Source organism: Lynx canadensis, chromosome E2 (genome assembly GCF_007474595.2).
Source record: "Lynx canadensis isolate LIC74 chromosome E2, mLynCan4.pri.v2, whole genome shotgun sequence".
Taxonomy (NCBI): Eukaryota; Metazoa; Chordata; class Mammalia; order Carnivora; family Felidae; genus Lynx; species Lynx canadensis.
The window spans coordinates 38,923,500-38,993,957 of record NC_044317.1 but is presented as its reverse complement, the minus strand read 5'-3'; the positions used below and the strand labels follow the sequence as shown (position 1 = coordinate 38,993,957).

At 49.7% G+C, this 70,458-nt stretch overlaps 2 protein-coding genes and 1 long non-coding RNA gene across 6 annotated transcripts; 1 reads left to right on the top strand and 2 right to left on the bottom strand.

The window, feature by feature from the left end:
* Nucleotides 1-14,687: 14,687 nt before the first annotated feature.
* On the bottom strand, nt 14,688-22,776 carry LOC115503003. The gene is made up of 2 exons (XR_003965274.1): nt 22,474-22,776; nt 14,688-15,351 (listed from the first exon to the last, which is right to left on the bottom strand). It is a non-coding gene; the product is annotated as an uncharacterized LOC115503003 (long non-coding RNA).
* A 272-nt stretch (nt 22,777-23,048) lies between these two features.
* On the top strand, nt 23,049-32,600 carry CE2H19orf12 (chromosome E2 C19orf12 homolog). 3 transcript variants are annotated; one of them, XM_032591419.1, is made up of 4 exons: nt 23,049-23,172; nt 24,234-24,567; nt 27,868-28,037; nt 31,537-32,600. In XM_032591419.1, exons 3-4 carry the CDS (start codon nt 27,878-27,880, stop codon nt 31,800-31,802), a joined length of 426 nt encoding a protein of 141 aa, XP_032447310.1. In that variant the 5' UTR covers nt 23,049-23,172; nt 24,234-24,567; nt 27,868-27,877; the 3' UTR covers nt 31,803-32,600. The 3 variants fall into 3 exon arrangements, with proteins under 3 accessions (XP_032447310.1, XP_030155315.1, XP_030155313.1); XM_030299455.1 differs by lacking the exon at nt 24,234-24,567; XM_030299453.1 differs by lacking the exons at nt 23,049-23,172; nt 24,234-24,567 and having other exon boundaries at nt 27,154-28,037.
* A 3,029-nt stretch (nt 32,601-35,629) lies between these two features.
* On the bottom strand, nt 35,630-60,002 carry PLEKHF1 (pleckstrin homology and FYVE domain containing 1). Of its 2 annotated transcripts, XR_004342980.1 has the most exons (3): nt 59,927-60,002; nt 51,557-52,639; nt 35,630-37,268 (listed from the first exon to the last, which is right to left on the bottom strand). XR_004342980.1 is itself a non-coding variant. In XM_032591400.1 (2 exons), exon 2 carries the CDS (start codon nt 52,620-52,622, stop codon nt 51,771-51,773), a length of 852 nt encoding a protein of 283 aa, XP_032447291.1. In that variant the 5' UTR covers nt 52,623-52,639; nt 59,927-60,002; the 3' UTR covers nt 40,650-51,770. The 2 variants fall into 2 exon arrangements, 1 of the variants encoding a protein (XP_032447291.1); XM_032591400.1 differs by lacking the exon at nt 35,630-37,268 and having other exon boundaries at nt 40,650-52,639.
* Between the last annotated feature and the right edge of the window lie 10,456 nt (nt 60,003-70,458).

Sequence of the window (70,458 nt, the reverse complement as noted above, 5' to 3'; positions counted from 1 at the left end):
GAATTGGGGTGAGGGGAGGTACAGACAATCATTCAGGCCCTGACACCTCCCCCCAGCCTCCTTTACTCCCCTAGTCCCTGCTCCTCACATGGGGCCCTGTTTCAAAGTCAATCTGATCAGCTTTCTTGCAGGCCCCAACCTGCCCCCACAACCCGCCTAGTGGCCTGCTGTAGCATCTAGAACAAAGCCCCATGACCTAGTGGGCCCAGAAGGCCCTGCAGGCCCAGCCTGCCCCCTGCCCCACCCCAGCTGCTCCCGTCTCCCCTTTACCCTCAGGACGTGGAGGCACAGAGTGTTTAAGGGACTTGCCATAGTCATGCAGCTGCGGTAACAGAAATGCTGAAATCATGAATGTTGGGGCCCTGATTTTTCCTGCCCTCCCTTGTTCCCCAGTCCCTGACTCCCAAGCCATGACAGCCAGCCCTTGACCCCATTACTCACGCATGGCCTCTGCAGGCTTACTGCCCTGCCTCCCCAGCCAGCTTCTACTTCTTCTGGGCACTTCCCCTACCTCTTTCCCCACCATCGAAAGCTCTCTCCTGTGTCCACTTCCTTTAGGACCATATGACACAGGCACCTAATCAAATAAATAAACACTCTGGGCTAATGGGCTGTTAGGAGCGAGTGGGTGACTGGGCTACCCCACCAGGTCACTCTTGTCTTTAACTGGGACTGTGGGGGTTACTTGGTCTCAGTGAAGGACTAGAACAATGGTGGGGTTTGGGGTAATTCATCAGACCCAACTGAGTGGTGGTATGTGATCAAAGGGTATTCCGCTGGCAAATCCTTGTAGTCTAAAGTCGATCTTGGTTACTTAAAGCAAAATAATGAAAGGAGACCTTCTTTGCCCTTAAATGAAAGTATATACTAGGAAAGATGGTCTAATGAGAGGGCTGGGCTTTGTCTCAATACACCCAAGTCCCCAGTGAGGCTCTGAGAGGCAGGGCCGAGCAGCAGAGCAGCCCCTCTGGCGGGACACCTTGAAGTCTAGACCTGGAGGGAATTGACTGCGTTGCAGGCAGGCACCTGTCGGGAGGGAACGGGTGGGGAAAACCAGGCAGGTGGGGGTAAAACTGGCCTAGTTAATGACTCAGTGCAGCAACTAGCTGTGTGACTGTGGGAAGTCGTCTCCCCATCTCAGCTTCATTTTCACCTCTGACAAAGAGTGAGGGGTGGCTGTCAGAGGAGACTTCCTGTCCATGCTCAAGGACTCCCGAAGAGCGATCCCCCAGATCTTACAAACTAGCTAAGTAAGCCTGCCCTTGAGGGTGTTCTGTAACAGGTGCACAGTGGAACAGGAACCGCAGGGCTCTGGGTGAAAGGACTTTTCAGCCACCTGTTTGGCAGCACAGCATAAAAATGAAAGGGGAGGCCAGTTGGGAGGGGCATGGCCAGCCCTGGGGCACAGAGGAGGGCAGCCCCAGAGCCCATGTGGCTCTGTAAAGTCTGCAGTCGCCTTAGCTCTCATGCCCAGGGCTATTTCCAGTATCAGTGATGCCCATGGATGTGCATCAGAAGCAGTTAAACGTCCTGTTACCTGGAAGTCTCCTTGCTCGAAAAGCAAGGACGAAGGTCTGGCTTCTCAGGCAAGTCTGTGTCCAGAAGAAAGGATACTGGCCACACAGAGGAGAGGATCCTGGTTTGTGAGATGGTTATTTTCTTGCTACCCAAGGGGAAATTAACCCTGTGCAAATAAACCCTGGGCTCACGTGTGGGGTGCTGAGTATGAGGGGGTTAGTCATATGGAATGACTGGGGTGCCTGCAGGAGGAGGAGCAAGCACCCCAATCCCACCTAGGTGCACTGAGCTCAGAACCTGCAGGCGCAGCAGAGGAAGCCACCCGGGGAGGAGCCAAGAGGACACAGCCATGGGTGCAATCTTGGGTCAAAAGGTGGAGGACACCAGAGTGTCCTGAGCACAGAAGCTGGCAGGGACTGCCATGGAGTGGGTGTGGGAAGAAAGATGGGGGCCTGTGACTACCTCAGTTCCCCGCAGTCCTCTCAGAGTGACGACCTCAGCAGGTGGCTAGGCTCCAGGAAAAGGAACATGGAGGATGGGGAGGGGCAGGGGGCCTGGGATGGAGGTGTAGATAAGAAGGCAGCCATTGGTGGGGCTGAAGGGACCCTGGATTGCCCCTCAAAGGCCAGGGGTCTGTAGGTCCCCCTACAATGGGCCAAGGTGATGCCAACATACTATCCCCTATAAAGAACCCCCAGCAGGTGGGAAAGGGAAGTTCAGCATCAAGGGGCTGAAGGCCGTACTTGGTAAAATGCAGTCATTTTACTTCTTCCATCAGTGAAATGCAGTGCCACAGAGAAGTGCCCATAGACATAAAGCTCACAGCCCAGAGCTGGCAAAATCACAGGAAATGGTGGCCATGATTACTGTCTCCAATTTCAAGTACTGATTCAGCTTAAAAAGAAATATTCCATTTTCTTAAGACTTATTTTTTTTAAGTTTACTTATTTTGAGACAGAGAGAGTGCACATGTGCAGGCACACACAAACAAGGGAGGGGCAGAGAGAGGGGAAGAGAGAGAATCCCAAGCAGGCTCCAAGCTGTCAGCACAGAGCCAGACACGGGGCTCAAACTCACAAGCAGTAGATCATGACCTGAGCCGAGATCGAGAGTCAGACGCTCAACCGACTGAGCCACTGAAGCGCCCTGAGACTTATTTGTTTAGAGCAGTTTTAGGTTTACGACAAAAGTGAATGAAGGTGCAGAGGTTTCCCATTTACCCCACCCCGACCCCCCCCCTCCCAACACTTGCACAGCCTCCCTCCTTATCAACACCCCCCACCAGAGTGGTGCATTTGATACTAGTAATGAACCTGCACTGACACATCATCATAGTTTCTGGCTCACTCTGGGTGCTGCACACTCAATAGGTTCTGACAAGTGTATAAGGACCTGCCTCTATTATTATGGTGTCACACAAGGCATGTCTACTGTCCTCAAAATCCCCTGTGCTCCATGTAGTAATCCCTCCTTTACCTCCCTTTTAAAAATCACTTTTTGAAAGACCCCAACCTTCACTTAACACTCATGTTTTTAAATGTTTAATTACTTGAGAGAGAGAGAAGAGAGAGAGGGAGAGAGAGAATCACAAGCAGAATCACGTGGGGCTCAAACTCATGACCTGTGAGATCATAACCGGAGCCAAGATCAAGAGTAGGACGCTTAACCAACTGAGACACCCAGGTGCTCCTTAACATGCATTGTTTTGACTGTTAAGGATTGAGGAACTATCAGGAACCAGGTAGGAGGATTTTGAGTACATGGTTAGAACCATTTAATCAGAGAAGCTGCTGGTCTTTCACAAATGTCTCTCTCTCCCTCTCTCTCTCCTCCAGCAGACCTCACAGGGTCCCTGATTGCATAGAACTAGGAAACCTGGTGAATGGCAAGCTTCCTAGAAATTCCTCAGAAGAAAAGTCTCTGCTGCTCCACAACCCCGTGGCTCAGGCAGCTCGGAGAGCGTGCAGGGGCCTCCTTAGCCCCGTAGGCACAGTGACACAGTGCAAGGGAAGCAGAAACCCTCGGAGTCACATACACACAAATCACTCAAACTTCGTTTTCTTGCCGACACCAGAATTTCTCCCTGCCCAGCGTGGCAGCATCTTGGTCTGACTCTAGCATGTTTCAAACTTCCATCAATAAAACGGAGATGGGATGCAAATCGTCTATGAAATGGGGTTGAAAATCCTGACAGAGACCAAGGATTTCATGAAATTGATGAAAATAGTGTTGGAGAGTTTCTGGGATCATGTGGAAAGCCCTGCGCCTCTGGCCAAGTTAGATCAGATAAGGATCAAAAGAAAGAAAATCGACAAAAATGTTGACGTGATAGGAGTTCAAAGGAGGATGATTCGAATATCAAATACTTGGAGCCTCACATGGTTTTAGAAGAATGATATTTTTGTGATCACCCTGTGGAAGTTGTAAGTAAAGGATGCCAGAGCATGTCATGTACTTTTGGCAGAAAACCACTCTCCCCCTAAAAATAAGACAGTCATAAATAATATCAAAGTTATAAATGAAATGTTATGAAATAAATAAAATAAAATATAAAAGCTATAAATAAAAAAATAGTCGATCCATCCTTTGTCCTAAGATTTAGAGCATAGCGGTCATAATAACCTAGAATTTAGTTTAGTAAAATATTGAAAACAAACTTCGTGTCAATAGTTGATAGGTTCAATTTTGTAGACAATAACCAAATCATATTTGTACCCATTTTAAGTGGATTCTGTTTGGGGCTTTTTGTTCTAAGAGCACAAAGATGTCCTAAGGAGTCGAATGTATTGTTTGTTTTAGTTGTTGATTTTAATGAAACTGAGAATTCATGACTGATAAGATTGGTAATTATAATTATTAATGTATTTATTTCTAACTTTTATTTTGAGATGATCTCAAACTTACATAAAAGTTGCAGAAATAGAAAGAAGATTCCTGTATATCTATCCCTCAGATTCTCCAAATGTTTCATGTTACTATACTTTGTCTTATCATTTTCTTAATTGACAGGTAGAAATATACATGTATAATTTCTTTCCTGAAACACTTGGGAATAAGTTGCAGATGCACTTCCCTTTTTTTCTTAAGTATTTCTGTATATATTTTCTAAAAACAAGAACATTGTTTTATATAACCACAGTTCAATTATCAAAATCAGGAAATAACCACTGATATAATAGTGTTGTCTAATCTACAGATATTGTTCAAATTTCACCATAAGTTGCTCTTTTGACCCTGTGAGAACCTACTTCACACAGGCAACTTGGCTGATGTCTTGGGAGAAGTTCCAAGGAGATGGAAATCCATTCATGTATTCTCCCATCCAACCAACCAACCAACCAACCAACCAACATTTACTGACCCCTTGCCATGTGCCAGGGACTATGCAGGGGCTGGAAACCAGAAAGAAATCCTACATAGATGCTTAAAAATGACTTTATTAAACTACGAATGTAAATGTCATGAATAAGATAGCACCTCAGTACCCTCTGTCACAATACAGTCTGAAAAGTACAATGGTGCTCCGTTATAACATTAGGCCAAATGGACCTGGTAAACAGCAAGTGGCAAGCATTGGATGCCCTAGTAAGAAAACACTTGCATGCCAAGGGTAGAAAGGGAACCCTAGAAATATCCAGGGGATGCCATGTTGATGAGGTTTTTAGAGGTCTCACTGGCCTGGGACATGGCAGGATTGTTGTATCATCTCCTACTAAGAAAGAAGCACAGTACTTGGTTTACCCCTGGGACTCTAGGAACAGCACACTTGGTAATATTTCTCCAGATTCATTACTCAGATGACTTGGAAGACTACCAGTTTTGAGGGAGTCCAGAGCAAGAGAGGGCTCTACAGCAATCTGCTCTTCTGCTCAGGTTGTATGACTGGAGGAACCAATGGTGATAGACTCAGTATCCTCTATGATGGAGAAGGGTTCCATGTTGAGTCTCTGGCAAGCCCCAGTGGGAGAGTCACAGTGTAGACCTTCAGCATTCTTGAGTAAGACCATTCCTTCTGCTGCAGAGAACTACTCATACTTTAAGAACCAGCTCCTGTTGTGCAACTGGGTCTGGTAGAGACTTAGTGCCTACTAATCAGAGAGCAGTGACTGTGCTGTTGGACTAACCATAATGAGTTGGGCATTGTCAGACTCAACAAGTCATTGATTGGAAGGGCACAATAGTGATCCATCATACAATGAAAATTGTGTATTCAGGATCAGGTCCACTCAAGGAAGTCCAATAGAAACATGTAAATTATGTGAACAGGTGGCTTAGACCCTTAGATCATCTGTCTCTGATGCAATGACACTTCTCCTTTAGCTCACACTTAGAGCCAGTTATGGTCTGAATGCTTGTGTTCCCCCAAGTTCATACACTGAATTCCTAACACTAAACGTGGTGGTATTAGTAATGGGGACTTTGGGAGGCCATGAGGATACAGCCCTCATAAGTGGGACTAGTCCTCTTATAAAAGAGACCCCAGAGAGCTCCCTAGCCCTTTCTACCACATAAGGACACAGGGAGAAGTTGGCACCCTGCAACCCAGAAGAAGACGGTCACAGGACACCAAACCTGCTGGTGCCATGATCTTGGACTTCCCAGACTCCAGAACTGTGAGAAATAGATGTTTATTGTTTATAAGCTACCTGGTTCCTTATGTTCTGTTATAGCAGCCCAAAAGGACTAAGATATGACCTTCTGGGCTTATGGTGGGGTGGTAAGAAGCCTTACGAATGACATATATAGTCGATTAACACATAATTTGTATGTTATATATATTATATACTATGTTCTTACAATAAAGTAAGAACATATGTGCCTATGTCCCCCTGACTCAGGAGGAGAAAACTTGGATCTGGCTTACAGACAGACTGGTTCAACATGTGGATGTTAAGTAAAAAACTATTGCCCTCAGGCTGGGACAAGGATAGCCCTCACTTTGTGTGAAAAATGTATTGATAGTGAAGAAAAATGTTAACTATAATATTTAAAGGGTCCAAATTAATGTAAAAAAATCCATGATGAGTAAAATACCAAAAACCTTTTTTTTTGGGGGGGGGAGACAGAGGGAGAGAAAGAGCACATACGCTTGAGCGAGCACAGGAGGAACAGAGGGAGAGGATGAGAGAGAAAATCTTAAGCAAGATCCATACCCAGGGCAGAGCCCAATGAGGGGCTCGATCTCATGACTATAAGATCATGACCTGAGCTGAAACTGAGAGTGGGACACTTAACTGACTGAGCCACCTAGGCGCCTCCCAAAATACCAAAATTTGAAATAAACAGAGGATCAGTAACAGTACTGTGCTGGGCTATATTGGAGCTTGAGGCAAAAGGAAAAATCAGTGATACTAATCTATGGAAATGGGCACCAGTGTACCAATCTTTGGCCTTATTTTAAGGCTCCACCCATCCCAGAGAGCATCTTGTGCAGAGGAAGCACTCAGCATCTAGGTAGATAAGGTGATTCACTCTATGGATCCATTATCAGCCAACCCACTGTTTGGACAATAAATAATTTCATGAATGGCATGGCAATGGTGGCAAAGATCAGGCTATATGTGGGCCCAACATCATGTGTTTCCTTTTATTAAGGGTGATCTGGCTACTGCCACTGCTGACTCTTACCTGTCAGCAACATAAACCAATACTGGGTGCTCAATATGACACGATTTGTTAAGGAGACCAGGACATTGGTAAGAAGTTAATTATGTCAGATTCTTTCTGCCCTAGGGGAGACAGTGATTAGTCCTTGCCAGAGTCAACACTTATTCTAGATATGGATTTCCTTCCCTGCCATAGTGCCTTCACCAGCATAACCATCCAAGGATTTACAGATGCCTGGTTTATTGGCATGGGATTCAAACATTGCCTCAAGCCTAGGGATCTGTTTTACAGTAAAGGGAGTAGACAATGGACTCATGACCAAAAGATTCATCCAGAAACAGTTGGCCTAATAGAAAGTCAGAATGGCCTATTGCAAGGCTGTGAAGGGGAAAACCTGGGACAGCACCCTGTGTAGGTGGGGTGCTATCCTTTAGCATATGTGCTAAACTCCATGTTGGTCCTATGTTCCCAATAGCTGAAATCCATGAGTCGGGAACCAAGGGGTGGGGGTTAGAGTGGCTTCTCTTACCATCACTCTCAGTGACTGACTTGAGAAATCTGTGCTTCTTGTCCCCACAACCTTGGGTTGTGCTCTGGCAAATAAGCAGTCTTGGTTCTTGGTGAGGGAAGAGGGAGTGGAGGGCAGTCTCTCCCACTAGGGGACATTGCAAATGTCACTGAATTTAAAGCATAACTACCACCTGGTCACCCTGGGTTTCTCATGTAAGTGGGCCAGAGGCAAAAACAAAAGGGGTGGGCAGGCAGAAGCTAGGACAACTAGATTTCCACATGCAAAAAACTGAAGAGGGACCCTCTACCTCACACCATTCATAAAAATCAACTCAAAATTGATCAATGACCTGCATGTAAGAGCTAAAACCATAAATGTCTCAAAAGAAAACATAGGGGTAAATCTTCATGACCTTGGATATGGCAATGGGTTCTTAGATTATGACACCAAAGCCATGAGCAGCACAAGGAAAAATAAATCGGACTTCATCAAAATTTAAAACGTGTGCATCAAAGGACATTCTCAAGAAAGTGAAAAAATAATCTAGGGAATGGAAAAGATATTTGCAAATCATACATCTAATAAGAGTTTAATATCCAGAATATAGTTGACTCTTGAACAATGCAGGACTTGGGGCGCTGACCTCCACACAGTGGAAAATCCATGTATAATTTGTGACTCCCCCAGAACTTAACTACTAGTAGCCTACTGTTGACGGGAAGCCTTACCAATGACATATACAGTCAATTAACCCATAAATTGTATGTTATATATATTATATACTATGTTCTTACAATAAAGTAGGCTAGAGAAAAGAAAACAATATTAAGAAAGTTATAAGGAAGAGAAACTACATTCATAGTACTGTACTGTATTTACCAAAAACAAAAAAATCCACATGGAAGTGGACCCACACAGTTCAAAAGTGTGTTTTCTTTGCTTTTTTTTCAAGTTTATTTATTTTCAGGGAAAGCGTGTATACATGAGTGGGGGGAGGGGCAGAGAGAGGGAGAGTGAGGATCCCAACAGGCTCTGCACTGTCAGTGCAGAGCCCAACACGGGGCTTGACCTCACAAACAGTGAGATCATGACCTGAGCCAAAACCAAGACTCCGGCGCTTAATGGACTGAGCTACCCAGGAAGCCCCAAAACTGTGTTCTCAAGGGTCAACTGTATATAAAGAACCTCTACAACTCAACAACAGAAAGACAAACAACTCAGTTGAAAAACAGGCAAAGAACTTAATAGATATGTCTCTAAATGAGACCTACAAGTGACCAAAAACACACGAAAGTTGTCCAACACCACCAGTCATGAAAGAAATGCAAACCATAACAAGATACTGCTTGACACCCGTTGGAAACGCTACTAGAAAAGAAAAGAACAAGTGTTGGTGAGGATGTGGAGACATTAGACCCCTTGTGGTGGGAATGTAGAATGACACAGCGGCTGTGGGAAACAGCAGTATGGTGGTTCCTCAAAAAATTAAAATTAGAGTCACCAGCGATTCCATTTCCTGGTATATATCCAAAAGAACTGAAAACAGGGACTCAAACAAATACTTGGAAGCCAATGTTCTCTGCAGCACAATTCACAATAGCCAAAAGGTGGGAACAACAGAAGGGTCCCTCAACAGATACATGAATAAACAAAATGTAGGGCAGACATACAATGAGATATTATTCAACCATAAAAGGGAATGAAACTCTAATACATGCTACCACATAGATGAACCTTGAAAGCACTATGCTGAGTAAAGTAAGCCAGGAAGTAGATTAGGCTACCAGGGGCTGGGAGAGGGGGAATAAGGAATTATTGCTTAATGGGTACAGGGTTTCTGTTTGGGCGATTAAAAAAAAAAAAAAAAAGTTCTGGAAATAGAGAGTAGTGATGGTTGTACAATATTGTGAACATAATTAATACCACTGAATTGTATACTTAAAAATAAGTTTGGGGGGCACATGGGTGGCTTGGTTCAGCATCTGACTCTTGATTATGGCTCAGGTCACGATACCAGGGTCGTGGGATCCAGCCCCGTGTAGGGCTTCTCGCTGGGAGTGGAACCTGCTTAAGAGTCTCTTTCTCCTTCTGTCCCTGTTGTGCATGTGCACTCTCTCTCTCAAAAAAAGCAAATGTTGTGCTGTATTTACCACCACAACAATAAAAGGTAGTGATTATGATGGATGGGAAGTCAAGTCCTGATTATTATGAAGGACAGAGGTGTTGCTTCACAGAGAGGGAGGGCCAGGTATGTCTCATCTCAGGGGATTCACATAGGCACCTCTTGGTGAATGTGTGTCCCGCAGTAAAGATAAATGGGCAATTGTAGCAACCATGGGCTAAAAAGAGCAACTAAGGACTTAGGATGCTCCGGGGTGGAGGTCTGGTCACCTCGCCTGGCATATAATTTAGACAAGTTCAAGTGCTGGCCAAGAGAGCGGAAATCTAGAATGGTTGGTATTAGTATGCGAGATGATGAATATCAACTGTGGCTCCAGGGCCATCTACAGGAAGGATTTCGGCTCGTCTCTGCCTTGAGGATGTGGCGACAGATTGGATTTAATGCGGGTGTGAGTGGACCTGAGGGGGACAAGGGTGGACTGTATCAGACATGCCTTATGCACTGCCTGTCCCATATCCCCTTGGCCTCAACTCTGCAGCCAGCTGTGGTTGTGGTGAACGATTTCACGCAAGCCTCAGCTTACCTTGCCCTGATCGCACCTTGCCTTAAGTGCGTTTTTTGCTTGTGGCCCCAGGGTTTCTCTAATGCCATGGCATGGGATGGCAGAAAGAGCCCTTTCAGCATGCACCATACACGATACACATGCAGCCTGGAAGTGCAGGAGATTAACATTCATGGGAACCCTGGGCGGGGGATGGGGTCTGGGAGGTGGGGGGAGGCAGAGAATTCTGGGAGGCCTGCTCAGAAGTCTGCACAGGGCTGAGCCCTGGCTGCCTACAGCAATGACCCGCCAGCCTTGATAATGCATCCTTGCATCCACTTTCTCTCCTCCCCTTTTGCCACTTTCTCCCCTTCCTTCTCCCCATTCCTGGGATAGCTTCTCAAAGAAGCCATCCTTGTTTCAGGACTTTTCTCAGGCTCTGCTTTTAGGGAAGGACCTAGGTGAAGACAGTGTCTCCCAATTCCAACTTCCCCTGGAAAAGCACTAAAGTAGACAAGTGGAATTTCTGTCTGTGTCAGGCTAAAAAGGATATGAACACAAAGTACTTAAGATGCTTGTTTATCACACAGACCTGGGTTCTGTAGCCTGCAGCCAGTCAGGAAATTCTATGTAATCACAGGGTGTGCAAATTTATCAAACTGGGCATATAGAGAATAACTCCATTGTAGCAAAATGGTGAAGATATAAGTCGTTGTTGCTGTCACAGTTCCTACAAGTGAAAGGCTTCGTCCGTAAGATTAAAGTCCAGAGCTTCTTGAGTGGTCTGCAGCGCCAATGGTTTCTGGATTTCCTGATCTCTAGCTCCCCCTCGTGGTATCTTCAATTCATGTTCTGAGCTTAGCTGTGAAGCTTAAAATTTGGCTTCCACAAAAACTATGATTAGTGGAAATTTGTTGCAGGAGAGACTTCTTTTATTGCTGTTTCTCCAAGGAGTTTGTTCCTCCAGCAAATAACTGTTGCGTGTCCGTGTGGTCTGTACAGCATGAGATATCCGTTGAAAATGTACCACCTTTCCACAGATGAACAGTGAAGGAGGGTGTTAAACCCGTGTCCAAACAGGTGTGTGCAGGGGAGACAGATGCCACTGTTTGCTTCAATCCCAAATCAGAATTCATCATCCAACCTGGCTCCAGAACAGATATGGGGAGCATATGCTCTCTTTATAGTTTGCCCACAATCTATTTTAGTGCATCAGTGCAGGGTGATGTGAACTGTCCTAAATGTCTTATAAAATAAAAAGACAACTTTGCCTTAATCGAGGCTTAGCAGCTTTAAATTTAGTTGGGTTAAGACTTCAGCACACTCCAGTGGGGCTGATTCTCATACACTTTGGGTAATTCGTATGCATGAGAAGACATTATCATTTTTGGTGCAGTTCTGAAAGGAAGTATTAAGGGCGAGAATTTGATTTTAAGTGATGGGAAGAAAAAAAAAAGGTGTGAATTTAGCTCCAGACTCTGCAGAGGATGAAAGATGTTATATTTCTGTTTGAGACGTTGCAAATCATTCCAGAATGCCCTCTGAACTTCTCGCTCAGTCCACCTGTCCACAAAATGGCTGGGATTCATTCGATTGTGCTACCTGTCTGATAAACAGTCTTTTGATAATAGACAATCTTAAAAAAAAAAACCCTAAAATCACTGCATGGACAGCAAATTGTTCTGCAAAGTGATGGTGTTTATATAATACACCAAAAGACCTTTTTAAAAAGTGCTCAAGATTTGTCAGTTTTCTCAAGATGATATTTTCTTTGTTTTAATCAGATCAGCGGTCTTGTGGGCATGTATGTATATTTATGTATAGCTAGAATTTAAAAATTGCCATGTAAAAACCCATAAAAATTGACTAGGATACTTGTGGCTTGTAAGAGGAAGGGGGTGTTGCATATTTCATTATGGGAATACAATAAACTGTTACGTATAACAGCTGTCCTTCACTTAGAAGAAAGGTAGGCAGCAATACTAAAAATGTGACCATGTGAAAGGCAAGGTGTTAGTTTGGAGCTTTAGACCCCCAACTGCTGATACATGGCATGGATCTTCATGGCTATGGACGGGGTAGTCCAGGAAGAGAGTGGGAACACACTGAGGCTGGTCCATCGGGAAGAGGGCAGCAAGATGGGGAGAGCCTGGCTGGGCCCCAGAAACTTTCAAGAACCGGGGTGTCTCAGTATTCTCTCTCAGGCTATTTGATGGCTGATGCTGTCACATCCATCCCTCTCTGGTTACTATAAACCTTAAAGTCTGGGACACCAACATTTTGTGTTGGAGGTGCTTTGAGAAGGTCCTGGGAAGATCTGAAGTTCCCGTTCATTCAGGCCAGGCAGGCTAAGTAGAGAGAGTCTTCTGAAGCAGAAGTTGAGACAGAGGGCTGAAAGAGGAACCAGGAAGACACAGGCTCCTGGGGCTCCCCCTCTGTTTTCCCCGCCCCTCTCTGGCAATCTTTAGGATTCTGTGTTGACATTCCACTGTAAGTGGACTGAGAACTTCAATAACTTTTGTTTATTAACATGAATAGACTTCCATTAAACCTGAAATACTTGGAGACACCAACAAGGCTGATAACTATTAAATAATAATTATTTTAAAAAATTTCTTTGATGTTTATTTTTGAGAGAGTGAGACAGAGTGTGAGTGAGGGTCAGAGACACAAAATCCAAAGCAGGCTCCAGGCTCTGAACTGTCAGCACAGAGCCTGATGCGGGGCTTGAACTCACGGACCTCGAGACCATGACTTGAGCTTAACTGACTGAGCCACCCAGGTGCCCCTAAACAATAATTATTAGTGATAATCACTAGTGAATGCCAAGTACATACTAGTCATCTTTTAGGTGGCGAAGAAACAGGGGTAAATAAGGCATAGTAAATTCCTCTCTTGTGGATCTCACATTCCAGGAGGGAGAGCGTCGGGCAAATTAGGGGTGCCCCATGCTCTCAAGAGTCTATCTTATCCAGGCTGTTTTTCTACTGAAAGGTTTGGCTTGCAGCCACCTCATTCCAAAGCATGGGTCATTGCAGATTTCTGATTCCTGACCAAGGTGGACAGACTCCCCTAGCTCAGGCCTTGGTGTCCTTCCTGGATCCCCTAACTGACAGCACTACCTACAGTCCCCTCTATAGCATCGCAACACTAAGTGCCATCCATTTGTCTCCTTGTGACTTCCCTCTCCAGGACCTCAGGGACCCATGATGAAGAATCGCATCTCTCTTGACTACTGCTCTATTCCCCCATCTGGAAAGGGGGCTGGCACCGACAGAGCGCTGAGTCCATGTTGGCAGATGGTTGGTTTGGCTGTGACATGGGATACCATTAACAGTAACTGGCCACTGAATTTGCATTGACTAGAAAGAACATAAGAAATGGTGGCTTTAGCCATGTGGTACTCTCCTCCGGACCTTAAAAAAAAACCCTGCCAAAGAATATTAATGGTAACCATTTGTGATAACCGGTCTCCAAGACAGTTCTCAATGACCCTCATGTATTGTAGTCACACCTTTGTGGAGCTCCCTGCCGTGCTGACAAATGCTGGGCTGCACCCACGCACGGGAAATTGAGGAAGTGACCAAAGCTAGATCATAAAGATAGGTGGCTCCTGCTTCGTGTCTTGGATCATTTGCTCTGGAAGAAGTCCACTGCTTAGCGGTGAGGATGCTCAGGCAGCCCTGTGGAGCAGCGGAGGTGTCAAGGAACTGAGGCCCCCTTGCCGAGAGCCATGTAAGTGTGTTCTGGTGGAAGCCCATCCTCCAGCCCCAGTCAAGCCTTCAAATGACTGCAGTCTCAGGACAGAGCCCAGGCTAGAACTGCCCAACTAAAGCATGTCCAAATTCTTGACCCACAGAAACCGTGAGATGTATTAGACCTTCACTGTTGTCCGAGGCCACTAAGTTTTGAAGTAACCTGTTATGCAGCAATAATCACAGACAAGGCGAAGTTGGAGCTGTTCCTTAATCCAACTGCTGACATTTCCTTGGTCTGATACACATTTTAGAAAAGGAGCTTCAGAAAATGTTACATTGTTAAAAGTTGCAACCTTAGGGGTGTGCTTACTTTGCAAATGCAACTTGAGAGATGCCCCTTAACCTCCAGCTCCTTGCCAGGACATTGCTACCCCTGAGCCCCTCCTACATAGATTCTGGAGCTTTCACTGCAAGAAAAGCAGGCTAACAAAGTGAGAGCCTTGGCCATCTAGTTTATTCCCACAACCAAGGTGGACTGCAAGAGTTGGCTATCTGGCTCAGAGGAAGCGAAGCTGGGATCTGGCTGGGAGGAGACCTTTCCTTTGCACACTGTGCGTCCTGCCCGGGGCTGAATTATCTCAATAATAAAGGAAAGGAAGACTTCATGCTATGTAAATAAACCCCAAATTCGGCCATTATTCATTTTTATTGAAATAGCATGCAAATTACTTAAACTTAGCAGAAAGCAGCCCGGTGAAAACAAGGGGCATCGGGGGCCAGTCACATTCGTTGCAAATCCACACACGACGTTCCACTAGCCCTTAATTACTTGCCCGTGCACACCGGCGGGGCTGCGCCCTTTGTCTCGCTCGTTTTGCTGGCGGTGCTAGCGACTGGGACTCCCTCCCCCGCCCGGAGCAGATGGGCCCAGGGCCTTTGTTTTCCGGGTGAAGCAACGCGGCCGCCGCGCAAGCCTGGACTCCGGGGCTGCCCGAGCAGGGGTTCCCGCAAGCCTGGCCCCCGGGACTGCCGAGCAGGGGTCCCCGCTGAGGTCTCTGCGCTCTCTGCGCTCCCTGCACCGTGGCTTTCCCCTGATTGCCGCATTATTGGAAGCCTCTTTGCTCCCATTGTGTGGGCGCTGTAATCTCTGAGGTTCCTGGAGTTATTTTGAGGAGCTTACTTGAGAGCAATCCCTTGGCTCGCTCAGATCACTCTCCACGCTGCCGGCTCTGGCAGAGCGGCCACCATGCGCGGGCCTCTGATCCCCAGGACTGGCCTGGTGTGCCGCAGGCCCTGCTGCCCACCGACCTGGGCTGGCTCCTGCCTGGGGCTCCGCTAGCAAAGCTGATGGCGACTGAAAAAGAAAATCCTGCAGTGAGGATTTCGACCAAGGGAGGGGCAGCAAGTACTTAAGCCCAGACACCTGCTGGAAGCTGGGAGGTGGCCGAAGGAGGGGGCCCCTGGTAGAAAGGGCTATTGGGGGGGTACTGGGTGTCCTCTCCGCATCACTGAATTCCTGACCCACGGAAATTGCCAGAGATGATACAGGTTTATCTCCCCCGACCTTCACCCAGAAGTCCCCGTTATCAGGGCCTGAGTACTGAGGTGAACAGAACATCATTAACTGTGCTCCTCCTCCCTCACCCCCCTCCAGTGGATAAGCATCCATGGGATCAGAGGGTATCTGCTTTCATAGCAGAGAAGCGGCTTGTGGAAAGGAATGTATGCCAATGGGATCCCTTTTTCCACTGGTTTCCATCCTGAAGTCAGGCACATGCTCCCCCAAGGCAACTGAAATTTTGCAGTGGATGGCCAGCTGTGGGTTAGGAATGGGGATAGGGAGAAGCTGAGACCCCAGGTAGTGCCAATGCTGCTGTGAATTCCAAGGCACCCCTCTTTTGGGAGCGCCAGCTATGGGATTATTTTTGTGTTGGAGAACTCCAGGGCCATTCTCCTCTCTGACTTTCTCCATATTCATAACTTCTCTGTTTTACCCCCCTCAGCCTCTCCCTGCCTTCCAAGGCACTCAGCACCTTCCAGAGCAGTAGCCTCCATCCTGTCCCTGCCATGAGAACAGAGGCCTAGAGGCCAGGAAGTTTGGGGTTTTGTGCTGATTCTGTGACTAACAGTGTAACCATGGAGAGTCCTTTCCCCTCTCTATTTCTTGGGGAGCCTAAGAAATCATCTGGAGACCAGGGTGCCTAGAAGCTTTGAACTCTCTCTAAAGGCTGTGACTGGGGGGGCCTCCACTTTTCCCAGGGCCCAGGAGATGTCCCCCACATCAGTAGTTCTGGACTCTAAGCTGAGAGTGTGTTTCACCAGGGACGTGTGGAAATGGTGGCTAGTCTCAGAGCTGGTTCTCATAGGGCTGGAGTGCTGTGGGTAGGTATTTGGGAACTTCTCACGGTCCTTGAATCCTTTCATTGTGGAGAGGTCCACTGGGCTTAAAGTTAGATTTAATGTCCAAGATTTGAGGACCATCCTTTTCCTGGAGGCTGTGACTTCCTGGCAGCTAAGATCATTGTGGTGGAATCAATGAACATGCTTCCAGATCCCGGCCTGGCCTCCAACAGCTGGGGGTCTGAAGCCAGTGAAGTAACCAGGAAAAAGTCCTGCCTCCCCCTCCCCTCCGCTCTTCTCCCCTCTGGGCTGCCATCCGAAATAGGATATTACTTAACTGAACTGTGCTTGAAGCTTCAAGGTCTCTATTGTATTCTAACATTATTTACTCCTTCTCAAACTATTGTTTATTGGGTTCATTTAATTCAAGGGCTCTAGGTATTTCTTCAGCAGTAATAAAAAAAAAATCAGTGCTAGGCACTGAATGGTGTGCCTACCTCCGCCCCCGCCCCCAATTCATGTTGAAGCCTGAAACCCCAGTGTGACTGTCTTTGGGGAGGAGCTTATAAGGAGGTAATTAAGGTTCAGTGAGGTCTTAAGGGTGGAGCCCTGATGTGATAGGATTAGTGTTCTCATAAGAAGAGACACCAGATGGGGCGCCTGGGTGGCGCAGTCGGTTAAGCGTCCGACTTCAGCCAGGTCACGATCTTGCGGTCCGTGAGTTCGAGCCCCGCGTCGGGCTCTGGGCTGATGGCTCAGAGCCTGGAGCCTGTTTCCGATTCTGTGTCTCCCTCTCTCTCTGCCCCTCCCCCATTCATGCTCTGTCTCTCTCTGTCCCAAAAATAAATAAACGTTGAAAAAAAAAAATTAAAAAAAAAAAAAAAAAAAAAAAAGAAGAGACACCAGAGACTTGGATCCCCGCTCCCTACCACAAACACAAAGAAGAGGCCATCGCCAAGGTGGAAGGCCTGCAAACCAAAAGATCTCTGAATGAAACCTGCCTTCCCAGCACCCTGATCTTGGGCTCACAGGCTCCAGAACTGTGGGGCATGTCCTGTAAGTCCCCCAGTCTTCGGTGACTTGTTTCGGCAGTCTGAGCAGGCTAAAGCATGTGTGGATACGACAATGTATCTGATGTGTTGAAGAAACTCTGTGTACCAGAAACTGACAACAGACACACAAACGCCAGGGGTCACTTAGTCACAGTCTGTACTGCAGCAAAACAACCTCCCCAAACCCTCCAAACCATCCACATTCTGCCACGGAACAAAAGCCCAAACACATCAACGTTTTAAAACAAAACCCAGAAAACAACTAAAGCGGCATTAAAGTAAAAACTACTTGGGAGAAAGAATTTCCATCCTATGAGCAATTTGAAATAAAAACTTCAGACTCATAATAGTGACTCTACCATCATTTTCTGTAATAAAACATCTATTATAACAGATATGGCAATACAATAAAAGTCCTATTGTTCCGGAAACTGTATTATAACTGAAACAGGATAATTATAGAAATACTTGCATGAGAATTGCATGTTCAACAGAACCATTGAAAATCACTCTTCTCACACTGAAAATAAGTCTTCCAGGTACAGAGAACTCTTCAGTGAGATCTGAAATAGAAGGCAACGTGGCCTTTTTTTTTTTTTTTTTTCAAATCTTTTATAGCAGCATAACCTTCCAAAGCCCCCTCAGGGCCATCTGTAACATGTCTCCAAGGGCCCACCCGGCTCTGAGTTCCACACTTTATTTGGAAAACTAAAATCCGATGGTAGATTTTGAAGTAGGGCATCTCTCTATTCTTTCCACAGACAGATTTTAGGGTGAATCTCAGTTCTATCAAGTTCATTTTGTAAATTCTAACTTAGAATTTCTAGCTTCTAGAGCAGCGGACCCCTGGAGCATTCTGCAGAGATCCAATCGTTTTTTGAAGGCATTGCTGGCACTGCAGCTCTCCCAGCCTTGTGGTTGACACGGGGGCTCTTGGCTCTGTTCCTCCTGAAGTCCTCACAGCAGCCCTTCGGTGTTGAGAGCAAGGATTCTTCTCATTTAGTAGCTGAGGAACCTGGGAACTGTCTGGATGGGAGCAGGGGCAGGGGATTTGTCTGGAAACTGCATTTGCACCATAAACACACTGTTTTTCCTTAGCTTGCCTATTTATTTGATGTGGCTTTGGGGAAACTGACAAAAATTACAGAGGAGTAGGAGGCCAGAGGGCCTGTGAGCCATCCCTTGTCACCTGACTACTGACTTCTGATGCTCCCTCCCCGTAACCTGGCACTTGCAGGGCTGGAAACTGGAGGAAATTCACAGAACCATGATGGTGGCTGAGGGACCAAGGGAGTGTGCAGGGAGGAAATAACAACAACAACAACAACAACAACAACAACACATACTCAGCACCATGGCAAATAAGTAGACAGGTGCTGAGTGATGACTGAAGGGACATGATAGCCATCTACAGATATCTGAAGGATGTAAACACCAAGGAAGAAGATGAATTAATTATTTAGAGGCACAGTGATGAAGGTCTGGACCAGCTCCATTACCAGCCCCCAAACCACCTTGCCCACAACAGTCCTTTCAGAATTAAGCTCCCCCAAGACCAAAGACAGGCAGCTTGATGGTCCCTCTGCACACAACAACTGTGATACAAGGCATGGGCCGAGGCTCCTACTTTCATTGTGCCAGCATGTACCATGTGTGTACTCAGATGCTTATCATCACAGCTGCCATTTGTTGAATACCTGGTGTTTTGCGTTGAATTGTGTCACCCCGAAGACTTTGTAGTCCTACCCCCGAAACTTGTAAATGTGACCTTATTTGAAAATAGAGTCTTTGAAGATGTCATCAAGTTCAGATGAGATCTTTAGGGTGGGCCTTTAATCCAATATGAAGAGGGAAGTTGGGGCACAGGCACAGACACACAGGGAGAATGCCACGTGATGACAGATGCAGGGCACAGCTGCAAACCCACGAATGCCGAGGGCTGACAGCCACACCAGAAGCTGGGAAGAGGCCAGGAGTGATGTCCCCCACAGACTTCAGAGGGAGCTTGGACCTGCCCACACGTTGGACTGCTCTCCGAAACGGAGACAATAAATTTCTGTTTTAAGACACCCACTTTGTGGTGCTTTGTTATAGGGCCCTACCTGCTACAGCAGTGTGATGAATATTTCCCATATGAAAGGAATGGCTTGCATCTTAGGGAGAAGGCTGGGGGCAAGGGATACCCCCTCCATCCCAAGGGCCAAGGAAGGAAGGGTGTCCTAGGCCCACCATATGGGGTTGGAATCCCTCCTGACCCAAAACCCTGGCTCTATGGTTGCAAGTCTGGATCAAGATCCCTGGGAATCCCTAAGCACAAGACTATGGCACCTCCTTAGAGGTAATCTAAAATAGAAAGAAGGCTCAGTTGGTGGAACATGTGACTCTTGATCTCGGGGTTGAGTTCAAGCTCCATGTTGGGTGTAGAGATCACTTAAAAAACATGAGAAATAAAAATTAAAAATGAATAAAAAACAAAAAGAACACTGTAAGATTTTAGTGTTCAAAATGACATCAAGTTTACTCATATGCTTTGATTAAGAGGTTGCAGGGGTTTATGTGTGTGTGACCTGTATATGGAATTGTCCAGCTCTGGGTCTGGGCTTTTTTTATCCTGAAAAAGCCATAAAAGGTAGGAGCTAGCTAACTCAAACTCTAGAAAAGTTGGGGTGGGGAGAAAGGTGCTGACTTCAGGGGGCCCCATGGCCCTCAGGCTGCACTCCTTCACACCCATCCCTTGCCCTCTACCCCATTTTAGATGGACCTTGCACCTTGCACCTTCCTCAAGCCCAGAGAGTCCCCCTGGGGATCGTGTCTCTCTTTGGCCCCTGATTCAGGATCTCTGACTCTCTGGCCTAGGGACATTTCTCCCTCCCCTCAGTGGTCATGGAGACAGCCCAGCAACCTTGGGGAGCCAAAGATGCTAAGTTAACATTTGGTGAATGTGTGGATCATAGTCTGAAGCCGGCTTTATGAATGCAGACCAGCATGCTTTGGGATTCTTGCACCCTTCTGGAAAATGGTGGATTGCGAAGGCATGGGGTGGAATCAGATTTCCTGCCTCTCTGGGCACATGAGGCTCACATTTGGGACTCTGGAGATGTTTTTCACGAGAATAATCTTGATCCCTATACATTTCCTCCTTTACTCTTCAGTAGTATCCTATGGGACAGGGACTATCATTGTTGTCATTTCCCAAATGAGGAAACTGAGACATAGAGAAGTTGAATGACTTTCCCAAGGTCACCCAGCCAGATCTTAGGACTGTAAGCATTATGAGAGCACTATCTGTATGCTGGGACAGGAAACAGTCACCATGATGGCGACCCTGCTGTGCACCTCCTTCACAGGACCGACTCTACAGGAGGCCCAGATGACACTATGAGACTGTGGAATCATCTGTTACATTTATGGGCTTCTGTGTGTGCACCCACTCATATCAGAATGAAGGTGCCAGGTTGCTGATAGGTGCAAAGTTTGCGGGACTTTTTACAGTTCACCTTCTCTTCTCAAGAGGGTCCTGACCTTGAAGTTTCTTTCCCTTCCAGCATCTTTCCTGCCTACCAGTACTCCCCTTACCACCTCTGGGGAAGGAGTCAGCAGCCCAATTCTTTAATGAGCCACCAGAGGGAGCTGCCTGCAGAGAAACTAGAGAATCTCCCCCAGGTCGGGGCCTGGAGATGATTGAGCTATTCTTAGCCTCAGTTAACTTTCATTGTTGAATGTCACCCAAACTCAACAAAAGCTCCTACTCAGAAATGGATGGGGTTATTTCACTGTGGCCAGGGAACCCTGGTTAATGCTCAAGGCCCTTTCTCACAGGAGGACAGAAGGGAAACGGAAGTAACAAAAATGATGATAGATGATAGTTATAGAGTACAAAGTTTCAATTCTGCAAGATAAATACATGCTAGGAATCCATGCAGCATACTGCCTACAGCTGATAATATTGTATCATACACTAAATGTATACTAAAGAGGGTAAATCTTACATGAAGTGTTCTCAACACTCACTCTCTCTCTCTCTCTCTCTCTCTCTCACACACACACACACACACACACACACACACACGATAATAGTAATAATAAAGAGAGTGGGAAAAAACTTCTGAAGTGATTGATATGTTTATGGTATAGATTGTGATGATGGTCTCACAGGTATATGCTTATCCCCCAACTTATTGGCTTATATACCTTAATACGTACAGCTTTTTTAAGTCAGCAAATATATATACCTTTTTTTTTTTAAACACCTTATTGGGACATGTATATACTATAGTATATACTATATGTCTGTATATGTATAGTATATGTATATACTATAGTATATACTATATGTCTGTTTAAATATATAGTATATATATATATGCATATGTGTTTATATCTGTGTGTGTACATACATGGTATTTATGTGTGTATATATGCGTGTATATATGTGGTATATACATATGTGTGTACTTTCCCACTCAAAAGAGGAAAAAGAAGAAAAGGAAACAAGATGACTGGTGGTGTAAAAGAGGCCCATCCTCCGGGTGTCTACAGTACCCTGGAAAGCCAGGCTAAGTGCTGGGTTCAGCAAGGTCTTCGAGCCAGGTGGACCCAGGTTAGAGTCTGAACCCTGACACACCCTACCTGGGTGGCCTTGGGCAGACCGACCTCTCCATACCCGGCTTCTCCTATCTGTAATATGGCAGTGGCAACCATGCCTAGGTGACAGGACTACTGCCAGGATTAAGTGGTAGTCCACGGAAAGCCACCAGAGCCTTTTTCAGATTTGAAATGGTTCAAGGCCAGCCCTTGTGAGCCCGTGTGTAGGAGGACAGGGGTGGGGGAGGGGGTGGGGGGAATCTCCTGGATACTCTCTCGAAAGTATCCCCTGCACACCCTCCCCACCTCTGCCCCCTCCCAACAGTCTCCCCAACCTCAGCTTTGTCCTGGAAGCTGGGCGTCCCCCTTCCCTTGGGACCCTGGGTAAAGCCAGCGCTTAGCCTTTCAACCCCCCAGACCCAGAGGCGTCTGGTGCCAGCACCGGCCTCCAGCTTATGTTGGACTTTGGCCCATACATTCACCGAACATTAATTTAGTACCTTTGGCTTCCCGTGGTTGCTGGGCTTCCCGTGGTTCCCATGATCGCTGAGGGGAGGGAGGATAGTCCCTAGGCCTGAGGGTCAGAGATCCTGAATCAAAGGTCAAAGGGAAAGAGGATCCCAGGAGGCCTTTCCGGGCTTGAGGGAGTTGCAAGGTGCCAAGCGCATCTAAAACGTGTGCGGGCTGGGGTAGAGGACAGGGGATGGACGCGCTGGAGCGCAGCTTGGGGACCACGGTGACTTCAGCCTGCACGGCCCAGCCTGACGGAGGCCTGGGCCCGGAGGAGGAGGAGGGGCGCCGCCTGCGCCCTCGGGCTCCGCGGCGAGCCTGGGCCCGGCAGGCTGCGGGAGCGCGGCGCTACGCGGCGCCGGGGTGAGTGGCGGCCGGAAGGCCCCCCGTGCGGGCGAGCCGGAAGGCGGGAGGGCGGAGCCGGGGCCGCCGCGGGTGCCGGGGGACGCTCGGCGGCGCGGGACTCGGGTCGCGCGGGTCTGGGGCTCCCGGCGGCGACGCGGGCGGCCGACCGCCTCCCAGCGGGGGGAAGGGCCTCCGTGCGCCGGCGTCGCGCGGGGTGAGGCCGGGCGCCCAGGAGGTGGGGCCGGGAGGCCTGCGGGCTGCCGGGCCTAGCCTGTCACGTTGCTAGGGTATTCATTTTCCATATGAAGACACTGAGGTACGGAGAGGCTGACGTCACATCAGAAGTAAGCAGTAGCAGCAGAGCTGGGTTTAGAACCCGGGCTGCCAGACTGGGGGGGGGGGGGTGGGGGGGCTCGTACGCAGCGGTGCGCCACGCAGTGACCCGGGTTTGTGTGTGACCTCCTCAGTTACCCACGTGTATGTGTCCTCCTCAGTAACCCGGTGGGTGGGTATCACCCTCCTCAGTGTCCCGGGGGCGGGGGGTCAGGACGGAGTCCTAGTTAGGATACCGGGTGAGTCAGCACGCCTGGACTCGCCCTATGGGGACCGTTTAGAGATGACCCGAATGGATGTCAATGATTTAGGAGGGGCGAATTAGTTTGGTGAGGACAGGTGGCTTCTTTAGCCTTGAAAAAAGGAAACAGACTTTGAGAGGCTGCACAGCGGCCTGTTCATGGGCCAGGTAGGTAGGTAGGTAAGGTCACTCTGCCCGGGCCTGTGACAGAGAGAAGGCAGTACCTGCTTTGCTCTGACCTCCGTGGTACAAGAAGATAGGCCAGGGCGGCTTGCTCTTTTGATGTTTGTTTTTCTTTTTTTTTTTTTTTAAGTTTATTTATTTATTTTGAGAGAGAAAGAGCGGGAGCGGTGGAGGGGAAGAGGGAAAGGGCGCGTCAGAGAATCCCAAGCAGGCTCCGCACTGACAGTGTGAAGCCCCATTGGGGGCTGGAACTCAGGAACCGCCAGATCATGACCGGAGCCGAAGTCAAGAGCTGGACGCTTGCCCACTGAGCCACCCAGGCGCCCTGCTCTTTCTATTTTTTACGAGAAATTTGAAATCAGATGTATGTGAAATCAGATCTCTTAATACTGGCAACCAGCTGAGTTTTTAAAAAGTCTATGGGCGGGGTGCCTGGGTGGCTCAGTCGGTTAAGCGGCCGACTTCGGCTCAGGTCATGATCTCGCGGTTCGTGGGTTCAAGCCCCACGTCAGGCTCTGTGCTGACCCTCTCTCTGACCCTCCCCCGTTCATGCTCTGTCTTTCTCTGTCTCAAAAATAAATAAACGTTAAAAAAAACATTAAAAAAAAAAAGTCTATGAGCTAATCTGACAATGCTGGTGGGATCCAGGAGTAACCCTGGCCCCAGGGCATACAGAGGTGGGAAGACCAGGTTTACAGGAGCCAGTGCATACAGTGGAAGTTGACGACTTCCAACAGACGAGTAGAAAGTACTGAAGATTGCAGGTGAGCAAGATCTCTGTTTGAGTCCTTAGGGGCTTGCTTTTCTAATTTTTTGGTTTTTGTTTTTTAAACAGGGTGCATGGAGGTCTGTGTTAGCGCTGAAGCCCTCCTCTCTCTCCTGTCTCACAATCTGGTCCATCTCAAAAAGCCGCGCTGCAGTCTCAGGGATGGGCTCATCTCCCTCTTTCCCAGAACCTTGCTGTAATCAGCAGACCAGCCTGGTGCGTGGAGAAAACCGGGGCTGCAAGTTGGCATTTGCCTTCCCTGTGGCTGGCAGATGGGCTTTCTGTGACCAGAACCTGTTTTGTGGACAAATCTGATTCTGAAATAGGTGTGATATGGGAGGGGAGGCCCCATTCCCACCCTCTGAGGTCTGTCCCCATCAGAGTACTCTTCCTCCCTCCTCCCTCCTCCCTCCTTCCTCGCTTCCCTGTTGCTTACAGACAAAGGCAAGCTTGGAGTGGGAGAAGGAGCAGGACTGCTTCCTCCCTCAATCTGGCAAGCCTGGAGAAGTCAGGAGGCTGAGCTTTTTAGCAAGGACTCAGGAGATGGGGTTACAAACCTTTCTTCCACAAGAGTCTATTGATGCTCTAGCTTCTAAAATGATTCCTGCAAGGAAATTAAGCCAGCTTTCTCTTGGATTGAGGCAGCCACAGTGCCACTGCTTTCTGTGGTGTAGAGCTATTGAGCCCAGCCAGAGTTGGGCCACTTCTTCCCCTGCCCTCCCACGCACCGTGACACCTGCTGGTCCTCCAGTTCTGCAGAGCCCTGGGCCTGTGCCTTGTGCTGGTCTGCCTGGGCAAAGTGGAGGTTGAGAACAGCACTTGCACAATGATGCCTTATGAGCCCCTGTGGGTTTATATAAAGTCAATCAGAGCAGGCCGGAAGCTAGGGTTTTTTTGATGGACAATAGAGCGTGATGTGGCTGTTTCCTGCCTCGTTTACATGCGTTTTCTTGCTGTGCAGAAACGGTTTCGAGAGTGCAGATCATAATGCTACAGAAAACCTGTTTTAGGAGTGGTGTCTGGGCAGAGTGCACTGGCCAGGAGGCCAGCCTTGCAGACCACCCTTGGGGTCTTCATGTGCCCGGAAATGGGAAGCTCACTGCAGCTTCCAGAGGGGCTTTCCTAGGTCGGGAGCTTTGTCTCCCTTTCCCCAGCATAATTGACTGATAAAAAGCTAGATATAAACCAGATATAAAGTATACAATGATTGGACATTCTACAGGAGGGTTTTTAGCTTTTTGAAAGGCTTGACCATGAAACTAAATGCCTTTGGTTATCAATATTTGAAATAAATGAGCATTTGAAATAAAACTCATTTTGTGTTCATAGCTTCACAGGACCGTGGCTACTGGGTGAATCAAGTCCCACCCTCCATCCCGTCATGTTTCAGTGACTTCTGCTGTGTGCAGTCCCTTGGCTCTTGTAATGCTATTTTACTCTTGTGACACTTGTGAGTGGACAAGTCTTGACCCTCAAGTGGGCTGCCTTCCAGGGAGGAGAAGGCAGCATGTACTCTGTGAGAGGCTGCCAGTAGTGAGCAAAGGTGCCTGGAAGCTGGGAGGTGCCTTGATGGGTCCAGGACACACGCAGCCAAAGCAGGAACGGGCATCCTGACTTCTCCTCCAGTCCCTCGAGCGGCCCTTCAGGGCCTGCCCCTCATTGCCTCTATACCCCACTTGGTCAAACAGACCCATTCGGGGGATGCTTGTTTGCAGTTTCTGAACTTGAGGACTAAGTAAGAGATGTCAGATGTCCCGGGTCACGCTCTCTTAGGGTCTTGCTGTCCAAAGTGGGGTTAGAAGACCAGCTGGAGGCTTGTTCGAAATGCACAATCTCAGCCCACTCCTACTGGCTGTACTTAGCAAGGTCCTCAGTGGTTCCTGTGCACTGAGGAGAATCACTGATCTCAAGAATATTGCAGGGACCAGAGCACAGGAGACTTCTTACCTCTCTGGGGACTGCACAGAAGTTCTGAAACCTGACTGTGGTGATCCAGCAGGCCCACAGACTTCGTTCTAAGGGCTCAAATTGCTCTCCCAGGGTTGGGAGGGTAATTTTACACTAGAGGCTGGTTCTGGATTATCCTTGGGTCAAAAAGAAGATGTAACCGAAAGATATTGAGCAACAGGTTCTGCCCCAAACTTTGCAAGTTCCTTTAGCAACATTCCTTTAGCAAATGTGTCAGCCCTGAGTGAAAACGGGAGTGATGGAAAGGAAGTGCCCACTGAGTCTTGCGTTCAGCTGAAGCAGGAAGGAGAAGCACCAGCTCGGGCCGCTTTGATTTTAGCCCCCAGCCCAGGCAGGTGGCCCATCAGTGTAGTGTCTCTCCATTCACGCCCACCCTGGGTCAGAGCCCACCCTGCCCTTGCCCTGCCTGCCTGCCAGTTTCCCCCAGTATGGCAAACAATTTCCTGACCTCAGAGAAGTTTTTTAAGGTCATTGTTCCAAAGGCCCATCTGTCTCTGTCCAAACATATGCAACCCCCTGGAATTCTTTGGTTTATTTTATTCTCCGATTGTTTCATATTACCATGTCATCCTGTCTCTGTCTTTGATACCCCACATGCAGAACCGGATTGGGTTTAGGAGTGGTGTGTGTCAGTAACAGAATGTCCATTTGTTTATTTATTTTTTACGTTTTATTTATTTTTAACAGAGAGAGAGAGAGAGGCACAGCACAAGTGGGGGAGGGGCAGAGAGAGAGGGAGACACAGAATGGGAAGCAGGCTCCAGGCTCTGAGCTGTCAGCACAGAGCCCGATGCGGGGCTCGAACTCACAAACCATGAGATCATGACCTGAGCCCAAGTCAGACGCTTAACCAACTGAGCCACCCAGGCGCCCCCAGAATGTCCATTTAGAGCCATCATGTCTGAGGGCCTGCAGTATTCCAGACTCACACTGGCCACCTTGCATCCATTCTACTTATACCTTTCAAGAATCCAGCTTGTAGGTGGTTTGTCTCCATATTACAGGTGAGGAATGTGACGGTCTGCTCAGGGTCATGCAGCGGGCAAGTGCGGGCACAAGGCCGGTGTGGTCTCACATCCCAACACTTTCCCCTTTACTGGCTTGGCATGAGCTCAGTTGCACTGTCACACAAAAGAGGACTTGAGGCCAGGACTTTCTGCACCCTGCCAGGCTTTGCACACTGGGGATGCCTGAGCCAGCAGGACGGTCGCTGATGCAAGAGAGGTCAGTCTTGCCTCACTTGTGGTGAACCGGTAGAGCCTGCAGTTGGGGTTGCTCCTTAATCTGTCCTAAGTCAGAAGTTAAGCAGAGAGAAAAGAAGACCTTTCACCCATTCTGCTGATTCTGTTTGCTTGTTAACTAAATGCTACCCTGCTTTGTCTGTGACAACTTTTCACGTGACGGAGTGCTGTCGGTCGTGCGTATGGTGGAGCTACTGTTCTCTACTGAAAAATGAGGACTCTTCCTCAAAACTCTAGGGAGAGTAACATTTGGGTGGAAATACACTGACACCCATTGAAAGTCTCCCTCTGAAATGCTTCCTTTGAGGCTTGCCGAGATGCCCGTCGTGGTAGGAGACATCATGAAGCTGCTCTGCTCCATTTCCGAGGAGAGGAAAATGAAGGCGGCCGTCAAGCACTCTGGGAGGGGCGCCCTGGTCACAGGGGCCGTGGCCTTCGTCGGGGGCCTGGTTGGAGGCCCACCCGGACTAGCTGTTGGTAAGCGTGAATCCCTTGCAGGGGCAGCCAGCCTGGTGGGTGTTGTGAAAAAGGCCTTTGAGACCACGGAGACCTCATAAAGGTCTCTGTCCTGTGTGAGATGTTCAGTCAAGTTGCTTCTGTGAAATGATCTCTGTGTACATAATGTATCCTATTGAAGACGCAGCTTCTGAGTGTGAATGTCTCAGAAGTGCAGGGCGTTCTTGGAAATGGCATGTGTCATGCAGACCTGGGGGATGCCTCTCCCCGCAGGGGTGTGTCCTAGAGTCCGAGGATATCGGGGTGTCCTGGGTCCCTTGGATAGTCTCCTAACCCCGTCACCATTGCATATCACTGCAGAAGGGAACCAGGGAGAAGGCTGGGATTTGCTGAGCACCTGCTAGGAGCACATGCTGTCTGGCCATTTTACATAAGCCCATTCAGAGAGACTGCCCCATTCTGAAAGCAAACAATCTAATGCAGAAACAGCAATAAACTATGCTAGAGTGGCCATCCCTGCCCCTTTCTTTTGCCACCTGCTTCTATTTGAGAGCCAGTTTCTGGCAATGAATGGAGGTTTGGCTGATTTTCCCATCATTCCTTGGAGATAGGATGAGGTTGCTTCCTTTGGCTTAGGAATAGGAAGGAAGAATTCCTGTGTGGCCTGAACCGTGGGCTAGGGTGGCATTAGTGAGCTGGCTGCTGTGTGGGCCTGACTTGAGGAGGGGCTGGATTATGCCTCCCTTGAGGTGCCTCAGATGGACCCTGAAACATAGGGGCATTGGCTAAAGACATGGTCTGCTGCATTGGGCTCAGTGAATACTTAACTGAATGCCTGCCTTGTGCTGGGGAGGCTGTGCTGGGGACATCGGAGAGCTCAGAGTCTGGTGGAAATCCTGTCTGTACATGAGTATAGGCTGGAGAGGTGACTGTGTGTCTGCCAGGTTGGCTTCTGTTTCCCAGCTCCCCAGCATGGCTTCCTGCTCTGTTCTGCCTTTCTATAGCAGGATGGGCATATCCGAGGACATTTCATGAAGCTGAGATCACACTGGGGAGTAAATCAGCATGTGGGTGGCCCCAGACCTTCCACATGTACATTTCCCTTTCCAAACTGTGAATTAGTGAGTCCTGACTTCAGCTTCTCACCATCCAAGAAGCAGCCAGTGAGGGCGGAGACCAGGCCATTGCCTCTTTCCTCAGCAACATTCTGTATCTTTGTCCCACCCCATCTAGTGCACTCAGGGGCGGTCTTGATAGGATCGTTTATCATATAGCTGTTCTCAGATGCCATTGTGGGAGCATATATTTTATTCGGATTATGTAAAAGCTGGTGGAGAACAGGATGTCTGCAAAGAGAACCCGGGGGATTCGCTACTTGCAGCCCCTGCTCGTGGGCGGGAGTATCATTTTACCCAGAAAACAAAGGAATTTTCTCTTCTCCAAAGAGTTAGTAATTTGCTGGTCGATATTCCTGGCGACTTTTTGCATTAAGTGCTGCTCTAAATCAAATATTGATGTTCTCATAAAGGTTTAGTGCAGATGTGTGCAACTCTTGTCGACTCTAAGCACTTCACGGGTGTCATGGGGAAAAGTTCAGTAAAACTTGTAAATTACTGATTTTCCCTCCCCAGAATCCTCCCTGCCTTAGGAGCAGAAGGGGAGCCTGCCCAGGGGCAGTGCTGAGGCTCCAGGACTCGATGTTGGCCTGGTCTCTGTCTCAGGGGAGGGTGTGCTTCTTGAGAGGGTGCAGGTTTACGGGCGTGTGTGTAGGGTCCAGGCTACATATGGGTTCTCCCTGGCCCGGGGCTGTATTCTTTCAGATAAACCTCTTATTTGGGAGCAGTAGTAGATGTACAGAGAAGTTGGCAGGACCATGCAGAGAATTCCTGTATATCCCTCACCCAGTTTCTGTTCCCCTAACGTTAACGTCTTGTATTACAATGATACGTTTGTCAAAACTAAGAAGCCAACACTGATACCTGACTATTAGCTATTCTCCAGACTTTATTTGGATTTTGGCAGTTTTTGCATTAATGAACTTTTCCTGTCCCCAAATCCAGCTCGAGATATCACACTGCGTTTAATCCTCATGTCTCCTTAGTCTCCCCTGGTCTGTGACAGTTTCTCAGACTTTGCTTGTCTTTCACAGCCTGGGTAGCTTTGAGGAATATTGGTCAGGTATTTGTAGAATGCCTCTCTGTTTGGGTCTGCCTGATGACTTTCTCGTGATTAGCCTGGGGTTATGGACCATGGAAGGAGGTGGTGTGCCTATTTCATAGTGTCATCTCAGGTACACGTGACACCCACAGGGCCTCCCTGGTGACACCCACCTTGCTCACCTGGTTAAGGTGGTATTTGCCAGGTTTCTCCACTGTGAAGTTACCGTTTCCCATTTCCATGCTCTGCTCTACTCGTTGGAAGAGAGTTGTCATGTCCAGCTAGCTGGGCTGCATATTTTCAATACCTGATCATTGATATTTGAAAATCATGGGGCCTTTTGAAGATACAAATCTAGCATTCTGTGCAGTACCAATGGGTTGGCAAGGGGTAGCCACGGCCCATTTAGACAGGGAAACAGCTCCCTGTCACCCACAGGCTCACCCAGCCTTCCTCATTCCTCTCAGCCCCCTGCCTGGCCCCTGAAGGCACTAGGGTTTGAGACCTCTGCCCCAGGGTGCCTTTCTGTAACAAACCTGCATCCCACTTGATTAGACAGGACTTTCCGTTGACATAAGGACATCAAGTCCCCAAATCGTGCGCCTTAAATTTGATCATAAATTTACATTTAAAAACACTGATTATGCCCTTTTGGGGCCGCTGAAAAAGAAATAGTTGAGTAAGTTAAATCTGATATTTATCATCATACAACTCTGAAGGGGTTGCATTAAAAATAGTTGTTTCATTGAGGAGGGCACCTTTTGGGATGAGCACTGGGTGTTGTATGGAAACCAATTTGTCAATAAATTTCATGTATATATATAAAAAAATAAAAAAATAAAATAAAATAAAAAAAATAGTTGTTTCAAGAGTAAAGGTCTCCTTATCTGTCCCTAGGGTCCTTTAAGCACATGATTTCACTAGAAATTTCCAAAGTTCAGGGGCAAAGAGCATATTAGACACTCAATGGAGAAAACTCTGCCTCACCACTGAGATAATTCTCCTTGAAAATGCACTTGATCCCAGCTCTCTCCTTTCAGATGAGAGAGATTTTTGTGGGAAGCATGGGAGCCTTCGGCCCCTGGAAAAGATTGTAGTTAGCACAGCTATGAGGTGGGAGACGCTTCATGCAGAGCTTAAGGAAGGGCATGCTTGGGTGTCAATTATACGGACCCAAATGGACTGAAGACCACATAAACCTCTGCCCCCCGCACTGTGGGGTAGAGCGGGCACAGAGCTGAGCCCGTTCTGGCCCTCCCTGAATGTGCCTACTCGTCATGGTGGTGGACGTGCTCTCTGCAAGAACCTGAGACCGTCATTTACGATTACAGCCCAACTAATTAAGCCTTCCCTTGTTTTCTAGGGGGGGCCGTCGGGGGTCTATTAGGTGCATGGATGACAAGCGGACAGTTTAAGCCAATTCCTCAGATCCTAATGGAGCTGCCACCCGCTGAGCAGCAAAAGCTCTTTAATCAAGTCACCGCCATCGTCAGGCACCTGGAGTGGATGGACGCCGTGCAGCTGACCACGCTGGTCATGGGCAGTGAGGCCCTGCAGCAGCAGCTGCTGGCGATGCTGGTGAACTATGTCACCAAGGAGCTCCAGGCCGAAGTTCAGTACGATGACTAGGTCGTTTCTCCTGGGACGCAGGGGTCTCGTGTACGTGATTCAGACCCACAGAAGGGGACAGGGGGTTTGGGAAAGCCCCACATCATCAGTGTATTACCTTGCGTGGAATGAAAGCTGCTGGAGAGGTTACTGCGGCGCGGTATCATGCTCTGGAGATTATTTATGAAGACGTCGTGTTTTGGGGTTGTGTGCACTAATATGCACTGACCACCCTGTGGCTGGAGGGCTGGTGAAGAGCGACATCAGTGACAGCTTTCCGGGTCCACTGTTACTCACAAGGCAGTGTGGCGGAAGGCCCTTGTGTTCCACCTCCCCACCTGTGAAGGAGTCCTGTCCTAAGCACCTGTTAGAGGACGCCTGTCCTAAGCACCTGTTATGGGACCTGTTTCTCCCCTGGGGCCCTGGGTCTCAGGACCTGGGAGCTGGCCCATGAGGGAATCACATTTCCCTCATGTGCCCCTTCCCTGGCCAGTGACTTCCAAGTGTCCCTTCCACGGAGGGGCGGTCGGCATGTTGAGTGAAGCCACAACATCAAGACCCCCAGCCCTTCTCCCACGTGGCATACCTGGGCTCTCACCGTCCCAGGGGCTTACTCTCCCCATCTGAAAAGTCGTGGTAGTTCTTGAGGTTTGCTTTTCAAATTAAGTACTTTCAGTAAAAAGTGTTGCTCTTTCTGAATTGATAGAATCTAGGAAATGCGTCCACCCTAAATTCTCCCTTAATACTATATTCACTTTGTTTTCGGAACCGTAACTTGACTAGGTGTTATCAAATTGCAATAAATGTTTTCTGAACAGACCTCTTCTCACATATTTTGTGTAAAGCATTTGTAACACCCAGAGTTGTACACCTGGAGTGCAAGGGAATGCTGGATTTGTGGCTCTAAAGGATGACAGAAGCCTCCCAAGTCCAGTGCCTGAGACCCAGTTTTCCAGGTTTCCTGCTTCAGCCTCCCTGTGCTGCCATGTGTGCACCCTGCCCTGAGCCTCCCCTCCTCCCCTGGCACCTGCAGAATGCCCCTTAGGTCTCCAGGCCCTGGGCAGGACAGCAACTTGGGGCTGTCTCTGATGGGAAACGGCACGGGCCTCCCTGGGGGTACGGAGGAGGCCCTCCTGCTAAGGAGAACCAGTGTTCCAGCTCTTCCATTGGTGTAAAGGAAACTTCAGGGTGAATTAGAACCCACGCTGATTAAGGAAGGATTGAGCCTTTATCTCACAGAAAAAGTGCTCTTTAGCTGGCCTCAGCTAATACAAGTTAGGTGCCCTGGCACAGGCCACACCCCTGGAACTGATTAAGCCACTGGTCATTGATGTGCTGTTTGAGTTAATGGGGTGCAGGTAGGGGGCCATTTGGATGTTTCTTCTAACTCATAGAGGGTGATTGGGAAGTTGGGGGAAGCCTCACCCATGCATTACTTATGTTTTGGGTGGGCCTGACTCTCCCAGGCCCAGGGGACACAGGGGTCCTAGGTAAGAAGCCCTATACTGATGTCCACTGAAGTGCCCCTCTGGCCTGCCTGCCTTGATTCCTTGGAAAAACACTGGCCCAAGTGTTGGGTGACCAATTATGGGTCAGATGGAGCAGGCCTTGCTGAATGAAGTCACCCTTGACTAGCCAGGTCCTGGAGTGACCCATACTGGACTTTGGGCCCAAGATGGCAGACCAGACCTTGAGTCCTGTCTTCCATAGGAAGTAAAAGCACTTTCCCTTCAGGATTTCCTTTCGGCTCCTATGGTGTTAGTATTCTTATTTCTGTGTCTTCTATGAAAAAATCTTCATTTATTTATTTTTCAATAGGTAACACCAGCCTGGTACAAAACTTAGAAGACGTCAGACAGTACAAATGTAAAAGCAAGCCTTCCTCTTGCAGGGACCCCTGTTCCAGTCCTCTCCCCAGAGTATTCCTTAACTCTGTTTTTAAACAGTCTTTGAAAACCATTCATTTCCTTTTATTTGTTAGTGTTTGCTGATGAAAGCTTAGAAAAATCCAGAAAAGGATGATGTTTTACCGCCTAGATTATCAGTCTTTGTTTTTTAATGTTTGTTTATTTTGAGAGAGAGAGAGAGAGAGAGAGAGAGAGAGAGAGAGAGAGAGAGAATCCCAAGCAGGCTCTGAGGTGTCAGCACAGAGCCTGATACGGGGCTCAATCACAGGAACCCATGAGATCATGACCTGAGCTAAAATTAAGAGTCAGATGCTCATGGGGCGCCTGGGTGGCCAGTTAGTTAAGCGTTCGACTTCAGCTCAGGTCATGATCTCACAGCCTGTGAGTTTGAGCCTCGTGTTGGGCTCTGTGCTGATGGTTTAGAGCCTGGAGCTGCTTCAGATTCTGTGTCTCCCTCTCTCTCTGACCCTCCCCTGCTCACGCTCTGTCTCTCTCTCCTGCAAAAATAAATAAACATTAAAAAAAAAATTCAGACACTCAACTGATTGAGCCACCCAGGCACCCCTCAGAATATCACCCTTAACAAATTTGGTGTGTTTCATGCAAACCTTTTAATGCTATCTGTGCATATTTCCACCATATTTGCGTTCTTACTGTTAAGGCCTCTTTGAACACTTTTACCAATTAACATTAAGTAACATTTGTGATATAATTTAAAATTCCTTGTAAATATGTAATGGCTGTATAACATTCCATCACACTTAACCATATCCCTGGTATGGTTTCCATTGCTGCAGTGAACATTTTTGTGTTAACATTCGTTTCATATTTTACATTACGATAGTCTTTCAGATATATTCCTCAAAGTGAAATTAGTGTATTAAAAAGTATGCAATAGGGGCGCCTAAGTGGCTCTGGCAGTTGAGTGTCCAACTCTTGATTTTGGCTCAGGTTGTGATCCTAGGGTTGTGGGACTGAGCTCTGCATCTGGCTCTGCACGGAGCGTGGAGCCTGCTTGGGATTCTCTCTCTCTCTCTCTCTCTCTCTCTCTCCCTCTCTCTCTGCCCCTCCCCTGCTTGTTCATCCACACTCTCTCTCTGTCTCTCTCTCCAAAAAAACAATTTTAAGTATGCAATATATTTTTTTACGTTTTAAATTTTATTTATTTTTGAGACAGAAAGACGGAGACAGAGTACTAGCAGGGGAGGGGCAGAGAGAGAGGGAGACACAGAATCCGAAGCAGGCTCCAGGCTCCGAGCTTTCAGCACACAGCCCGACGCTGGGCTCGAACTCATGGACCGTGATATCATGACCTGAGCCAAAGTCAGACACTCAACAGACTGAACCACCCAGGCACCCCAGTATGCAATATTTTTTAAAGCTGTTATATTCTGTCAAAATTCTTTCTAGATAGTCAGTGTTAATAATCTGCTTTCCCCACAACAGGGTTTGGGGGTGCACATCTCACTGTATCCTCACCCAGAAATAGGATGATAAGTGTCTTAAACTTTATTTGTTGAGTGATTACTGACATCTTGGCTTGATTAGTTTTTCTTTGATAGTGGGGTTGACAAGACTGGGGTGACCTCCTGGTGGCCGTCTTCCCAGGTGGTGTTGAAAGCCCCCGGGTCCTACGGCCTGAGCAGAGGGCTGGCAAAGGGCTGGCCCCCTGTGGCTGGCAGGGCAGTAGCTGGCTGGGCGGTGGCAGCGGGGTGGCCAGGAAACACTAGGGGGCTGCCAGCAGGGTAAGGAGGCAGCTGAGGAAGAAGCCTTGCTGGTGGTGGGGGGGACCCAGTAATTATAAAAAGAAACCATCTGTTCTGGGCCGGTTATTAACCTGCTTTGGGTGTTGACATGACAGCGCCGGGCAAGATTTTTCACAGGCAGATGGTGTATTTTTAGCTAGAATGAACTTTTTATTTTTCTGTTTTTTTATTTTATTTTTTTTTTTGAGATGTCTGGCTTGGAAGTAAACACGACTGGGGTGTGTTGCAATGCATGGTGGGGAGGCTGTCAGGAATGGGGCTGGAGGTTTGGAAGGAAGCAATTCTCTCCCCATTAGTTATTGAGAGGTGCCATCTAGTGGTCAAGTATGCACATCCTCTGTCAGTTTCCCTCCCAGCCTTCTTGGGTTACGTGAGGGGCCAGGACGTGGCTCCACCAGGATGCCTGTTATTGAGTTCCCCTTGGGAGGGCGGCTAGGGTCTTCCTGAGGTTTTAATAAGCCATGAACAGAACATCAGCCATGTCTCCTGCAATCTTTTTGCATAGAAACCAGAATGTGTCTCAATCCTGAACAATCAACATATGGCAATTAAGAAATGCCAGGATTCATCTAAACCACACAGGGAAAGGGGGCTGACTGATGCGTTTTCAGTTTGTTGGGAGGAGGTAAATGGCTTTATTAACCGGAGGAGGCTTCTTGGACTATTTGATAACGGTGGGTCAGGAGGTGAAGCTCGAGCCGGCCAGCTGGACTGTAGCCTCAGGGCAGCTGTGGGTATCCCAAGTGCTGGCACACAGAAGGAGCCGAAAAGTGTTTCTTTAAACTACAGAGGTGATGGCTACTTACTTAATTTGTATGAGTTTTAAGGGAAGGACTTTACTCATTCTCATTTGCAAAGCAAATGCCAGGATAATAGCTTCTGTTACATAACAATTAATTGGTAAAAATAAATACAAATGATCAAACCCAGAACTGGCAGGGCTGCAGGAAGACACACACACACACACACACACACACACACAGAGTGCTGGAGGAAATACTTGGTGATACAGTCTTTTGGGAGAGTTATTTGAAGAAAAAAAGTCACAGGAACCATAAAACTGTATACACTTTCCAGCCAACAAATTTCACTTCAGGGAAAACATTACAATAAAATAATTCAAATGGAAAAAGGATAAAGATATTCATAGCACTGCTGTTTATGGCAGCAGGAGAAAAGGGAACCAGCCCCAGTGCTGAGCAACAGGGACATAGTCAAACTGCATATGTGGGCAATATAATGGAATACTAATAGCCAATTTTAATAAGTAGTAAATGGGGATGGGTATATGAAATTCGCTAGAACTTCTCCATACACATTGTTTACCTTACAGCCGTTTCACCCTTCCATGCTTGGGGGGAATAAAGAAAAAGACAAATTCTAACGGGTGCTGGTGACCCTCCAGGCTTCCAAAGCGGTGAGGGCATGGTTCAGAAGAAGCAGTGTGCAGCAGACAAGAGGCCCTGCATTGTGGGCATCTTGTGCCCACGGGTGTTCTAGTGTTACAAAGTGTGAGTGGTTTACTTGTCCCTGAACCACACAAGGACCAGCCTGGTCCCCAGCTCCCTGGGGCTGCCTCCTGGGCTGGACTCGAGGCGGAGTCTTCACGAGCGTGCTCCGGGGGCCCTACCTCCTCAGAGGCATGGCCCCACTGTAACATGAATTCCTTGAACTCCACCCCAGGCACATGGGACTTGTACCCACGGACTCTGGCAGGAAGGTCAGCCATGCCAGGAACCATTTTGGATGTGGGGTCTTCTCTCTAGTGTCTCGCCAACAGAATCTAACACAAGCCACAAATGTGAGCCACATTTCTAAAAAGCAAGAAGAAACAGATGAAATTCACTTAATAATGTAACTTAACCAAATAGACCAAATATTATCAGCTTGTAATTGATATAAATGATTATTGAGATATTTTTCTTCCTTTAAAATATTAAGTCTTTGAAACCTGGTGTATAGTTTTTATACTTATAGCACATTTCCTTTCTGACTAGCCACATGTCAAGCCACATGTGGCCAGTGGCTACTGTATCAGGCATCACAACTCTCTAAAATACATAATAGAAAATGTAAAGACGAAAGATTTTTCTTTTCCACTTGGGTTGCCAGTGACATGGACATCTCCCTGCAAAGGGCCAGGAACCTCTTTCTGTCCCTTCTCTGTTCTGAAGTTCAGGATCTGGGCTTGTTTGAGGTCCTTGTTAGAGGTCAAGAGCAGGTTGGATGGTGTTGTGGGCTGAATTGTGTGCTTCCCAAATTCATAGGCTGGAGCCCTAACCCCCAATGTGATAGCATTTAGAGGTGGGGCCTTTGGGAGGTAATCAGGGTTAGATGAGACCATGGCCGGGACACCCATGATGGGATTAGTGCCCTTATGAGAAGAGACATCAGAGACCTCACTCACTATCTCTCTGTGAAGACACAGTGGAAAGACAGCTGTCTGCAAGCCAAGAGTTCCCACCAGAATGCAGCCACACTGGCACTGTCATCTTGGGCTTCCAGCTTCTGGACAGTGAGCAATAAATGTCCATTGTTTACATTAAGTACAAGCCCATTGTTGATGAGTACCCAGTCTTTGCTACTTTGTTGTGGCAGCCCAAGGCCACTGAGACAGATGGGGCACTGGAAGGTTGAGGACTTGCTGGTAACTCCCTCCTCACCCTCTCTAATTAGATTTAGGGGCAAGGGCATTTTCTCTCTGTATCTTGGGATAACAAGCTGGTCTTGTGTGTGGCTAAAGACCTTCTCCCTGGATGAACCTGACCATCCTCAGCAAGAGGGCTGCTTGCTGCAGCCACTAACAACCAGCCTTGTCCAGGGGCACCTGGGTGGCTCAGTCACTTAAGCGTGCAATTCTCGGTGTTGGCTCAGATCATGATCTCATGGGTGTGGGATCAAGCCCCACATCAGGCTCTGCACTGCTTCGGATTCTCTTTGGATTCTCTCTCTTGCCCTCTGCCATCTGCTCACTCTCTCTCAAAATAAATAAAACTTAAAAAAAAAAAAAAAAGAACCAGACTTGTCCTTCCACCCTGGTACAGGCAGCCCTCAGAGGCCTTGGATCCCTCCACTCTTCCCACACCCCTCCCAACCCCTGCCCCCGCACCTGCCTAAAGAACACCTGAACACAGACTGGTCTTACTTTTGGTTCATCATCGCTAAGCTCAGGGAGGTGGCCCACTTCCGCTCCTGCTAACCTCTTCTCCCAGCTCCCACCCCTCCCCCTCTGCCTTCCCTGCAGTGTGACATGGTGCCTGTTTCACTACAGAAAGGGAAGTGTTGGGGAGAGAACGTTCATTGCCCACACATCTCCTTGCCCTTGACTTGCGCCAGCCCCTCCTCTGGGCACCCCTCTCCCTCTGGAGGCTGCTGCTCCAGTCTTTCTTCTCCTTCCCCTTCATCACCATTTCCCACTCTGTGCAGGGTTTTGCCCATAAGCATGTACACATGCATTTCTTCCATACTAAAAAACAACAAAAATTTCTTTTTTTATTTTTTTTTATTTTTTTTTTTTCAACGTTTTTTTTTTTTTATTTATTTTTGGGACAGAGAGAGACAGAGTATGAACGGGGGAGGGGCAGAGAGAGAGGGAGACACAGAATCGGAAACAGGCTCCAGGCTCCGAGCCGTCAGCCCAGAGCCTGACGCGGGGCTCGAACTCGCGGACCGCGACATCGTGACCTGGCTGAAGTCGGACGCTTAACCGACTGCGCCACCCAGGCGCCCCCAAAAATTTCAACAAGGGTACCAGGACAATTCCATGGGGAATAACTGTCTTTTCAACAGATGGTTCTGGGACAACTGTATAAAAAAATGAAGGTGGGCAGTCCCCCATCTGATACCATATAAAAAATTAACTCAAAATAGATCATTTCTTAAATAAAAACATGGGAATAACTCTTTATGATCTTGTATGAGTCAATGGTTTCTTAGACATGACACAAAAACAACAAAAGACAAAAAGAAATTGATAAATGGGACTTCATCAAGATTAAAAACTTTTGTATTTCAAAGGACACCATCAAGAAAGTGAAAAAAAATAACACAGGATGGGAGAAAATAATTACAAATCATGTATCTGATAAGGGACTAGTATCTAGAATATATAAAGAGCTCTTGGAACTCGAAAACAAAGAGACAAACAACCCAATTAAAAAATGTGCAAAGGATTTGAACAGACATTTCTCCAAAAAAGATATCCAGATGGCCAATAAGCACATGAGAAGGTGCTCAACATCATTAGTCATCAAAACAACAATGAGATGCCACTTCTCCCCTACTCTGATGGCTAAAATAAAAAAGGCAATAACAAGTGTTGATGAGATCGGGAAGAAATTGGAACATTTATATATTGCTGGTGGGAACATAAAATGGTGCAGCCACTTTGGACAACAGTTTGGCAGTTCCCCAAAATATTAAACATAGAGTTACCATATGACCCAGCAATTCTACTCCTAGGTATATACCCCAGAGAACTGAAAACATGTCCACACAAAAACCTGTATGTGAATGTCCATTAGCAGCATTTTTCATAAGAATCAAAAAGGGTTAACAACCTAGGTGTCTGTCAGCTGATGAATGGATACACAAAATGCGGTATGTACATTGTCTGAAACATGCGATGGGATGTTATTCAGCAATAAAAAGGAATTATATACCGATACATGCTACAACAGGGATGAACGTGGGAAGATGCGAAGTGGGAGAAGCCAGTTGCAAAAGACCACATATTGTACGATTCCACTTGTGTGGAATGTCCAGAATAGAGACTGAAGGCAAATGGGTGGTTGTTAGGGGCCGGGGGAGGGGAGAACGGGCAGTGAGCACTCGTGGGTGTGGGGTTCCACTCTGGCGTGATGAAAATCTCCTGGAATTAGATAGTGGGAACGGGTGCACAATCTTGTGAATATACTAGCAATCACTGAACGGCAAACTTTAAAGGGCAGATAGATTTTATGGGATGTGAATTATATCCCAATAAAGCTGTTTAAAAAGCACCTCTGGGAGCGGCTGGGTGGCTCAGTCGGTTAAGCGACCAAATTCGGCTCAGGTCATGATCTCACGGTTTGTGGGTTCGAGCCCCGCGTTGGGCCCTGTGCCGACAGCTCGGAGCCTGGAGCCTGCTTCTGATTCTGTGTCTCCTCCTCTCTCTCTCTGCCCCTCCCCCACTTGCGCTCTATCTCTCAAAAATGAATAAACATGAACATATATATATACACACACATACATAAAGCACCTCTTCCATCTCTAGCCACTGCGGCGTTTCTCTTCCCCTTTGCAATGGAATTCTTCAGATGACTTCACCAGTTTGGCTCTGTTCTCCGGGTGCTTTCCAGTGGGCCTCTGCTCCTACCAGCCCACTAAATGTTCTCCTGTCACAGCAGCCACATTGTAGGCGACCACTTCACGTGACATCCACGTTACTGAACACAGGCTGGCTCTTGGTCCTCATGCCACCCGATGACCCCCGTGGGCAGCGTCTGGCATGGCTGGGCCCCCTGCCGGCTGCCGCGCTCTCCAGGCCCTCCTCCGGCCTGGCCGGCTGCTCCCCAATCTCCACCTCCACCTCCGCGGCTCTAGCCTCCGGTCTGTCCTGTGGGGTTGTCCACGTGTGCAACAGCGTTTGTCAGCCCGGACTCTTGCCTGTGCTCTAGTCCTTCCCGTACAACTTTGCATTCAGTCTCCAACTTTACATGCCGAAACTGAGCTCCTGATACCCACACTCTCCGCTCAGAAACCACAACAGACAACCACCACTGGTTGGTGGCTGGCCCCCAGCCTTCTCTGTCTCACAAACCAGGAGCTTCACGCTTGCAGCTGCACTGACCTCTTTCTCTCACACCCTGTATCCAATGCACTGGCAGATTCTGTTGGTCCCACCTGCAAATATATCGGTATTTAATGTCTTAGCACCTCTGCACGGAGCCTGGTGCCAGCCATCATCACCTCCCACCTCCTTAACAGCTCCCAGGTTGCCCTCCCGGCCCCCGTGAGTCCAGTCCGTGGCAGCCAGTGGTCCTGCTAAAAGGTGAGTCAGGCGTGCTTCTCTGCTGAAACACCTCCCATGACTCCTGTTATGTCGCTCCATGCAAAGCCAAAGTCCTTACGATGCCTCCAGGGCCCTGCTCCGTCTCCCCAGCTTTGGACATCTCCAGCAGCTCTCCCCTTCTCTCGCTCTGCCAGCCACACCGGCCTCCTCCGTGCTCCTCCACCAGCCTGGGGACATCTCCACCCCAGGGCATTTGCACTTGTTGCTTCCTCTGCCCGGGATGTTCTTCTCCCAAATATCTGCCTCACTTCCTTCAGGTCTTGACCCAAGTACACCTTTTCAGTGACGCCTTGTCTGGCCACTCGATCTGAAATTGTAGCCACCCAGCTCTCACCGTCCCCCTCTCTGTGTTGTTGTTATCTGTACACTCAATCCTTCTCAGATACTCCATTATTACAGGATCTACATCAAGGAGAAGGGTGTTGAGATTATCTCTTCAGAAACCAAATGAAAAAAGGCTCGTCAACAGAGCTGAACTAACAAGGGGCAGACTGAGTGCCTCCATAGTGCACCCCTCTTGGTTGGGAATATTCCTAGTGCTGGAAAAGACCCCAGAGGTATGAAAGAGTATAATATATTTTCCAGTTGTGCTTGTGGTCTGTCTCTCTACACGAGTGTGAGCTCTGCGAGCAGGATACAGCTCCACAGCTGTATCCCCAGTGCTATAGGTACTCAAGGGGCTCTTGTTGAATGAATGAATAAAAATCACACCGATGGGCTTCCTTGGGGTTTCATTTTCCATCTCACGTGCAGGCCCAACACCAGCACCACCTCAGTCTCCCACACCGGCTTCTCCTGAGCACAAGGAAAGGCCACATCCCACGAGCCCGCTGAGGTGAGCTCCGGAGTCAGGCTGCATTCCAGGTGACTCCCCAGAGTCGCTGCAGTGAGAGAGCCCTACAGAACACAGTGCTGGTGAGGCTGGTGAGGTGTGGAGCGTCTGCAGCCCACATCTGCTGGGGGGTGCAAACCGGCTCAACCACTGCAGGGGACAGCCGGGCAGCATGTGCTAAAGCTGCACGTACGTATGTCCCGTGGCCCAGCACTGCCACCCCAACCATACCCTTGACAGAAATGAGAGCTTTGTCCACCAAAGACGTCTACAGAATGGTCATGGCCCCTTTTTTCGTAACGACCTGGAACTGTAAACAACCCAAATGCCCATCCACAGTAGAGAGGACATACGGTTGTGGAGGGCCCACCAAATAGAATATTCCACCACAATGCAAAACACCAAGTACAGACAGATGCTTACAACAACATGGAGAGTCCTACAGACAGAATTTGAGCAAAGAAGTCTGAACAACAACAACAAAAACTTAGACTATGATTCTATCTATATGAAGTTAAAAAAAAAAAACAGGGGAAAACTTACGTGAACACCAGTCCCTCGGAGGCAGGGACCCTTGGAAGAATCTGAGGGAGGCTTCTGGGTGCTGGAGATGCTCTGTATCTTGACCTTGGTGCTGCTCGTGTGGGCCACCCGTGTGTGTGTGTGTGTGTGTGTGTGTGTGTGTGTGTGGAGTCTGAGCTGAACACTTAAGATCTGCGCACTTTACTGGATGTAGCTTAGACTTCGATAAAAAACCCAAAGGTCCCAGCGGGTACCCCAGGTGGCCAACTGCCCCCACTTCTGAACTTCATGTCCCGCCCCATGCTAATTTCCTCCTTGTACTGCTCTGAAGACATATTGATTTTCCTAACTGCTTACTCCTTGACCTTTGGAGAGGAGATCGATGTTCAACATACCCTGGACTGAACAGTGGAGGACATGGTACTCTCAGAAAGTACATCCTTGCTGAGCTCAGTGTCTCTGCGTCATTGTTGTCCTAACTTGACGGGGACTGGACGGGCTTTGTTTCCCCAAATCAGGTTTGCATCTGAATTATGTTTGTTCCTCAGAGTTTTGACTCATGTGATAATCAGCTTGTGAGACATTGAGGCTGCCTGAGTGAGATGTCGCTTTGTCTGTGACTTGAATAAAGGAAACAATCACTGTGTCCATTGTGCTTTTGAATGCTCTGTTTTCATATCTCGGAGCTGTTCATCATTGGGTGGGTTTCTCCCTAATTGAATTGAAATCTGCACACTGTCTTTGCCACAGCCTCATTGTAGGATGAATATGGGCCCCATTCCCTTTCCCTGGGCCCTCCTGAGAGCCGGGCTGCCACTCCCTGCCACGTGACTCAGGGCCACTCCTCTCTGTGCAGGTGGGAGACGTGGATATGGACCCTCACAGCCCTCAGTATGTCCCCTCAGGCCTCCCAATTGTGCTGGTTGTCCAGACCCGGGTCCTGTGCCCACTCCTAGAGCCAGGATGTGGATGGCTCAGCTGTACTAAAGCCCGTGGCCAAAAGTAAGGAAGAGGGCTTCCCCAGGGGTGTGTGAGAAACACGCCTGTGACCGCCTTTATTCTCATGGCCCTATCACACTCACAACACTTCTGACAGCACATGTGGGGATTCTCCCCCACACCGAGAGATTCCCCACAACCAGCTGGGTGTCCTACAATTCAATTCAGTTCTGACCTTGCCCCCCTGGAGTTAGTGCAAATGCCATGGACAAGATTGCCCCCACTTCCGACGCCGATCACAAGTCCCAGGCTGTCACCTGGGTCAGGGTTCCCATGACCCCCCTCCTTGGGTTTGATAATTTGCCAAAACAGCTCACAGGACTCGGTGAAAAACATTTAGTGGTTTACTATAAAGGATATGATAAAGGACACAGATGACCAGTCAGGTGAAGAGATGTGTAGGGCAAGTACGTGGTAAGGGGTGTGGACCTTCCCCCTTCCCCAGCGCACCTCCCTTCCAGCAGTTCTACGTGTTCACCAGCCCAGAGTCTCTCTGAACCCATACTTCCGGGTGTTTTATGGAACCATCATCGTGACAGATCATTAACTCAGTTTCTGGTCCTTCTCCCCTTCCTGGAGAATGAGGAGTGGGACCGAAAGTTCCAAGCTTCTAATCATGGCTTGGTCTTGTCCACTAAGTACTGCATTAGGACATAAGGCACTCCTGTCACCTGGGAAATTCCAAGGTATTCAGGAGCTCTGTGCCAGGAATTGGGAGTAGAGACCAATATATACAATTGTATTACTTCACTCCAGGAAACACCAGAGTGTGAGCACCCAAAGGAGAAACGTGTGCACAGGTGAGCCATGGGCGCCCACCACCCCATGAACCCACTGCAGCAGCAGGGGGCAAGGAGCTGTGAGCAGGCCAGTGTTTCAAGGTGAGGACACAAGTGCAGAACAGATGTGGGGAGCCTGGGCCTGTCTTGGGGGTGATGACTGCATCCCAGCCCCCGCCCAGACTCCCTCTCACTGAGCTCCTTTGCCTTGACTCCACTCTTTTAGGCCAGCTCCAGCCCAAGCCTGGGGAAAGAGATTAGCAAGTGGCTGGCTTGGGCCAAGGCTGAGAGGGTTCATCTACTTCCTGGGTGGGGGTGGGGACCCCAGGAGGCTTGGTTGGAATACAAAGGAAGGCATTTTGGCATTTTAAGAATGTTGGCAATTTGCAAACCGCATAAAGTTTCCTTTTGTACACACAAAGGAAAACTTGTGGGGGGTGTGTGTGTGTGTGTGGTTCCAGAATCCTGGAACCCTGGGTTTCTACAGCCCTGGGTGTTGCTGTGGGCACCCAGGGGTCCTGTTAAACCTAGCTGTGCAGAGAAAGAATGGGCAGCACCAGCACTGGCTTCAGGCACCCGACTCCTCTCCCTCCAACTTGGAGCCACAGTGGGCAGAAACCGTTCTCCGGAAAGTCTGTTCTTTGGGGTCAAAACATTTGGCCAGACCCCCTGAAGTGACACTCCAGGGATTGAAATTTCCCCTTGTTTTTGCCCAGAAATATCTGGCTTGGTCTTCGCCCACCCCTCTTCTCTCCCTCCCTGCCTGCCCGCCTGCCTTTCTGTTTTCTGCATTGGAACATTTCAGTCAGAGCTGGGCTCTGTGGTGGTGAAGGGAGCTGGCAGGAGACAGGACTCTGGGAGGGACATGGGACAATGCTCTGGCCACAGCCTCTCATCTGGCACTGACTCTGACTCATGTCAGGGGTGCACTTGCCCCTGGGGCCTCAGATTCCCTGCCCAAACAGTGAAGGAAACATGAGCTGCTCCTGAGAGCCTCCCTGGGTTTTCACTCTCCTTGTGTGACACCCTCCCCGCAACCGTCCTTACTCCCTATTCCTCCCTTGCACACTGCTCCAAAAGCTAGTCTGAGGCTTTGACATGGGGAGTTTGGGAAACTAGGAGGGAGGCTGAGAGGGGTGGAAGGTGTGTGTGTGTGCACGTGTGTGCACAGGGCTCCCTCTCTGCTGGGATAAAGACTATCTTGTGGGGTCTGGCCCATGCCCCTCTGTGGTCTTGCCTGAACTACTCCCTCCAGGGCCCTAAAGGAGCTCCTTCGGTGCCCCCCGTGCACCACAGGCTCCCTCAGTTTGGGCCCGGCTTGCCTGGAAAGGTACAAGAGTGGGGGGACAGGAAAGGGAAGGGTCAGGAGACCCCCCCATTGTCTGTCTCAAAGGCCTGGGTACAGGCACCAGTGGAGACAGGATTAGCTGGTTAGGGGAAGCCAGTGGAGTCAGTTTCGGACACAGGGGCTCTGAGGCCCCAGTGACCCCATTATCTTGCCATCATCCTCCATGAGCTAGGGGAAGTCACAAGGCCACCTTCAAAGAAAGGCATCTGCAGAACTCTGCCGAGAATGTGAGGGCTGTAGGTGAATGGTGAATGAGTGGTCCCCCTGCCCTCAAGCAGCCTGGACTCCAAGGCCAGCTTTGGTGGGCACAGGCCTACTCAGACACCTCGTGACAGGTGGAGGGTGGGAGCCACAGCAGAGGCTGCAGGTGCTCTGGGAGCGTGGATGGGACAGTCAATGCTGCCCTGGGACAACCAGGAAGGCTGCAGAGCAGAGGTGGCAGCAGCACTGGGGTCCACAGGGAGGCCCAAATTCATGGGCAAAGGCAGATGCTGGGTTCAGAGTCGGCAAAGTCAGAGAAGAGAAGCCTGGGGTCTGGTTCTGTTGGGTTTGGTGATGCAGAATTCCTCCTGTGGCTCGTGGACCCAGCCCCAACATCTGAAATCCCGGCACAGGTCTCTGAACCTGCTCAGGGCTAAGGCAGAGCATACGCGTCGAGGGGGTGGGCCCCTTCGTGGGCTCCCTCCCCTCGGACATGGGAGCCTGGGTGCAGAGACAGGCAGGAAGACAGCCCAGAGCATGCTGGTGCCAGGTGTGAAAAGCCCAACTCAGAGGCGGCCTCTCCCCTGCCCACAGCCCTCAGGAGGGTTACTTCCTGCAAGGCCGGGTCAGAGGCAGGCCAGCAGAAGTGGCTGCCTCAGTTTGCAAGAATGGCCTACGAGCTCCAGGATCCTGGCTGAGAACTGGGTCAGCCTTGCAGTCACTCCTAGTCTGCCCGGTAGCCGAGTCCAGCAGTGGCCCTGATGTCCCCTGCATCCTCTTTCTAGCTGAGTCCTCAAGAACCGGCTGAGGCAGGGGAGAGGCCCGGCCAGCTGAAATCCTCTGATGCCAGCCTGAATGATGTCCCCCTGCAAACTGGTCTTAACATCACATCTCCAGAAAGCTCTGCCTGGAAGGGGGTGGAAAGGAACTTCCTGCCCCTGCTGACAGGGCAGAGGTCAGTGTTTGGGGGGAAGTGCTGGTCCCCAACCCTCCAGAAAGAGGCCAGGGCCAACAATTCTCATCCAGCACCTTGACTGGAGGCTCCAGAGGTGAGGTTCAATGACCATTTCATTATTATCCCTTCTGCCCTGCCTTCAACCCCATTTCTTACTTGATTCATTTATTTAACCAACAAATGTTCAGTGCCAGGGACAGGAGGGCAGTTAATAAAACGACCCAGAGTTCCAGTCCTAATGGAGATTACCATCCTTTCTGATAAAGTCATGACTTCCTTGAGGCTCAACCAAACACCACCTTCTCCAGGAAGCCCTCCCTGATCACACAGCTGTTCTGGGAGCTCTGGCTCCTGGCTTTGTCTATCCTTCTCTCAGGACTCAGGCCACATCCCCTTCAGACACAGGATGGCCTTATGTAACCTGGCTCTGCCTTCCTGAGACTGATGCTGATAGATGGCTTACTGAGAGACGGCTCTCAGAAAGTGGCACGTGCTGTCACCACCAGCACCAGTACCACTGCCCCCACCATCATCAAGGAGGGATAAGATTCCTCCGGTCCTGTCAACCCCCTGCCTGACTCCCTGCTTCTGGCAATTGTGCCCAGTACCCATGCAGGTGGGCCCTATTTAAGAAGACTCAGCACCTAAAAATCCCAATAGTCAAAACTTCCAGGGAGGGGTCACTGGCTTACTGCCCGCAGAGGCCTCTCTCAGTATCCTCAGAGTCCTTCGGGAGCACCGCATCCCTGCCCAGGGGCAGGTCAAACTCTAAAGGGCCTGCCTGTCAGTCAGTCCCCAAATGCCATGAGGTCACTGCTGAGACTCCACTTTCCACCTGGAGCGACTTCTGTCAGGGCTGATGCCACAAGGGCGCTTCAGGCAATGCTGAGGTGGTGGGGGGCTCCAGTGCCCCTCATAGGCATGGCCTGGTCCTCAGAACCTCCCCTGGCCCATCGCCATCTCCCAGGAGGAGGGGCAAGAGAGGCCCCTCCCCGGGCTGAACGATCAGCCTCTGGCAGACACTCCGAGTCCGCGCGCAGCTGGGAGGAAGGATTCCCAGGCGGTAGACGGGAGCACTTGGCTGGCAGGACAGCCGGTTCCCGTGCCCTTGCCAGGCCTTGTAAGCGAAGCCCCAGGAGAGAGGGAAGGCTGGGACGTAGGCCCAGCAGACCCAGTCCTGCAGCCAGACCTCAAGCTTCATTCTGGGGAAAGGGAACATTGTGAAGAGCAGAGGCATCGATTCAGCCTGAGGACTCCTGACCTCCTGCATGTGTGGGGGTGGAGTGGTAGCCAAGGGCGAGGGTCAGTTGTGTGGCCTTGGCTTGGGGCAACTCCAGAGCTTTTCAGGACCGCACCTGTTGGGGAGGCAGGTGAGAGAACGCAGAACCCAGCAGCCTGGTGGACAGCAAGCCCCTTTTCAGAACAGCCTGGGGCGGGGGTGGCTGGAGGCAGGGCCTGGCCTGACCCTTGACCCAAGCCAGGCTGACAAGGTTGTCTCTGGAGGGGAGCAGACGTAAAAGAGTGAGAGATGGGGTCTCTCGAGGCATCCCCTTCTCTTCTTGGGCCCAGATCTTCTTTTCTGAGAGGCCCTGCTTCCTCCCAACACATTCCCCTTTGTGCTTTAGTGGCCAGGGGCACTGGTCATCACTGGACCTCACTGGCCCAGGGCAAAGTTCAGCCCATGGCATTTATTTAGCTTCCTGATGCACCATCTGCAGTCATCCAGAACATCTTGTAGAACAGGGGAGGGGCCGGCTCTTTAGGAAGAGATGGAGACAGCCAAGGCCAGCTGTCTGCCACCCACCACCACAGGCAGATGAAGCCTCAGTGGAACCTAGTTCCTTGTCTCAGGGATCCTAGGGGTCTGGGGGGCTGTACAGCCCCTCTCTCTGCCTCAGCCATCTGCACACAGCTGTCAGGGCAAGCTCTTGAAAGCCGAGAGCAGACGTGCTGCCCTGCTGAAGGTTCCAGTGGCTCTCGGCACATCCGAGCTGGTCCCGCCACCTCTCTGGCCTCAATCCAGCCATGCTGATCCAGAACACATGGACTCCTCTCCTCCTCAGGGCCTTTGCACTTGTCATTCCCTCTGACTGGAACACCATCTCCCCAGATGGCATTGCTGACTCTCTCACCGATCACAGGGAGCTTGCCTCTGTGGCGTGCTGTCCTCCACCTGCCCACTGTCATACCTCAGTCCCTGTCCCATCACAGCACATACTAGGACCTACAGCACCAGCTTCTGTGCCTGTCTCCTCTGCCAGAGGAGAAACCTTAAGAGTGGGGACCTTGTGTTACTCACAGCTGTGTCCTCAGCACCTGGCATGGCACAGAGCAATGAATCTGCATGAATGAAAGCCCTCCAAAGATTGCTGGCCACTCGAGCCCTTGGGTCCTTACAGGCTGTACCTAACACCTTGGGGCTCAAGGAGGCAGCCACCCTCTCCCAGTCCTGGGTGGGGGGAGGTACAAGGAGAGCAGGTCTAAGGGTCCCAGGTTGAGGGACAAGGCACCACTTGCCCAGCCCTGGTGAGGAAGGCATGGACCTTGGTTACCTGCCCTGCATGCCTGGGTCTTGTGCTCTGTGCCCCCGTGTCAGGCACCTGTAGAGAAGGCTGGCAGTGCCCAGGATCCATTGCAGGCATCCTTCCTGTCCAAGTGAATGCTGCCCCTGCTGCTTCTACTCCCGTCTACCAGGCAAGGGAGGCTCCAGGAGAGTGCGGCTGTGATGGAGAGGCCAGTGGCTGGAGCTGGGCACTCCCCGCCCCAGCACCAGCTCTGGGGTGAAGGGATGGGGCTGCCTGGCCTGGCTGTGAGAGGGTATCTGATCTGTCTTCAGGAAGTTGTCTCTCATCCTGTGATGTGTCCTGCCCTGAGCCCTCCGCCCAGGCAGAACCAACCTGGACCAGTTTGTGTGGCTCAGGGAGACCAAGGGCTTGAAAACCAACACGTTCTCGGAAGTACCTCTGACCCTCTCCCACCTGCTCCCTCTGCCTGCACAGAAAGGCCACAGGCAGGCCCCGGTGCCTCACACTTTACCTCTTCTATCCTCCCTCACTGGACTGGAGGCTTGCCGTCCCTGGGATCCAGCGACCTGCCAAATCAGAGGTGGCATTCTAACCAGACCCTCAGGATTCTATTTGCACGTGAGGATTTGAGAACTGGCAGAGGGCAATTCTTCACCTAGGGCCTGGAGCCCAGATAATGGGGTTGAGACCTCCTATCCTGGCCAGAGCCCACTGTGCCATGAGGGCTAGGGGATGCTTTCCTTCCCCCAGAGTCACTACTTCTAGCTGACAGTGATCTTCCCCTCTTCTGCCACAGGGCAGAAGCAAATGCAGGAGACCATCAAAGGACCCATGACCCTACGGCCAGCTGCAGGCCAGGCATCAGGAGGCTGGCCTTCAAGCTCCAGTCCCAACACACTCGCTCTGAGCAAGGCCAGTTGCTGCACTTGGGGCTCTCCCACTCAGTGACACGACCCCCAGGAGCAGGCCAGGCAGGAGGCTGCATGGGAGAGCTTTGAGCCTGGAAGGCCCAGGCAGAGCTGGACAAGTGGCTCCGTGTTTACTCGCTGTCCATCCACTTAGATGACTCACACCAAGTGAGCAGGGCTACAGGTGCTGGGCCATGGTTAGAGTACCCAGATGGATGGTGAGGTTTCCTTGGGAACCAGCCAAGAACACATCCACGTGGTGTGAATGTCTGACCCCACTATGCTGCCAGTGTTCCCAGGAACACCCAGCGTGGTACACAATTGTTGACATTTGCCACCCAGCATGGTTTCAGCCCCTCACGAGCCATGTCTGAAGCAAAATCCTCCTGAACTTTTTGACCACGCAAGTCCATAAACGTTCATTTTATTGTTAAATCAGTCTGGGTAGGGTTTCTGTCACTTGCAGTGAAGAGTCCTAACAGAAAACGCTGCCTTCCCCAGCCACAGGGAGAGAGGAGGGCTGGACTGAGAGGCATCAGACTCTTGGACAGCTGGACAGAGGTGAGATGGGGCCAGAGGCCTGGGCAGACTGCCCTGGACCCCCAGGAGTCAGGCTGCACCAAGCCTGGTGGGTACTCGGAGCATGGCTCTCTTGCCTGGCTCAAGGTGAGCCCACATGCCTGGCCTGACAAGGGCCAGCCACCCAGGCCGGTGGGCCTCAGCAAGGTGCACGGGCAGACCGTGGTTTCAAGGGCTCCCAGTCTTCCCTGGGGGTGTGCTTGTCCCAGGGCCAGGTGCTGTGGTGCACGTCCTCAGAGAACTGGGGACCTCGCTCCAGTCCTACCTTCCCTCTGGTCCTGACAGGTACCCGGGGTTGTCTAGTTCAAGGGGTCATCTGGGGCTACAGCTCATAGGGCTGAGAAATAAATTTGTTCCCAAGAGGCCGAAGTGTTTGGGTTTGCTAACTGGAAAGAGAATTACCTGAAGTGGAGCAGAAGGCTGCCAACGTCCAGCCCAAAGGCACCGGGGGCCGAGAGAGAAAGAGCCATTCCCACTGCGCCTGCCACCCACGGGGCAGGGTTCTGGGGGCTGCTGGGCAGTCCGGGAACTCTGTTCTCTCGGGAGCACGGGCAATGGAGTCTGACTGGATGCAGAGGGGACCCGGGAGGCCCTCCCGCACAGCTGCAGATTCGCGTCAGCTGTGGAAGGACGACCAGGAGACCCCGGAGGCGTAGAACTCCACGTGGCTGGGCCAGTCGCCGTCCCCACTGCCCTCTTTGTCCTCGTCAGAGTCATCATCGTCCCCGCTGGATGCTCCGCAGATGGCCCCGGCCAGGTAGGCCGGCTGCCGGGGGGACCCCACGCTCTGCTCCTCCTCCTCCTCCTCCTCCTCCTCCTTCCGCTTCTGGGCGGCCAGCTCGCGGTAGCAGAGGCTGCAGACGCGCAGGGGCTTGGGCGACAGGCGCGGCAGGAGGAAGCGCTCTCGGGAGCACTCGGCACAGACCACGAAGCCGCACTTGCGGCAGTGGTGGCGCCGCGTGAGGGCCGAGAAGCGCGTCTGCGTGCAGCGCATGCAGATGTCCGTGGCCTTGTCGGGGATCCAGGGCGCCGCGTGCTCCGTGCTGGGCTGGCGGCCCGTGGCCAGCAGCTGCCGCCGCACGCACTCCTCGATGTGGCTGATCCACTCCTGGCGCTCCGTGGTGGAGGCGGCCGACACCACGAAGGACTTCTTGGCCGTCTTGATCATCCAGCGGTTCTTGGCCTGCAGGGTCTCGGGCAGCGGCTCCAGCGTCACCTCCTCCAGCGGAATGATGTGCTGGCTGCGGTACTTGCGCTTGTTGAGGACGATGCTGCCGTACACCAGGATGTCATTGAAGAGGAAGAAGATGCGCGGTTTGGCCTTCTTGCGGCACTCCTTGGTCAGCACGCCCTCGCCCAGCAGCACCCGGCCTGGCAGGGCCAGGGGCTGCCCGGATGCCCCGAAGCAGCTCTCGACCGCGGCGATGCGCTGGCTGTTGATCTCCGTGTTGGCCAGGTAATCCACCATCTTCTCTGGCAGCCTGACTGTGGGAGGAGCAGCAGGTGAGGGAGGCATCAGCTTGCCCGGCACAGCTGGGGGTAAGCAGGGAGCGGGAGGTGGGGGGGGGGGGAGAGTGGTGGTGGGACCACACTGCCCACCCCGCCAACTCACTGAACCCACCCAGCCAGACAAGCCACTCATTACCCTACTGCGACCCAGAGGGCCTAGACAGCCACCCAACCAACCAAACTCGGTGTCCCAGAAGCCAACTCTTAGCTATGGAGAGATGAAGGGGGATTCCCCCGTGAGGGGCATGAGGAAGTCGGCTGGGGATGGGACGTGTGGCTGCGCCAGGCTACCACTGTGGGCAGTAGGGGCTCGATTCCCTGGGGAGCCTTGGGATACAGGGTAGAACGAGTCTCAGCGCTGACCACCCCAGTTGAGCCCCAACTCCCATCAGGGGCTTCCAGGGGCACCGAGGACCTGGCACGTTGGGCCTGCCCCAGGTGGAAGGGCACAGGTGCATGTACCAGGACACCAAGTGCCAGGCCATGGGGGTCTGCATACCTAACCCACCACTGACTCCCCCATCCATCAAGCCAAACCATCACAGACCTGCAACCCACTCACACAGCCTGTGAGCTCAGTGGTCACCACTGCCATCATCACAGGTACCATGTGCTGAGTGCTTTCTGCACGTCAAGCATGAACATCTTATTTAATCCTCACACCAATCCTAGGAGGTAGAATCCCACATTGACTGCAGGGAAAGTGAGGCTCTGTGAGTAAGTAGGGGGCCCAGAGCTTGTACCCCGGGAGACAGTGCCTTCCTCCGTGGAGTGTGAGGCCCACTCTGTCCTCCCCTGCCAAGCACAAAATGTCAGTGGCCCAGGTCTCATGCAGGCCCCCTGTGCTCTGTCCACACATATTCCCCTGATCCTCCAGACTCATGGCTTTCAAGACCACCCAAACACTACTGACTCCCCAGGTCAAGCCTCCGGTCCTGGTTTCTCTCTGAGCTGTGGGTGTCCACCTGCTCACGTGATTTCTCACCCGCTCATCTAAGAAAAGGTCCTCGAATTCAACATGCCCAACACAAACCCAGCTTTTTCCTCCAGCTTTTCTTCTTTTCCATAAACAGAACCATTCACCCAAATCTAGGACTCATCCTTGAATTTCCTCTTTCCTGTACCTCCAACATCCAGCCCATAAGCAAGCTCCACCATTTTTCTCTCTCACACTGAGCCAGAGGCTGCCTGCTTCTCACCACACAGCTACCCCGTTGAATCCGCAGCAAGGCGCTATCATGCCTGCCTGAGATAGGCTCTCCCATGCTGGCTCCCTCCTGTGACTCCCTCCTGAGACCTCTCAGCTCTTATCTCCCTTCAGAAAGGGTCTCTGACAACCCCAGCTCAGGTAGCTTCTCCCCAGACCCAGGACAAGGTTGGCAAACTATGGCCTGAGGGCCAAGTCTGGCCCATGGCCTGTTTTTGTACATAAAGTGTTATTGGAACATGGTCACTCTCATTCATTTACAATTGTCTGTGGCTGCTTTCATGCTGCAAAGGCAGGGATGACTAGTGGTGACAGAGACTATAGGCCGTAAGGCCTAAAATATTTACTCTCTGGCCCTTTACAGAAAAAGTTTGCTGACCCTTTCTCGAAGATGTTACCCTGTTTTGTTTTGTTTTTTTTTTTTACAGGACTTATTAGGACTTTATATTTTCTTGTCTATCTATCACTTGCTTATGTGTTTTCTATTTTCCTCACTCAGTTGTAAGCTGCATGAGAGTAGGAGCCTTTTCTTGTTTGCTACAGTATCCCCAGTGCTTGGAACAGTGCTAAGTGTTTTGTAAGTCACTAGTGAACGAAGGGACCTTTCCGAAGCTCCCAGACACCCACCGTGCATGAGTTAGCTCTTACTTCTGAAGAGGAAGCAGGTAACAGCTGATGTCACTGCCAGCACCATGTGTACAGGCACACACAGCATGACCCTGGCCAAGCTGATCACACATGTGGTATTTCTGGGTCACCACAGTGCAGTTCTGTATGTCAGACCGCTCGTGGGAAGCTAGAGCAGGGCCCCGTATGGGGGTCGGACACACTGCACAAGAGGGGTGCTCGGCCCCCTGAGTCACATACCACGTGCCCCCTTCAGACCACAAGGCATCCTGAGAAGCGCTGCCCACACCACCTTACGAAAGAACAACTATTTTTAGGTTGCTAATCTTGGCTGTGTGTTGCAAACCTAGCTGATTATTGGTGACAGCCTGGGGCTCTCCTGCCAGGACTGATTACTGGGTCCCTGCTGTGGATAGCCTGGCAAAATTCCAGAGGCCACCCTCCGGCCCTTGGGCTGCATGCTGGGACCCTGGGATGGGCTGGATGATGGCTGCACCGGAAGAGCTCAGAGCTCAGTAGAAAGAGACCACCAAATGCAGTGAATGTAGTGCCTGCAGTGGAGACAAGAGAGATGTCTAGCAGCAGGGGAACAGCAGCAGGGGAACGGGTCCAATAGCCAGGTCCGCTCATACAAGGGAATACTGTTGGCTGTAACTATGACTCAGCCAATCTATGTGGGTCAACATCAAACGGTGAGTGGAAAAAGCAACCTGCTGACTGGTGTGTGATACTATATATGCAGACATCACACAGCATTTCAAAAGTGTTCAAGATCTAGATCTCTGAATAAAGAGGGACAGGATGGAACTTCACACTCATGAGGGTGGCTTCTATTTAAAAAAAAAAAGCCCCGAAACCCCAGGCAATAACAAGTGTTGGCAAGGATGCAGAGAAGTTGAAACCCTGGCACACTGTTGCTGGAAATATAAGTTGGTGGAGCACTAAGGAAAAGAGGATGGAGGTTCTTCGAGAAATTAAAAATAGAAATACCATATGATCCAGGAATCCCATTCCTGGGTGTATAGCAGAACAACTGAAAGCAGGGTCTCCAAGTGGTATTCACAATAGTCAAGAGGTAGAAATGTCCATCGATGGGTGGATAAAATGTGCAACAGAAGACTGTTCTGCCACAGAAAGGAAGGAAATCCTGCTATAACATGGATGAACCTTGGAGACATTTATGCTCAGTGAAGTAAGCCAGTCACAAATATACAGCATGGCTCCACTTACATGAGGCACTTCCAAGTAGTAAAATTCATAGAGACAGAAAGTAGAAAAGTGGTTGCCCAGAGTTGTTATTTAATGGGTGTAGAGTTTGTTTTGCAAGATGAAAAGAATCCTGGAGATGTTTCACAACAATGGAAATACACTTAATTCCACTGAACTGTACACTTAAAAATGTCGAGGCTTAAAAAAAAAAAAAATGATAAACCCAAACCAAAGTCAGCAGAAAGTGGCCTGGGGAAGGGTGACCTGGATGTGACCAAGAATGGGGGGGATCAAGTCGGACTGCACCTTTATCTATGATATTTTCTTTCTTTTATTTAGAAAAAGCAGCAGCAATGTGATAAAATCACAATACCAGCCAGTTCTGAGAAGTGGGAAGATGAGCTTCTTTTTCTTTCTCTAAATGTAAGGTCCTCAAAAAGAAAAGAGGTCAGGACAGTGTCTGCTTCAGGAGCTCTGAGCTTACTGGCTGCGAGCTCTGGCCTGCAGCGCATGCAGTGGGTCACCAGGCGGGGCCTCCCCTGACCACACAGCGTCAGGGTCCAGGGACACAGGAGATGCCAGGAGCCCTGAGCAAAGAGTGCTACCTGTTTCCTCCAAGCACACCTGTGTGTCAGGCTGTCTGGCAGAACTGGATGAAAACCCAATCTTACCACCACAGACTGAGGCTTAACACGTTTGGCAGCTGAAGCAGACAGACTTTGTGCCGGGACAGAAGACAGCAGATGGCCCCCACCTGGCTCTGTGGGGTTTGGTGAGCTCTAAGGGGCCAGCCTGCCCAGGTCCCCACTCTGACCTGGCGCTACCCAGGTGGGAGGCATGGAGGAAGTGAAGGGCAGCACCCAGGGAGGGGTGAGGTTCAGGCAGGGGAGGGCCTACAACTCTGTCTCCTTGTCCCTTGTAGGGGCACCAGGATGCCCCATGCAAGACTCCCATACTGCTCGTCCCCAGCCGTTGATCTATAGACCCTCTCCAGGCCCTCATGGCCCCTGTTCAGCTGCTGGCAGCAAAATGTGGCCCAGGAAGTGTGGGGGTGTTTGTGAAAGGGATTTGGGCCCTGAGCTGATCCCACACACTGACTGGGGCATCCAGAAGGCTCACATGCCCTTCTCCTCCATGAGCCTATAGTGGGTCCCAGGTTGGGTGAGGGGCTGGGCAGACAACATTCTCCTGGGGTTCTCTCCATATCTGCCCTCCCTTCCCACAACCATAATGTCACACCCTGGTTTGACATGGCCTGGACATTTTTCTTGGTAAATATGGCAGTCCTTCACCCAAGCAGATGGGGAATCCTTCTTTTTACCATTCTCACCAAAGAAGTGAATCTCTCTCCTTTAGGACAGGGGAGGGGAGAGCTGACCCCATTCCTCTTGGGACTAGCCTGCCTCTGGACAGCCTCTGGCACTGGGATAGTGCCTGTGCGGCCTCCGCTGTGGTACCCAGCACCCAGGGTGCTGACAGAGGGGGGACATTCCTGGAGGGTTGGTCAGTATCTGACAGCAGGGAAATTAATAGACCCGGTTTTGTTGTTGTTGTTTACTTGTTTGTTTGTTTTTGGAAGGTTTGGGAGGGTGCCAGGCTCCTGGGCTGGCCCTCTTGAACACAAGTGATCCCACCACCTGAGCTGGGCTGAAGGTGCTCAGTGAGCACCGGGGTCTGGGGAACCATGCTCCAAGTGTTGCTGGATGGCCAGGGTTCTGTGCATGACGGACGAGGTGTCTGTCAAACCTACCTCAAGTCTGACCCATTGCCGGCTTTTCTAAATAAATGTCATTGGAACATGACAACAGAGGCTGGTTGCAAAGGCTAAAATATTTACATTTGGCCCTTTATAGAAAAAGTTTGCAGACCCCTGATCTATACTACCCCATACTGTCAAATGCATAATACAACTCCTCCAGGGATGCACCTGACACGGGGCTGTGTCCTGAGGGAACTTGTTCTCTCCTCTCTTCCACTCAGAAACAGCCTTTGTGTTTTGAGAGAGATGTCTGGGGCCCCACCCTGGGAACCCTGGAAAACAGGACCTAGGAGGGACACCAGCTCCACCCTTCTGTTAGAGTTACAGTTGGGGACACTGCTTATAAGAGAGGGAGGAACCTGGCCAAGATCACAGAGAGGGGGAATAAGGATACTGGCCCTTGGACTATCCTTTGGCTTCTGACTGGGGCCAGGCTGATTCATCACCAGCCCCTCTTCCCGCCAGCCCCAACCAGGCCCATTGGGCTTCCACACCTGCTTGATTTCACCTTCCAAATATTTACTATAAGTCTGACCATGTGCCAGACAGAGTCCTACTGTGTTTTGCACCAGGTTACAGCAAGGAACTAGGGACAGGCCCTTCAGTAACAGACTTCCTGGTGGGGCAGCCAGACTAGTAAGTAAATCAACAGGTAATTTCTGACTGTGAGTGCTAAGTGCCATGAAGAAAAAGACAGAGGATCTGCCTGGCACAGCAGGGGTGGGGGTGGGGGTGAGGCAAGGTCTGGTGAGGAAGTAACCTGGCACCAACCTTAATACTGTGAAAGAGTCAGTCATGCAAAGGCTAAGGAAAGAATGTTCTGGGCCTTGGGAACAGCTCAAGAATCTGACCCATGGAGGCTGTAGAGGAAGGAGAGAGAGGTAAGACGTAAGGTCAAAGGGACCAGCAGAAGCCAGTCCTGAAGGTCCAGAGGCCAAAATGAGGGTCCGAGTTTTTCTCCAAGTACACTGAGGAGAGTGCCATGATCCAAATGTCCTCTCCTTCCAGAGGGGGCCACCCCTCAGCCTTGTCCAGTCCTGTGCTTCCTCGAGGCCCTTCTCCATGAAAAAAATAGTAATAAGGAAAATAAACCAGAGGCACCATTAACTAAGAGCTTACAGCTCACCACGTACAACAGTAAGCACATTATAAGTATTATCTCACTTAATCCTCATAAAAGCCCCACTGGGGAAAGTATCACCTCCATCATCAAAATTACTGCCCAACGGCTCAGCTCCAAAAATAACCCTGAGCCGAAAGCTGTTGTTGTTGACCGAAGACAGAACCAGAAATCCTGAAGTCCAGAGCGCAGGGCTCCTCTCCAAATGCCTGATCCCCTGTGTACACTCCAGCTCCAACCCAGGGATCCCTTGGGGTGGTGTAGGCAGGTCCCTTAAGCTCAGCTGGGCTGCCTCACCTCCTGTCTTGGGGCTGACGGGTGCAGGCACACAGGCTGAAGTTAGAGTCATCGCTTGGCCAGCACAGACCCCAGTGGAAATTATGTGCCCAGGAACACCCCAGTACTAAGTGGAACCTGTGTGCCAAGAATGACCCCAGCAAGGATCGTCCCCTCCTTGCTGGCTTTTGATCCTCTGGGGTGAGATAACAGCTTTGCTCAAATTGCAAATGACATTTTCTTTGGACTGTGGAGATAAAGTTTCAGAGTGACTCTGAACCTTGGAACCTTTAGAACCTTCATTTTCACACCTGCAAAGAGGGCTGATGACACCACTCCCCTGCCTAACTCTTCCGTGTTCGGGGAGAGAGAGAGGGAAAGAGATTCCAGTTCATTCCAGGTTGGCACTATCTCTATGGGCCTGCCTCGGTGACTTCCTCTGTGAAATGGGAGATTAAGCCCAGCCATTTCCTTTGACAACTCCTGCCAAGAGTCACAAATTCCAACGCTTCGGGATTCAGATTGTTCCTCAGTGAGAGGCCAGAGAGGACCTAGGCCACTTGGAAAACACTGCCACCGCCCCCACCCCCACCTCCCCAGTCCACGGGGGCAGTTGTCTTGGTCCACTTGTGCAGACCCCGAAAACCGGGACCAAGGAGTGAGACCACGACGATGGCGTCAGGCCAGGTCTCTCAGAACCATCACGGGAAAACTGGCGTGCAGAGATCCCTGTCGCCCAGGGGGCAGATCCGGGGGCGCCTCCGGATCTCCTCCGCTCACCCGTCGTGCATTCCCGGGGATCTTGCTTTGACTGCCCAGCTCTCTTACCTGCGCTCACCCCTCTCTCCCTGGAGCCCCTGGAGTCTCCACCCCGCGTCCAGCACCCCCAACCAGCAGTAAGCGCCCTTCTCCGCGCCTCTGCTCGGGTCAGAGTCCGAGATGGCCCTGGCTGCGCTCCCGCCCAGAGCCCCGCAGCCACCTGGACAGGGCGGCCCGGGGAGACTGGAGGCGGCGGGCACACTGCTCGCCTGCTCCGCGCGCCCCGGCCAGCCCGGGGGCACTTACCTCCTCCGTCTGGTCCCCGCGCGCCTGCACCCTGCCCAGCGCCCGTCTGCGAGCCCGCTCTCCCGCGCTGCTTTCCGCTCCGGGTCTGGGTGCCCCTGCCCCTCCCGCGGCCTGCGCTACGGCCGGCCCACTCCAGTCAGACACGCCCCCCACCGCGGCTCCGCCAATCGGAGCCCGGGCGCGCGGGCGGGGGCGGAACCTGGACGCCCCTCGCTCAGAGCCCAAGTGCGGAGGAAGTGTGCGCGGGCGGGGTGTCCCAAGTTAGAATCGGCCCGACCTGCATGAAATTACTTTTCGGAATCTCTCAGGGCTGGTTCTCCAGTCTAAATCCCCCAGTCGCCTGCCACCAGTTTCCCCTGCCGAACGCAACACCGCAGCTCCGCACCCTAGCTGCTCGCATCCCGCTGTGGACGCGTCTTCGCTGCGCCCCCCGAACAGTGGGAGGAGGAAGGGAGGCGGTGGAATTATTGTGCCGTGTGCTGCCTCTGGCTGGCTTCCCTGCTGCTAGCTGACACAGTCATCTGCTCTCAGCCACCGGAAATTAATAATCATAATATTAAAAATCAGCAGCATTTAATCTATTTTAAATTTTAAACTTTTTTTTATAGTGGAAACTTGCAAACATACATTGATTGAGTCCAGTTTAATGGGATCCAGGTACTCACCACCCGCTCCAACATTTCCAGCAGGGACCTCCCCACCCAGGCCATCGCGTGCCTTCTAGGACCCTGGACTGAAATTCCCAGCCTCACCACTCCAGGAGGTCCTCTCAGACTTCCTCTGGTACCCTCCCTGCACTTCCATCTCACACTGGCTTCTTCCTGTTCCTCAAAACCTCAAGACTGTTCCCACCGCCAAGGCTGTTAGACCACTTCTGGGCCTTTGCACTTCCCTTGCCTCCAGATCTTCCCATGGCTGCATTTTTGGCATTCAAGTCTCAGCTCAAACTGCCGTGTCCTCAGAGGCTTCCCTGGCCACCCAGAGCAGCTTCCTGCCTCCACTCCATCACCCTCAACTACCTCACCCAGTTTTATTACTTTGTAAAGTATTTCTCCAGCCCGAAGGCATCTTATTAGATCACTTGTTTACGTGTTCATGGCTGGTCTCCCTCACCTAGGCTGAGCCTCATGGGCTGGACTATACTCCTCTCATTCATTCCTTTGTCTCCAGAGCTGAGATCAGAATTCAGCACTTAGTAGAAACACAGTAAATGTCTGTGGGTCAGATGCAGTTTGTCTTGCCAAATAGGGCAGACCCTGGGCACTTGGGAGAGGAGCTGGCTCAGGCCCATGCAGGATCTGCGGGCCAGGACAGAGGCAAGAGAGCAGCAGGAGCCAGAGTGGATCTCTGCCTGGAGGCTGGAGCTCAGAGGCAGGAGCTGAGTGGCGGTGACCTGGTGACCTGCTCTCCTGGGTGGTGTGGGCGGAGCCTGTGAGGTGAGAATGTGCCTCTCCAAGCCCAAGAGGAGTGAGGCCAGGACTTGGACTAAGAAAGGAAGGGGACGAGGCAGGGGAGGAGAAGGGACGGAGAGGCCTGGAGAAAGAAGAGGGTGGAGGTGGTAGGCAAGTGAGGGGGCCACCGATTGTGGCCTTGGAGAGCCCACATCCCCACCTCTATCACCTTCTCTGCTATTACCTCCTCAGCAAGGACAGTGTTTACTGAGCATCTGACAGAAGCTATGGCCTCATAAACGTACTTAAACATAAAATGCATTGCCAACATTTCATATTGAGAGATTTCATATAAAAATCAGGATTTTGACCTTCTAAATCAGAGGATTTGAAAACACTGGTCCCCCATCTCACTGTGGAACTGTCCCCTTTAGATTGCGCACATGACCCCATTCACTACAGTCCCCACCTCTCTCTGTGGTTCCCCTCTTGCCCTACTTTACCCATTTATGTGCCTCTGGTTGAATAAGCACTTGAATTGATGAGTCTGGTGGTATAGCCAGGCCTCCATACAGTACAGAGGAGGAGACAAGGCCCACCCACCAGAGGCTGACTTATAACCAGAGAGGTCGGTTGGGACTTTGAGACACTGGAAAATGCCATCCCAAATGTATGCACTGCTGGTTGCCAGGGGGTAGTGGTACTGGAGGGGGACTTCGAGCAGAACCTTCAAGGCCAGGTTCCATGGGTGCTTCAGCACCAGGTCCCCCACATCCTAGCAAGAGGGGCCTCTTGGGGAAGATAGGCCCTGCCTGGCGTGAGGTAGCCATGGGAAGGGAGCTGGATAGCCTTTGAAGGCAGGGCTTTCTGGTTTGAGACAGCGCCCTGGCACCCAGCACTGCGCCTGGCATGGAGCACGTGTCCAGGAAGGGACGCCTTTCCCTGGTTCTACAAAACCAGAGGGAGGAGGCACACCCCGTAGGTCCTGCGGCTGGGAGACCCCAGCTAGCCTTGTCACAGTGCTGGTCCAGGGCCCACTGGGGCCTCAGTCTCCTGGTCTGTCCTTCCTTCCAGCATTGACATTGTGTGGATTTGGGTGGAGCTCTGGGAAATCCCCTGGAGGCGGCACAGACTCTGACCAGCTAGTCGTCCACCCCTTCCCAACTGGGACCAGCTGTGGGTGGAGAGGACCTGGGTGGAGGGCTGTGCTCCTCCAAATACGAGGAAAAACTCGTGACTCGGGGAAAGGCAGAAGTTGACTCAGCCAAGCCACAAGCTGTGGAAAAAATGAGGTCTCCCTGAGGCTTTTTTTGCTCCTCGGGTAAGAAGCCCTTTCTGAGGGAAAGCTGGCTTCCAGACTTCAGGAACCAGGCTTTCAGGAAACTGCCAAGGCTTATGATTTTCAAGTTAGCAGTTCCGGCAATCACCTCAGTGGAAAACACCAGGCATTTATCTTGGATCTTCTTCTCAAGTTTGTCTAAGTGCCAAGCACTGTGTGCTAAATACTTCATACTTCATATTATCTTATCTGTCCTTAGGCTGGACCTGTCATTCCCCACTTTGAGCCTAAGAAAGTGAGGCAGACACAAAGCATTTAGGGCAAAGTATCAAGACCAACAGAAATGTTGCAGCAAGAGAGGGAAGCAAATGGGGCTAAGTATTAACAGGTGAGGCCTCTAAGTCAGAGGTCGGCAGGCTTTTTCTGTACAGTCAAATAGTAAATATTTTAGTCTCTGTGAGCCAGGATCCCTGGCTGCTGTTCAGCTCTGCTGTTGCACAGTGAGAGCAGCCCTGGACGGTGCTCAGGCCCGTGGGCAAACTTGACCTAGGGACCCTAACGTTTGCTGTCCTATCAGGTTATGAAACATTATTCTCCTTTTGATTTTCTTTAAAAAAAACTTTTTTAATGTTTATTTTTGAGAGAGAGAGTGCTAGCAAGCACAAGCTGGAGAGGGGCAGAGAGAGAGAGGGAGATAGAGGATCTGAAGCGGGTGCTGTGCTGAGAGTAGAGAGCCCATGTGGGGCTCGAACTCAAGAACTGGAGATCATGACCCGAGCTGAGGTGGATGCTCAAGCTACTGAGCCATGCAGGTGCCCTTCTGTTTTTGATTTTCTTTTTAGCTACTTGAAAATATAAAAGCTCACAGGTCATGCAAAAACAGGCCACAGATTGGAGTTTGCTGACCCCTGACTTACAGATGTTCATCATACCTTTCTTCTTATGGTTTGAAACTATTCAAACCAGTGGGGCACCTGGGTGGCTCAGTCTGTTCAGCTCAGGTCATAATCTCACAGTTCGTGGGTTTGAGCCTCACATCGGGCTCTGGGCTGACAGCTGGGAACCTGGAGCCTGCTTTGGGTTCTGTGTCTCCCTCTCACTCTCCCTCTCTCTCTCTCTCTCTCTCTCAATCTCTGCCCCTCCCAACTTGTGCTCTCCCCCTGTCTCAAAAATAAAGAAAGAAACATTAAAAAAAAAAAGAAAATATTCAAAACCAAAAGTTGAGAAAACAAGAAGAAAAAGGAAACAGTGGTTGTCCTACTTACAATGGGCAGGTCATGAACTCGACTTCAAATTGGTTTGATTCCCATGATTCTGCATGCTGCTTTCTTTATCAGTAATACACATAATGCACCCAAGGCAGAGTCTCAAAGCTGTGGAAATGTGGGACATTTGGGAAAGATTTCTATTTGAATGGTTATGGAGATTGATTTTAAAGGAGGTGATCTTGAGAGGTTTGGAAACTGATTTCACAAGAAAATCTCTCTAGATTGCTGGATTTAGGATTGCTGAAGTATTGGATTTGAAACCACAAAAGAGCGGTGGCTTCCTCTCCCCCACACCCCTGCCTCTGCAGCGTCAATATTTATCCCTTTCTGTGTGTGTGTTTGCCCAGGTTTGACAAGTCTGCACGTCCTTATGTTTGCGGGCATTATTGTGCCTGCTTCCCATCCTGCGTGTCCCCATGAGGCTCTGACCAGGCCAAAGGTGAAAACGAGAAAAATGAGAAGAGAAACATAATCCCTTGAAAAATGCTTCAGGTGGATGAAATAAACGCTGCATCTAAAGACAACATTCAGAATGATCTAGACACACCTAGTTTCTAGAATAGGGTAAAGCAAGAGGCCTCTGACAGCACTAGTTTGACAAAGTTACCTCTGGGTCATTTATTCATTCAGCAAACAGTCATTGGACACTGTGCCACTGCCAAGCAGTGGAGCCAGAGATGGACACAGCACTGCCTTTGCCCTTGGGAGACTCAGAGCTGAGCAGGGGGCAGACCTGTGAAAACATCTATCCGTGAGGAGCGAGAACTGTTCACCCAGTGCAGAGGACAGAGGTCATCGCAGGTAAGAACTGTCGTAGTTGGATAACACAGCTTGGAGCACAGTCTGGGCACCAAAAAGTCAGCCTTTGGGGCCTGACTGGCAAAGAACTCTTCATCTGCTGCATTTAAGGCAAGAATGGGAATTTTAGGGAAGGAACTTGCAAGCTAGAGAGAGACAAAGGCCCAGCATGTGGTGTGGGGGAGGGCCAGAGGAGGCTTTCCAGCTGAGAAATGGGGCTGGGGCAGCCAGGAAAGGCTTCAAAGGATGGGGATGGCTGATATTGCACTTGAATTACTTGCTGAGCTGCCTGAGATGCCCCACAGTTTTGGCCATTCCCCTTTAAAGCTTCATGAAATCCATAGCTTTGCTGCCGGGAATGCAAATCGTTATATCCAACTTGCATGGTGGGCAATGTGGCAACATCTATCACATTGAGAAAGGCACAGATCCTTTTGTCCAGCTGATCCACTCCCAGAAATTTATTCTTACACATTATTGTATGTTTGCAGAAGGATATATGCTCATATTTATTCATAGCAGCTTTGCTTATGGTGGGGAAATAATGGGCCGGCCCAAATATCCATCTACAGGGGTCTAGTTAAGTAAATTATGGCACATCCATACAATGGCAGGGCTTACCACAGGCAAAGGGAAGAAGGCAGGTCCGTATGTCCTGATGTGGAAGAATTTCCAAGATCTGTTGAGCAAAAAAAGTAAGGTGCAAAAAAGTGTGTGTGTGTGTGTGTGTGTGTGTGAGACCTCCTGCGTGTGTGTGAAAATTATTGCTGGCAGAATTCACGAGAAACTGGTCAGAGTGGTTGCCTCTGGAAGGGCAAATGGGTGGCATGGACCCATGGGAGGGGGACTCACATTTTATACCCTCGTTTGGTTCCCTCCCACATTGGAAAGATGCACCTGTGTAACCAGCAGATATTGTGGAAATGACAGTGTGTGACTTGCTCTCTTGGATCACTCGCTCTCCCTAGTCATGAGGATGGCCAAGCAGCCATGTGGAGAAGCCGTGCCGTGAGAGACTGAGGCCCTCCTGCCAACACCAGCACCAGTTTGCCAGCCACGTGAGAGACTGTCCAGTCCCTGGGAAGCCCTGAGAGGTGGCTGCAGCCTAGAATGACACCTTAACTGCAACCTTCTGAATGACCTTGAGGCATAACCATCCAGGGAAGCCCCTCCCCAACTCCTGACCCGCAGAAACTACATGAGATACTAAACGTTTATTATTTCAAGCCACCCCATTTTGAGATAATTTGTTATGCAGCAACAGATCACTTATACATCTTTTTATTTCTTCCAGGCTTTGTACCTTTTGCATTTGTGCATATCCAAATAGTGGTGATTGATGATGATAATCATAATCATAACCTAGTACACACCATGGACTGTGCGTGCAATAATTCAGGAATATTACCACTGGTGGATATGGGGTGAAGCGGTGGAAAGCAGTGCAGGGCAATGATCCCTGGACTAAGTAGGGCTCCCCATGAGTGGTCAAAGAAGAAGACGAGGAGCCTGACTTCCACGTGTGTGTGTGTGTGGGGGGGGAGGGTGGTACCTGTGCAGGGCACAAACAGCCCTTAGGTGCAAAGGTTTCATACTAGCTGCCTGCAGGTTCACAGGCCCTTTCCGTTTGGTCAGCACATTGAATGTTAGAATCTGAACTTGATACCCACCACAATTGCTAAAATTATAGACGGTCACAATGTCAAGTGTCGGCAAAGATATAGAGCAAGTGTGTTCTGGAGGGAGTATAAATTGATATAACCACTTTGGAAAACCATCTGTCAGAGTCTACTGAGCTCAACATAGGCCGTCCCATGGCCTAGAAATGCTGCTCCTAAGTGTATATCCAAGAGAAATGAGGGCCTGTGTCCACCAAAGTAAATGTGTAAGAATGTTAGAAAAAATGTTATTTATAATAGCAAATTAAACGAAGCCAAGGAGGGGTTCATTGAAACCTCTGATCTCTAACCAATCAGTCAGGAGCACAGGGACAGCCTGTACTTGTGCCTGATGTCTGCAGTGGGAGGGGTGGTCTTGCGGGACTGAGCTCTCACACTGTGGGATCTGATGCTGAGGGGTCATGGTGGACTGCTTTTCTCAATTCACTCCTTCCATGCCAAGGCCCTACTTCCTGTGGGCTGTTCCCAGCCAATGTCTATGTGTGCAGGGTGCTCGTACTGGTCCGTGCCTGTGAGATGTGGGACCCTGGGCAATGTCTTAGTTGGGGCTGACATAACGGGTTATAGACAGGGGAGCTTAAACAGTAAAAATTGATTTCTGACCCTCCTGGAGGCTGGAAGTCTGAGATTGGGCACCAGCACAGTTAGCCTCTGGTGAGGCTTCTAAGTTGTAGACGGTCTTTTCCTTGTGTCCTCACACGAGAGAGAGAGAAAGCTCGCTCGCTTTCTGGCCTCTTCTCATAAGGGCTGGAAGCCCATTCCTGAGGGCCCCGCCCTTGTGGCCTATGTACCTCCCGGAGGGCCAAATCCCATCCCACTGGGATTAGGTGGCCACATAGGAATTTTAGAGGGGACACACTCAGTTCCCCACAGGCGGCCTTGGCTCAGAGATTCCCCACTGGCCTGGCCCACACTCTCCTGGAACTGCTCTGCGGTTTGACACTCTCTACCCAGCTCTTCCCACTCCCTCTCTTTCCAGGTGTCCCAGGGCAGAGTAGCCCACAGGCTCTCCCCACCTTTTCTGGAAACCTCTTCTTTATCCTTCACCAGTCTTCTCTCCAGTTCATGTGCTTGCATGTCTGCTCTTGCCCCCCTGTCTGCTTCCTGGAAGGATGTACGGGTGGTACTCCCAGCACCTGAGACCCCAGCCTCCAGAGGTCCTGCCTCTGCTCTGCCCTCCCTTTACCCCCTGTTTCCCAAACCCTCAGCTCTCTCCTCCTTTCCTGCTGAGGTGACTGAAGAGCTTTGATTCATCCACTCTTCACATCTTAGGGAAGTTTTCTATTTCTTGTTTTACTATTATTATTATTTTTTAATTTATTTTTAACGTTTATTTATTTTTGAGACAGAGAGAGACAGCGCATGAATGGGGGAGGGTCAGAGAGAGGGAGACACAGAATCTGAAACAGGCTCCAGGCTCTGAGCTGTCAGCACAGAGCCTGACATGGGGCTCAAACTCACAGACCGCGAGATCATGACCTGAGCCGAAGTAGGCCACTCAACCGACTGAGCCACCCAGGCGCCCCTCTATTTCTTGTTTTAATTAAAAACTAAGAAAAAAAAATTTTTTTAGTTTTTAATTAATTTATTTCTTAATGTTTATTTTTGAGAGAGAGAGAGAGAGAGAGAGGCAGAAAGAGAGGGAGACACAGAATCCGAATCAGGCTCCAGGCTCTGAGCTGTCAGCCCAGAGCCCAATGCAGGGCTTGAGCCCACGAGCCGTGAGATCATGACCTGAGCTGAAGTTGGACACTCAACCAACTGAGCCACCCAGGTGCCTCTTTATTTATTTACTTTTTAATTTTAATATTATTTTTAATTGAGATATTGTTGACATTGAACATTAGTTTAATTTCAGGTATACAATAGAGTGATTCCATATTTGTATATATTGTGATCACCACAATAAGTCCTGCTTGTTTATTTTTGCTTTTGTTGCCTTTGCTTTTCGTGTCAGAAACAAAAAATCATCAGTAAGACCGATGTCAAGGAACTTAGCACCTGTGTCCTTCTAGGACTTTGGTGGTTTTAAGTCTCATGTTCAAGTCCTTAAGGCATTTTGAGTTAATTTTTATACATAGTGTAAGGTAGTGGTCCAGCTTCATTCTTTTGCATGTGGCTGTCTGGTTTGCCTATGCAGTTATTAAAGAGACTGTCTTTTCCTCGTTGCATGTTCACAGCTCCTTTGTTGTAAATTAATTGGTCATATATGTGTGGGTTTATTGCTGCACTCTTGATTCTGTTCCACCTACCTATGTGTCTGTTTTTATGCCAATACCATACTCCTTTGATGACTATAGTTTTGTATAGTTTGAGATGCGGGAGTGTGATGCCCAGGCTTTGTTCTTCTTTCTCGAGATTGCGTTGGCCAATGGAAGTTTTCTTGAAACAGAAAACTCATCATCTCTTCCATGATGCATTCTACTCCTGTTTCTTGAGACAAACTCCAGCAGCATCTTCAAAAATGCTTCATCAAACCTCCCTGCTTAGACTCCATAAAGAGGATGAGGAAGGACAGTGTTTTTAACAAATGGTGCTGGAATAACTAGATGTCCATATGTAAAAAAATGAACCTCCCGGTAGATCTCATGTTTTATACAAAAATGTACTAACGATGGATTGGTGACCTAAATGTAAGACGTTCAAGTATAATAGTTTTAGAAGAAAACATTGGGAAAAACCTTTGGACTTGGGTCAAGCAAAGAGTCCTTAGATAGACACCAAAAGCATGATCCAGAAAGGAAAAAAAAGGAAAAATTGGACTTTATCAAAATTAAGCTTTTGTTCTGTGAGATACACTTTTAAAAGAAAAAGAAAAGCCACAGGCTAGGGGCATATATTTGCAAATCACATACCTGACAAACAGATATTTATTCAGAATATGTAAAGAATTCCCAAAACTGAACAAAAAGGAAGTAAACTGTTCAATTTAAAAATGGTCAAAATATTCCAGTAGGTGATTTACCAAAGAAGATATATGGATGGCAAGTAAGCACGTAGGAAACGATCAGTATCATTAGACATTAGGGAAATGCAAATTAAAATTATAATGAGATACCACTGCACACCTATTTGAATGGCTATAGAAACCAAACCAAAACAAAAAGTGATAATACCAGGTGCTGGTGAGGATGTAGATCAACTGAGACTCTCACACACTGCAAAATGGTACAACCATTTGAGAAATGGTTGGACAATGTCTGAAGAAGCTGAACATACTCTCACCATATGGCTCAGAAACCTCACTTGTACTTACTCAGGGGAAATAAAGACTTTTGTTCACACCAAACCTGTTCACAAATGCATATAACAGCTTTATTCATAAAAACCAAAAATGGGAAACGGTCCAAATGTCCTTCAAGCGCTGAATGGATGAACAAAGTGAAATGAAAAGGAACTCAGTCCTAATAAGGAACAAACCACTACAGACCCAGTAACAAGGATGGAGCTCAAATGCGTTAAGTTAGAAGAATCCCAGACTCAGAAGTTCCATACCGCATGTTCCAATTTAAATGGCATTCTGAAAAGGCGAAACTGTAAGATGGAAAACATACCAGCATCGTTTCAGGTCAAGTGTGGGGTTACTACACAGGAGCAAAATGAGGGTAATTTGGGGGTGATGGAAATGCTGGTGTATTCTGCTCGTGCTAATGGTTCCACAGCACACATTCGCCAAAACACGTGGAACTGTACACTAAAAGAATGTGGATTTTACAAGTGAAAACAAATACATAGTTACATAGTCTGTAATTTAGAATCTCCTAGCATGTAGAGTATTTCCTACATTTGTTCTTCACATGGTTGCCAATTACACTGGAATTTGTGTGTGTTTCAAAAGCTTAATGTATTAGATTTAAGAAAAATGGCAAAGTCTGGGAGTTGGGGTTTGGTGGCCATCTAGGTAGGAAAGAAAATCATGCTGGAATAGACACTTGTCCAAAGAAGACATCCAGATGGCTAACAGACACGTGAAAAAATGCTCCACATCATGCATCATCAGGGACATAAATATCAAAACCACAATGAGATACCACCTCACGCCTGTCAGAATGGCTAACATTAACAACTCAGGCAACAACAGATATTGGTAAGGATGTGGAGAAAGAGAAACCCTTTT

Excerpts from the sequence above, each read along its gene's own strand:
- CE2H19orf12 (XM_030299453.1), top strand. The coding sequence starts at position 27,854 with ATGCTTCCTTTGAGGCTTGCCGAGATGCCCGTCGTGGTAGGAGACATC. Across the intron at positions 28,038-31,536 it reads CCCACCCGGACTAGCTGTTG|GGGGGGCCGTCGGGGGTCTA; the intron begins GTAAGCGTGAAT and ends CTTGTTTTCTAG.
- PLEKHF1 (XM_032591400.1), bottom strand. The coding sequence starts at position 52,622 with ATGGTGGATTACCTGGCCAACACGGAGATCAACAGCCAGCGCATCGCC.